The following is a 51,947-nucleotide window of genomic DNA, read 5'->3' on the forward strand; positions in this document are numbered from 1 at the left end:
CAACAGCGCTAACAAATTGCTCTACGGTTTGTCTCTTTAACCCTATTCCCTGCATCTGGAGCACATTTTTAACGGCCTTAATTACCTCTCTTTGTCCCTGTGCTTGTCCCATATGGCCCCATCTATTGCTTACTGAGGATTACAGGTAGTGGGTACTCACCTACTCCTCCACAGTATCGAGCGGCAGCTTCCTTCCTTTTTCAGGGTTCCTCATGCAGTTCTCTCCTATTCAGGTCCCTGTTCGGGCGCCACCTGTGTGGGCTAGCCGCACCAGTCAAACAGAACCTGAAGGAGGGAGTGGGAATGAAAAGAGGAACAAGGGCACAGAGAATGGAGCCAAGACAAAGAGCTGATCAAGGCTCATTTATTCCAGCGTCTCAGCGATATTTATATACAAAACAGGCGGCACATCAAGGAAGCACGAAAGGTCAGCAGGCATCAACACATGCAAGCGACTTCTCTGCTTCTCTGCAACACCAGCCAATTTCCACAGAATGCTTTTGACCACCATCCTCCTTGGCCTTGACTTGTCCAAAGGCTGCCTACATCTCTCATCGCCTAGTGGGATAGTAGCCTGATGTCAAGATTGCCAAGAGGGCTGGGATCAGCCACAGAAAGGGATACAGGAACTCCCAGGGCCGAAAGGGAGAAGAGGGTCTTCAGTACCCCTTGGGACACAGTGCACACTGCCTAAGCACCTCTGTTTTCCTGTGGTGAAACCTGTGGGAGACACACAGAGAATAATGTATTCAACAAAGTGTTTTAATTTTAAAAACCAAGAGACTGTCATTTCTGATTATTACAGGTTCAAATGCTTTCATACAACCCAGATATGCCAAAAGCTGGCTGGGTTTATTGTCAATAAATGAACTCATCTGAACTTTCAGGTTGCATCCTGCTGCTCCATGGGGTTGGGGAGGAGTAAGAGAAGAAGGGTAAACGATTCAGAGTCCCAGCAGGAAAACATGGCACATGCCTATGGGACAACGGAGAGGAGTTTAATAAGGGATTGGCTTCTGTTAAGGTGTGGAAAGTTTAGGGAAACCAAAGAGAAGCGGTGCAATGCCATGGGGTTAACAATAACTACAAGCCTTTGGGGGCCAGGATGGAGAACAATTTATGGGAAAGGAGAAAGGGAGCTAAATGAAGAAGGGCTGTACCAGGAGCTGGGGCTTTTCAGAGAAGTAGCCTCATGTTCTGGATGGCAGCCTGGCAGGAAGGCTCCCCAGAGAATCAATACCCTGACCTTTTAAACACTAACCCTTCAATCTCCTGCTAACTTCTCCTTTAGCCAGATGAAATCAAAAGCCAGAGAGAAATCATGCATGCCAGGCAATCCATCTATGTCAGCCTCTCTGGACACAAAGAAACATGAAAAAAGAGTAGGAAACCAGATGGCCAAATGGGCACAACTGGTTCTTTTTGTCCTCAACATCCACTCTTGTCTTTATCCTGGTGGTGATGGAAAAAAAAAAAAAAGGTATGTTTCCTACTCAAGAAACACATGGAATCTCATCAGCTACCAATATATCATAAGAAGGTATTGTCAGTGTGGTCACATTCCCACTAAAATATTAGACAACGCAAGTACTCTTCATATAAGCTGGAATAGAGGAGAAGAAAGATCAAGCAACTCCCTCAGAGAAAGCATATCAGCTCTGCATCTTCTTGCATTGCTGTCCACAGACCAAAATTTTTTTTAACTTTTATTTAATGAATATAAATTTCCAAAGTATGGCTGATGGATTACAATGGCTTCCCCCCCATAACGTCCCTCCCACCTGCAACCCTCCCCTTTCTCACTCCCTCTCCCCTTCCATTCACATCAAGATTCATTTTCGATTCTCTTTATATACAGAAGATCAGTTTAGCATACATTAAGTAAGGATTTCAACAGTTTGCTCCCACACAGAAACATAAAGTGAAAAATAATAGATGATTTTTTAAATGATGATGAAATCAGATCAGACCTATTGTCATGTTTAATCCCAGTGAGAGTCAAGTTGGGAATTGATAATTTTTTTAACAGAAGATCAGTTTAGCATACATTAAGTAAAGATTTCAACAGTTTGCACCCACATAGAAACACAAAGTGAAATATACTGTTTGAGTACTCGTTATAGCATTAAGTCTCAATGTACAGCACATTAAGGACAGAGATCCTACATGAGGAGTAAGTGCACAGTGACTCCTGTTGTTGACTTTACAAATTGACACTCCTGTTTATGGCATCAGTAATCTCCCTATGCTCCAGTCATGAGTTTCCAAGGCTATGGAAGCCCCTTGAGTTCTCCGACTCTTATCTTGTTTAGACAAGGTCATAGTCAAAGTGGAGGTTCTCTCCTCCCTTCAGAGAAAGGTACCTCCTTCTTTGAAGACCTGTTCTTTCTGCACAGACCAACATTTAATAACTTTGGACTTCACTCATTCCATTTCCCTTTACCCTCTGTCTGCATCTCAGTGGGATGAAGACCTTCATCTGATAAAGTGACTTAACCCTTCATTCCTGTAGAAGTGAATTAGAAGAACCTAATGATCCTGTCTCTTTGGGGTTGATGCAGTTTTCCCTTGGTGAGACTCTTGAGCGAGGGGATATTACAAGACATCCTAGTGACTCCCCATTGTCCAGTTACTGTCCACTTAGCCCTCGTAGTGTAGCAGCAATGCGATTTCCTCTTGGTGGTCAAGATCAGTCATCTCAGTCTTATCCACTTTTTTTTCCATCAGTGACCAGGACACTTGGGTTTGCTCTGGTCCCAGTGGGACTCACTTGGAAGAAGAGAGGAAAAAGCTCAAAACCTTATTTTCTCTATAAATAACTACAATTTCATCATCCCTGAGGTCTAATATTGATATTTCTCAGCATTTGGAGCTCAAACCTGAAAGTATAAACTCCTCGTGTGAGTGTGCAGTTTACATAAGTGCTCACCCCTCAACACCAGACGTGACCAAATCCTGCAGGAACTAGGCAGGCAACTGGTGGGTGACCTGTGGAATAAACCCAAGGAAACTCTTCAGGCTACTAACCCTTGACTTCTAACTCTTACTGACTCTACAAATGACCTGTAGAATCTCTAAAAGCCCTTCCCCCAAGAAATGGCTCCACACTGGCACCCTTTGTCTATCCTTCTGGGTAGGGCTAGTCCAACCTTTTTCTCTACCTCTGCTCTCTCTTCTCAGTACCACTGTACAAATGTTAAAGACACATGATTCACTCTCGCTTCCTCTCTCTTTCTCTCTCTCCCTCTCTGCTCATCTTCCACCTCCAGGACTTCTCTATCAGTGTGAAACTTCACTGGTAGTAGACACAGACAGCTTCCTTGTTATTGTATTGCCTTGTTTACAGGAAGACCAGAGAACATCCTCCCTAATAGCCTTGAAACAACTACAACAGGTCCTTTCCAACAAGACAGGATGCATGTATTTCTCCCCAGCAATCCCACTTCTTTCTCTTATCCACAAATTGCTAATAACACTGAGGGATTCCTTTTGATGCCCTATCTTTCCTTATGTGCAGAATCAACACAAATACAGGCAATACAACAGGAAGTCTTGAATCACATAGACGGAGCTCAATGAGCTCAGCTACTTGGAGTTATAATATATTCCTGCTTCCATTTTCTTTTATTTGTAAAATGGGGATAATACCAAGAGTTACCTTATTTTACTTAGAGTCAAGAATAAAATTATGAGAGTGATCACATGACGGTGATGATATTCAAGGAGAAAAACCACCAGATACAATACTTAGGATGTCCACGTGTTTATTAAGATCAAATAATAGCTTCATAATTATTGTCAAAATATTAATATTAGAATTTTAATCAAGTGGTAATATGAAACATCATTTCTATAAATAAACTCACATAAATAAAATGCATATGTATAATAATAAATACATTTATAAATATAAAGTATTGATTATAGACACATGAAGTTATTTGAGATTTTTTTCCTAAAGGAATGGGAAGTAATCTTTTTGGTGGAAATAGATAATTGCTTAAAAATAAGTTATTTTATGTGTATGAAACACTTGTTTCAAGAAAATGTCATTGATAAATCACTTTTTGCTTGGGAAAGCTACCTTCTGGTCTTATGGACAAAAGTGGCATCGATTTCCTTATGAAGTAAGGAGAGGTTTGTTTGGAATCTACCTACGAAGAGTTTCCAGTTTTCCTTTTAGTAAAAAAAAAAAATCTCTCCAGAAACCTTATTGAGATTCTTAACAGGCACGAAGGTGAGTTAACTCATTTTCCAGCTTTGCTCCGGTGAAACGCAGGCAGTTCTCAGGGCCATAAACAGCAGATCCAGTTCTCCAATTGCTTTGATCTCTCCACTCTCTCCAAGCTGGGAAAATAAGAATACAAAAGTATTTATATCAGATTTTCTAAAGAGAAACAAATTAGAGGCAAATGGTATGATTAGCTTGCTGGATATAGCAAACAAGTTTTAGTGTACTTCAAAGGAATAATAATAATAATAATACCCTTTTAGCAGGCGCCTAATATGATTTGGCAAAGACCTTAAATTGTGGCTATGTGAGCTGAGAGGGCACCAATAGGCATCCATCTCCATTGTACCTCACACTAATGAAGTTGTGGAAGGGTGTGTTAATTAGGTGGATGGACTCTTTCTGCAATGGATACGTATATTAAAATATCACATTGTATGCCCTAAACATACACAACTGTTCTTTGCCAACTAAAAATAAATGGAAACACTTAATGGGGGGAGGGGTATAGCAGAGGGTTGCCCACATCTTCCTAACCAGAATAAGCAGATGGAAGTTATGCTGAGATCAGTGGATCCTGAGTACCACCCACTATGGCTTGCCCTGCCACGTGGTCCACTACAGTCTATGACCAAGTATTGACAACAATTCAGTTCAAGCAGCCTTGAATCAAAAGTGCACATTTATCAATCCTTGGGCTTTTTGTGCTCCCACCTTCTTGACAAAGAAAAACAAATAGACTTTCACTTTTGTGTGGAAAACACCAAATATATCCATTCTGGTTGCTTTAATTAACAAAAGCCAGATGCAGGTTTTAATATTCCTTCTCTTCCCCTCCTTCCAAGCTGTGTGCAGATAAGGCTCTCAAACTCAGTGGGAAAAAAAAAATCAAGGTCAAAGCATTGTCTTCTGAAAGTCTCCTGGTCTGTTACACCTACTCTGGATTATTTCAGGAAAAATCCCATCTGGCATCTCATATCAGAACACCTATTCCAGTCCCAGCTGTTCTATTTTGCATCCAGCTCCTGGCTACTGTGCCTGGGAAAGCAGCAGAAGATAGCCCAAGAATGTGGGCCCCTGCCACACATGTAGGGGACCTGAATGGAGTTGCTGGCTCCTGACTTTGACCTGGACTGGCTCTGACTGTTGCAGCCATTTGAACCAGTGCATGGAATTATCCCCCCCACCCCACCCTGCTCTCCTTCTCTCTGTGTCATTCTGCTTTTCAGGTAAATAAAATAAATCTTATTTTTAAAAAAGAAGGAAACACCCCATCATCATTGTCCTCTATATTTTGTTTTCTTGATCTCCACCATCCCACCTTTCCATCCCTTTGATTTATGCCAAAAGATTTATATTTATATATAAAAGACTCCCAAGCCTATGAGGAATTGTCGAGCTCATTGGGCCTTATCATGTGTCCTGCATTCTACACTGCTACTACTACGCCAGCCCTCCGCTTTGATCTCCAGTGACTTTGATCATCCCAAGACTCCCCTCCCAATTCAGACAGCTCTGACCAGTTTTTCCACCCATTGAGTTCTCCCTTCATAGCCCCTCTCTCTCTTGCCTGTACTCCCTGAAGCTACAAAGCTACAATGAAGGCAACACACCAACATCCTTCCATATGGCAAACCACTACACTTGTAAAATTGGGTGCTCTCAAGATGCTCAAAACAGACTAAGGGCTTTAAAAAACATCTGTTTTCCCACACAGACCACCATGAGATTTGTGCCTCTCACACTTTACTTTTCTGAGGACAACTAAGTAAGCTGACCTCAGGGATTTTTTTTTTTTAAATGAGAAAAGCAAAGCCTGCCTTGGGCCTGCCAACATTCAATCCTTCATGTCTAGGGAACAGTTCTCTAGCGAGAGGCCTAAGCATCACCATGAAAAACCACAAAGCCTGCAATTATCAAAAGAAGAAACAGTCATAGCCATCAATATGTGCTCAAGAAGAAACACTTTTTCAAAAAACCAAGATAGAAAAAAAGGGCTTGAGATTAAGCTAGTGACTGAAAATTCCATCAACTCAGAGCCCTGCTGTTTCTGTGTATGTATTTGCACCTGCTTGTAAAAGCATCGCTTTGACTGCTGCAAATCATTCCTCTGGTCTGGGGTGAGTGACAGCTGCTAGAGTGAGCCTTCCACAAATGGGCGACCTAGTGGTACCATTCGCCATCAAAATGTACACCAGCTCATGGTTGAAAGGTGGTAGCCAGGGGTTTGATAAGAGGGAAGGAAGAAACCAGAAAGCAAGCAAAGGAAGAGTGGAAGAAAAGAATTTCAATTCAGACTTTCATTTCACTAGAATGAACCCATAACTAATATTTTCACTTTATTTGAAAAAATATAAAAGAAACCAGGGCCTCTCTAGTTTTGCTTTTAAATGAAAATCCATTGTGTTATTGGCTATTATGTCGTGATAATTCAGTGAAAATATCAATGATTCAGAAATTCGGCCTATATGCAAATTCAGTTCTCTTGTTACTGTCATTCTGGGTTTCAGTTCACCAAGTTTCAGAGCATCAAATTAATGGCCTTCTAAAACTGTTTCAAATGAGTTTGTCCTCAGATCCTTTTCTGCTTTTGAACAAGTGCTTCTTCAGATTACATGAGTCCACAGGAATATGAAATTTCCCTAATAATCACTTACTCTAAGTCTAATACTTAATATTCTCCCAGGCAAAATGCAGGACTGGAAGCCAGGACACCTGCATTCTAACCATGGCTCTACCACTGGCTTCCCCAAGAACATGGGGTGGTAAAAGTAGATGACCCAGCCTGCACCATGGCTCACTAGGCTAATCCTCCCCCTGCGGTGCCGGCACACCGGATTCTAGTCCCAGTTGGGGCGCCTGTTCTGTCCCGGTTGCTCCTCTTACAGTCCAGCTCTCTGCTGTGGCCCTGGAAGGCAGTGGAGGATGGCCCAAGTGCTTGGGCTCTGCATCCACATGGGAGACCAGGAGGAAGCACCTGGCTCCTGGCTTCAGATTGGCACAGCACGCTGGCTGTAGCGGCCACTTGAGGGGTGAACCAACGGAAGGAAGACTTTTCTGTCTGTCTGTCTCTCTCTCACTGTCTAACTCTGCCTGTCCAAAAAAAAAAAAAAAAAAAAAAAAGTAGATGACCCAACTTCCCAGGCATTTCTAGAATTCTATGACTTGTAAAATTTGGAAATATATGTATAGATAGATGATAGATTAGACAGTAGAAAGACGACAAAGACACACATCTAAATATACATGCATCTAAGCAATCCACTTGATGTTAAAAGACTCAAGTTTTAAAAAAATCACAAAGTGAGAGGAAAAAATAAGAAAAGATAGAAAAGCATTGTCTCTCCCACTGGCTGACTTAGCAGTAACAGATATCAACGTCACCTGCTTCACTGTGTCCTTCAGCTGCTGCACATTCCGCTGGATATGCTGGTCATCGCCTTCAATATGCTACGAATTGAAAACAAGAGTCACTGTGTCAACGTTGCTGAAATGCTGTGAACCTCAACACGCATCTGAGGTATGTGACAATGCACCTGGATTCAAAGCTCTTACTAATTTTGCCCACAATGACCTACATCTGCCAGTGACCTGGATTTTTCTTCACTTTTCAATGCCCTTGGACACTAAATCCTGTCACTTCTCTGACAGAGAGAGTATCTCTTCTCTTTAGGAAAACCTACTGTGCTTTAAGTTGGTGGAAAGGGTGTAACGGAGCATGCAAAATCTGTTAGGAATAAAACCCTAGCAGGACCTAATCAAAACTGTGTGCTCAGTACAAGAAACGTTGGTAAAAGCGCTATGCAAAAAAGGTGGTTCCCCCCTCAGTGAAGAGCAGGGCCGCTCACCCTGCCCACTCCGCTCCAACCTGTTGTCATAGTTTTCAATGTCCAAGGGCACCAAGTTGACCCTCCTCTGATTTTGTCACTTCACATGACTTTAAAAGGGGAGCAGTCTTCGCCCACCCACCACCACCGTTAAACTCTGCCACTTTCTCCTTCTTCTACTTTCTCCTGGCCATCCCTGCTCCAACAGCTTATACTCAATGGGGCCGTTTTCACATCTAGACCTTTTACAGCTCCCAACACCGTTCTCATCCTACAGAACCTCAGTTGCTTCCTGTCCAGGGACAAACAAATAAGCCTTCTCTACACTGGTCTCCCAGGCCCTCTCACCACCACAAAAGCCAAAATGTAAAGCAGATAAAACAAAAACAAAGCTTCCATGATTCCAACTGACTCTGAGAACAGGGAGACACTTCACTGCCAGCCTAGGGGTAGGGGAAAGGGTGAGGACTGTGGGAAAGGAGCTGGATATGAGGGAGGCGGAAGGAAGGTGGTCACAGGTAGGTGGACACAGGCTGAGAAAACTTACACATTGGCTGAGATTGTTGCTAAGCTTGGCCAGGAAGGACAGCACCTGCTGCATGTAGGGCTGGAATCTATCAGACTCGGGGAACAGCACTTCTTCAAGGGTAAAGTTGAGCACGTGCTTCAGCAGATAGCAGTGGTCTTTCTCCTGCAGGTAGAAGCAAACAGCAAGGGTCACGTCAGGGGACACCCAGAAGATACAAACCCTCCACCCTGCTGATCCAAGTACTGCTCATTACAACAACAGCTTACATTGACTCCATGGAACAGCTCATTCCCAATAAGACGAACATCTGTGTTGTTATCTGCCGAATTGGCCTGGAAGAGAAGAAAAGGCGAAATTGTCCAGACATTGAAGAGACAGAAGACAAGTCTGTAAGTGGAAATATGCTCCACACCCTTTCCCCTCCATAAAGACTAGACAGAATGCAGATGCCTACTTGAGTTTCCATGAATACACAGAGGAGTAAAGGACAGAATTGATTATCAGATGTTCTACTGAGTGACTCCTCTTTGGGTAAAACTCAAGGTATGTCTCCTTAAGGCCGAAATGAAAGGAAAGAGTCCTGGTAAAAAATCAAATCCCTGAAGTCTTTGAAGAGCCATAAAAAAGTATCTCCTTGGGGGGGGGGGGATAAATGATGGCTTCTTAAAGATCTTCAAAATGTTCTGAGGGACATCTCGAGAACTACGTGGGTTCCAAGAAGATACGGTGAGAAAGACAGACTGAGATGAGTACCTCCTTAGCCAGCATGAAGGTGAGGTTGGTGATATAGGAAGTGAAGTTGGACTCGTCCAGCCTGCAGTGGGAGCTGATGGGCAGCGCAGCTCCTCCGTGTGCCACCAGGGCCATGAGCAGGAGGCCGCTGGCTCCCAGAGTCCCCATCAGGAACGAGATCACAGACTTCTGCAGGGCAGCCATTGCAGACAACTCCAACTCGAACAATGGGCGAGCGGGCAAGGAGAACCTGGTACCCAGAGAACAAGAGGCAGAGACAGCGGGACGGAACGAACTTAGCAGAGAGATCCCACACCACAGAAAGCAGTTGCACCAAGTTTGCTCAGACACTCACCTGTCTGGGTGATTCTGCTTGTGATGGGCAAGGTAGAAGAGACTGCTTTTATAGCCCCCCAGGACACCAAATTTTTTTATTGTGAAAAATATGACATCAGCAATTATCTAATTTCCAGTACTGTTTTCTGAGAACTACATAACCACCCTCGGAGCCCACAAAACACCGCCTCCCAACCTTCCCAACGTGAGACGCATTTCCCTAAAACGTCACTAGTAAGGCCCAGAGGGTACTTTTACAGACAAATCCCAGAAATTTTCTCAACTCTATATATTTTTTCAAAGAAAAGAATTGCTTTGTCTTAGTAGATTCCAGATTTAGTATAACATTCTTTGATCTCCGGTAGTAACTGAGTAAGCATTTTGGTCATGGACTGATCTTCCTATCAGCTTTGTAGATTCTTATCTTGTTAGAGGTGACCAGAAAAAGAAATGACCCATATGTTGTATTCTTTGCTTTCAAATAAGCAGTTATGACAGATTGGAGATTATTTCATGTTTTAACATAGTTATGTCTTTTTTTTAACATGCTGAATCCTACACCAGACTAATGTTTTGTAAAAAATAATAGCTAATCTCATTACTGGTTTTTTCTACCTTAGGGCTCTTGGAAAATGATCACAACAATTTTAGTAGATGTAAAATATGATAAAAATCATATCACTGAATTATAATTGATATCAATTTACGTTTTGAAATACAAGTACTGAAGAATATGATCACCATTTTTTAACATACAGATGATCTTTTAATACAATACCATGAATACAGTAATTCACCTTGATATTCTTCTTTTACTAATTCTAAGCAATATGCAAGTCTCAAAGTAATATTTTCAAACAATCTTTTAACAATTTTAATTGTACGTATGCCTGTCTGAAGAAGAGATTCTGAGATGTCTTAGTGGTTCCTTGTTGACTTTCGATGGTTGAAATACATTGAGTCATAATATAAGATCAAAAACCCAGGCTGGAAACTCTCCCAGGGAGTGGGAGCAGGGAGCAGGCACAACTACTACCAAAATGCGAGTGTCTATTGCTAGGGGGAGGAACGTGAGTTAGTACAAATTAGTTTCAGCAGGTTTTTCTCCTCAAAACTAGTACTTATAAGAGTGTTTGTGATCATTTTTTGTTTTGAAACACCAACCCCCCCCCCCGGCCTCGCATCGCAGGTGCATCTAGAATTTCATAAAATGTTCAGGCAGGGCCGGGGCCAGAACGGTCTCGTCACTGAAGCCCAGCTCGCAGCGTCGTCTTGCGTTCGCGTGGTGAGATGCCTAAGAAGTCAAAACCTATGCAGATCCAAAACATGCGTACGCTTTTCCTACAATGTGGCTAAGGTATAGCATTTGTAATTAATGTTCGTTAATTTCTGTGCATTTTAATATTCTTTTATAATTATGAGCCTTTTAATAAATTTGTTTTTACAGACAAAAAAAGAGTGTTTGTGCTGGAAGAATGGATACAAATAATTGTAAAATCTTGACCGTTTTGTAAAATGGCATAGACCTAAGAGAGGGTCACAGAGAAGGATCAGAGCACTGTGTGGACACTAAGCATTTGGGAAGGTGGCCTTAGGGAACAGATGCAACAGGGAAGGTAGAGACAGTAAATAAAACCACATGGTCTTGTTTATATGTGGAATCTAAACACAATGAACTCACCAAGCAGAAGGTAAAAGGATGGTTGCCAGGGGCTGCAAGTAGGGTGGTGGCAAACTGCTGACCAAAGGATACAAGAGTTCATTTAGACAGGAAGTATAAGCTCAACTCATCTATCGTACCTCGTGGTGATCACAGGTAATAGCAATATATTGCCTACCTGAAAATCCCTAACAGCATACATTCCAAAACAAGTTTCTGAGGCCCTTCACATGTTAGTTAGCCCTGCTTACCCTCCACAATACACACATGGAGCCAAACAACATGCTGCATAACAAATAGATACCATTTTATTTGTCAATTAAAAAGTCAAATAAAATATTTTTTCTCTAAATTAAAAGGAAAAATCTAGACCTGTTAAAAGTGTTTGCCTGGTTTTGTTCATAAGAAAACATGAGGAAACTTTATCGGGTTTCCTATCATGTGAGACGCAGCCATTGTTGCCTGGAACACTATATAATTCTATCAGTACAAGATTTAAGCTATTCTGTGTGTAAAATAAGCTCTCATTGGCTTGCCTAGGAAACTGAAAATCATGTATTGTTTTGTTCCCAGGGAGAAGTAAGTTTTGGTATCATTGAATCACATACCTTTGGGGGAAGAATCCATCTCTTTGAACTTTGTAACTCCAACACTTAGAACAGTGAATGGGAAGGAATCAATAAGAGCATATTGAATGAGTGGACAAATAGATCTGTGAATTTAAATAATGCATTTGCTGTCTTTGGGAATTCACTTGGAGGTAGTTGGGGGACTTCTAAAATTGAGGTTTATCTAGTCCTCGTTACAAACTTCATTATCACGCCCAAATAAGGAATAAATGCTGTTAAATAAGAATAAAATGTCAGAAAATTACAAAGCAGTCTTTAGTAACAAAAACGTCTCTTATACATGTTGGGCTCCTGATGGAGCAATCTGTGGTTAGACAGGGTAAATGGAGCCAGGATCTAAGGTTTTAGTGAACTTAACCAAACTCCCTAAAGTGAAAATCTACTGTGGGGCTCTGTGTGGACTTCTGAGCAGTTATATCAGGAATCTCAAATGATACACCATGGCAAACAAGTACATATTTCCATGTGCTAAGTCCTTTCAAATCACAATGGGCCTTCTCTTCAGTTGTCTCCTCGTGAACTTGCAAGTCTCTCGAAGCCATTCCAGACGAAGGGCCACCGCCCCACCCACCACAACCCCAGGCCTCACCAGACTCTACCCATGCTCTTGGATGCGTGCCATGCTGGACCTGCCGGGAAGGGCTCACTGGAGCCCCCAGCCAGAGGTTGGCTTTTGCTGTCTCATTCACTGCACTAGCCCTAGTACCCAGGACAGTGCCTGTAATACAGCAGGTGATGAATACATACTCACTGACTGCACAAATCAAAGTACTTCCTAGGGAAGGTATTGTGCAGCAGGTTAAGCCACTACTTGGGATGCCCACATCTCATATCAGGCCAGTTCAAATCCTAACTCTGCTTCTGATCTGGCTTCCTCCCAGTGCATCTGGGAAGCATCAGATGATGGCCCAAACACTTGGGTTCCTGCCATCCATGTGGGAGACCTGGATGGGGCTCCAAGCTCCTGACTTCAGCCTGGCTCAGCCCCTGGCTGTTATGGGCATTTGGAGAGTGAACAAGTAGATGGAAGACCTTTCCCCACACCATTTTCAAATAGTTGAAAATAAATAAATAAGCATTTTTAAAGATACAACTTTATTTTTTATTTTTAATACTTTTTTTAATTTAATAAATGTGAATTTACAAAGTGCAACTTTTGCATTGTTGTGGCTTTCCCCTCCCTAACCTCCCTCCCTCCCGTAGCCTTCCCATCTCCCACTCCCTCTCCCATCCCACTCTTCATCAAGTTTCATTTTCAATTATCTTTATATACAGAAGATCAACTTAGTATATACTAAGCAAAGGTTTCAACAGACTGCGCCCACACAACCGCACAAGATATAGAGTGCTGTTCGACTAGTAGTGTTATCGTTAACTCTCATAGTAAAGCACATTAAGGACCGATATCTTACGTGGGGAGCAGGTGCACAGTGACTCCCATTGTTGATTTAACAATTGACACTCTTATTTATGTCATCAGTCATCACCTGAGGCTCCTGCCATGAGCTTTTGAGGCTGTGGAGGCCCCTTGAGTTCACCAACTCTGAACTTGTTTAGTCAAGGCCATATCACAGTGGAGGTTCCTTCCTCCCTTCAGAGAAAGGTGTCTCCTTCTTTGATAGCCCGTTTAAAGATACAACTTTAAAAAAAACTACTTTCCAACTTAAAAATCCACAACTAGAAATGCATTATTTGAAATACAATTCTAAAAAGAATATTTACAGGTAAAAATATTTGTAGTCAGCATACTCCTCAGTTCAATGTACATGGTCATTGCTTCATACAAATTTCTGTGTGTGTGTGTACGTGTGTGTGTGTTCCCACCCTCATCATTCTCCTCCCCCCCTCACTAACCCCTCACACATATCCCTACCCTTGCTATAGGCCATGGATCTAAAATGTTCAACATGTATTTCTGCATACTTGTGCATCCTTGTAATATATGAAGTGCTGTTGAGTATATACAGGTATTTTTATGGGAATGGTTCTCTTTCTTACTTTTTCACTCAGCATGATGGTCTTGATATCTCTCCATGTTACTGTGGGTGGCCACTGCTTCCAATATGGCATTCCAGAGTGGGTATCCCCACATTTTATTTAGTCATTCCCCTTGTAATGGGCACCTAAACTGTCTCTAATCATCTACCCCACAGACCTTGAGCACTAAGCAACCTCACCAAATCATTTTTTAATTTACTTACATGAGAAGCAGAGAATCGGATAGCAACAGAGAGAAAGAGCTTCCATCCACTGCTTCATTCTCCAAATGCCTGCAATGGCTGGAGCTGCGAGTCAGGACCTCAATCAGTGAGTAGCAAAGACTCAAGGACTCAAGTCATCATCCGCTGCCTCCCAGGGTCTGCATTATCAGGAAGCTGGAACTGAAAACAAAGCTGGGACTCAAATCCAAGTAGTTCAATATGCCATGCAGCTGTTAAGTTATTTTAATACCATTTTTGGATAATACTTTTGGAATAGTTATCCAAGAGTAGGTGCACCGAATCACAGGGATAAATTTATTGACTTTTACTAAATACTGCCTGATTGCTCTCCAGAAAGACAGTACTAATCTCCTGTCTCACATCAGTGAGCTACATTTCCATTTCCTTACATCCTCATACTCTCTTAGTTTTATCCAGCTTTACTTTTGCAAGCCTCTTGTGGTTCAAAATGGAACCCCACTACTGCTTTCATTTGCATTTTTCTGCGTACACTTAAAGCCACGTGAGTTTCCAACTTTGACAAGTTGGCTAGATTAGTTGCCCATTTCTCAAGGCAACTAATCAAGAAAGCTTTGGTGGTTTTCGTTGTTGTTGATTCGTAAGAGTTCTCTGTGTATTTGAGGTATCGCTCTGTATTTTGTTGTAGTTAAAACAAACAAAATGTTCTGCTTTTTAACTTGGTCCATTTGGCCTTTGTTGAGAAGGAAACTTAATTTCCAAGATATTATTATTCATGGTAAGATTTGCACTTTTCTAAGCTTTGTTTAAAAAGCCTCCCTTCATCTCTATTTCACCCTATGTTGTATTCTAATTATTCTATGGTTTTCCCTTTCATAATTGGATCTTCATTTTTGGAAAAGATTGAAGATAAAGCATCCAGTTTCATTCATTTCCATGTGGTGAGCCAGTTTTCCCAAAACAGTTCACTAAACAATTAATCCTCGATCATACATGAATTTTCCATATGTATAAGTAGTTACTTCTGATTTATTTACTTTATTCCATTCATTTATGTAGTTTTCCATTTGTGTTCTTGCAGCCAATTCCATATTATCAGTAAAAGTCATTGTACCTAGAAAGGAAAGCTACCCCTTTAGTTCTACTTTCTGAGACTCACTTAACTAATCACAGAATTTTCATACATATTTCAGACAAATTTTATAATCAACTTGGTAAGTTCCTGGAAACATGCAGCAGAAATTTTGGTTCTTTTTGCATTTAATTTGAAGACTAATGAGAGAATTAACATCTTTCTAAGGTGAACACATCTTTCTAATGTGAGCACTGGCCATCTTTGTATTAAAAATCTTCTTTTATACCCTTTGATAGTGTTTTAAAATGTCCACCCTTGAGTCTTGCATATGAGTTTTAATTACTAGCTACTTTATAGCAGCAGAACAACGTGAAGCTGTTGTTATTGACTGTCACCTTGGAGTGAATAAGTCCCAAGTTGTGTGGGGGAAGAGACTGTTGGGATACTCACCTCCTGAGAATGTGACGAGCAAGTGCTCCTTTATAGGAGTACTGGAGAGGAGAGAGCAGAAGCAGCAGCACAGAACAAAGGCCAGAGGCTGGGTTTCCACACACATACTTCATTTACTTCCTTGTTCTGCTCTAATCTGACCTGGTAGTGCCCAGAATAACTTCCTACCATGCCCACTTCACCCTGCCACAGTCTGTCACAAAGGCATCTGTCAAACATGCCCACACTACTCTTCTTCCTGAAGAATACATCTTAACCATCAGTAGCATATTTCTTCTTTATTTGAAAGGCAGGAAGCAAAGACAGAGAGAGACTTTCATCTGCTGGTTCACACCCAAAACGTCCACAACAGCTGAGACTGGGCCATGCAGGAGCCAGGAGCTGAGAACTCAGTGCAGATCTCCCAAATGGCTGGCAGGATCCAACTCTCTGAAAAATCGTCTGTTGCCTCCCAAGGTGCACATTAGCAGGAAACTGGAATCGGAAGCAGTGCTGGGACTGAGACCCAGACACTCTGATATAGGATACGGGTATCCTAAGTGATGACTTAGCCACTGGGCCGAACACCCACCCCATGCTTTATCTCTTCAGGAAGACTCTAGCTACCAGAAGATGTTATAATATAAATGGATATGTTTTCTCCTTAGTAATTTTAACTACTGAAATCAACTTGAAAGAAAGGAAGAAAGCAACATGTATGCAAATTCTCCCCTACCCTACTGCAGAGTTTGACATTGGCACCCTAACATTTGCCCTCTATTGTCAGAGATTTTTCTAAAGTCCATAGGTCCACCCTAGTCTCTTTCTCCATTTATTATTTTTTGAACATTTTTTTAGGGGTCGGCACTGTAGCAAAGTAAGCTAAGCTTCTGCCTGAGGCACTGGTTCGAGTCTCAGCTGCTCTTCTTCCCACCCAGTTCTCTGCTTATGGCCTGAGAAAGCAACAGAGGTTGGCCCAAGTACTCATGTGGGAGACCTGGAAGAAGCTCCAGGCTACTGGCTTCAGATCAATCCAGCTCTGGCCATTGCAGCCATTTAAGGAGCGAACCAACAGATGGAAGATCTCCCTCTCCCTTTCTCTTCCTCTCTCTCCCTCTCTTTGTAACTCTTTTAAAAATATTTTACTTACTTGAGAGACAGAGTTAGAGACAAAGGGAGAGACAGAGAGAGATTTTCTATCTGCTGCTTCACTCTTCAAGTGGCCACAACAGCCTGGTCTAGGCCAGACCCTAGCCAGGAACCTGAAACTCCTCCTGGGTCTCCTACACAGGTGGCAGGGGCCCATGCACATGGGCCATCCTCTGATGCTTTTCCAGGTGCATTAGCAAGGAGCTGGATCAGAAATGGAGCAGCTGAGACTTGAACAGGCACTCATGTGGAATACTGACATCACAGGCAGCAGCTTAACCAGCTGCACCACAACACCAGCCCCACATTTATTATTTTGACTGGTAGGGGCTGGCACCATGGCTCACTTGGTTAATCCTCCACCTGCGGCGCCAGCATCCCATATGGGCACCGGGTTCTAATCCAGGTTGCTCCTCTTCCAGTTCAGCTCTCTGCTGTGGCCCAGGAAGGCAGTGAAGGATGGCCCAAGTGCTTGGGCACCTGCACCTGTTTGGGAGACCAGGAGGGAGAGCTGGGAGACCTGGCTCCTGGTTTCGGATTGGGGTAGCTCCGGCCATGGTGGCCATTTGTGGGGTGAACCAATGGAAGGAAGACCTTTCTCTCTGTCTCTCTCTCTCACTGTCTAACTCTGTCAAATAAATAAATAAATAATAATAATAATATTTTGACTGGTAAATAGGTATAAGGAATCACAATTCACACTTGCTTATATTACCAGATATTTAAACATATTGTACTCCAATTTTCTAATCAGATTTATGATTATTAATATTTCTCACAAGAAGAAAAGGTTATATATTATTTGAAACATAACCTTTAAAAATTCATATTCACAACTCTATAGATGTTGGTATAGTTTTCTTAGCTTTTAATGGGAAAATTATGGGCTGGGGAAATTAATCATTTCCTACATTCTCACAACCCTGTTGAACTTTTGAAAATATGAATAATCAAATGTGGTTGCAATTCTGAGGTGATTTGGTTGCAAAACATCACAGACATCAATCCTGAGAAAATTCCCTTTTCTAATATCTTTGTCACTGTCCTCAATTCAAAGGCTGAGCGTGCAATCAATAGCAAGAAGCCTAACAAGTTTGGGTTAGCCAGACAAGATGTCACTGTAATCAACGGCAAGTCTACAATGCCGAATATTTTAGAGGATACAATTTTTTTAACTTCCAAATTCTTACCTTCAAACAAACTAATATTTCATTCTTTTTAACAGATGTCTATTTTGTTGCTGTTCAAATATTTTATCAAGTAGAGATTCATACACCCACATCTAATACTTAAAAGAAAAAGAAGTAGCTAGTATTAACTGTATTGTAGCAGCCCCAGGATTAATCTGAAGTAGATGTGATTGAGAGAAAATACTGAATTTGCCTACATACCAATTAGAGTCCTAGAATTTAAACTGTACTCTCATTAGTTGATTAACAAGGCTTTCGAGAAAGAAGTACTGAAATGACTTGGGAGTGATGAGGAATCTAATTTGAGACACAGATGGGAAGAGTGCTTGGAATACTCACACTTGAGCTGCTGGAAAAGGGAGGAGTTGCAATAAATAGGACAGCCATAGACAAGTGGGATCATCTGTTAGAACGTGCAGCTTGGGACTGCATGGATGTGAGACAAAATATCTGGGTGAGGTTTGCCTAGGAAATGGAAGAGACGAACAGTCATGCAAAGGATGCTGGATCAGAGAAAATGAGGTAATATGCTTCATCACTCATCATTCATTCATTCCCTCTAACACCAGCTCCATAAGAGTAGACTGTATTTTTGTGTGTGTGCTTGTTTTAATAGTTTAATGTATATTAGCAAACTTGCAGGAACAGCACAGAATCAGACAACATGAAAAACGTGTAGCACAAATCAGAAAAGTATAGTGAGTGGATGGCATCTATTATATGATAAAAATGCTACAAACACCATTTAGTTGCATCAATAAGAAGTTTACTTGTCACTGGCATTGTCCAGAAAAATGTAACAAGTTTATTTATGATTATTATAATGCTGAACTGCTGAAACTTGTTCACCAAAACATTTTGCCTCACATTAAGGCTTTGCGTCCCCACATTGATATTAAAAATCAACCTGCAAATGAAAAAACTGCCAATACCTGATTTCTGTCCCCTATCTTTCCTCTCACGATCATGTACTTAGGGACCTTTTGACCCCATGGAAAAAATAAATAACTTGCAGAATTACCATTAACAGGAAGAAGAGAAAAAAATTGAGAATGAAATGTTTCTCATCATAGTAGGTTCTTAAGCGCATTCTCCAGGCATGCAACATGCTAGCTGGAAGTCTTTTGGCGTAAATATTACATGTTTGGCATGGATAGCATAAAGGTTGCTGTCTTCAAAAAGGTCCACCAGATAGGCCACACCTGCCTCCTACAAAGCACCAATGAGCTGTCGTCTGGAAGCACAGATCTGTTTTCACGTCCTGAGCAATTTCTCGCACCAGATGCTGGGAGGGGAGTTTGCCGATCAGAAGTTCAGTGGACTTCTGATAACGTCTAATTTCACAGAAGTGCCGCAGTACATGGTGGGTAAAGATGAGGTTTCTTCACCCCTCCAGTAGAGGGTGCTCTTTTGTAGCCAGTTGCTTCTTGAGTGCTTTATCTCTGGTGGGTTTGCAGGCAGTCTGCACTGTGGAGCCATGGTATAGAGACCTCCTTGTGTATCCCTCTTCTCCTATGTCTAGCGATTGCATGCTGGGGTGGTTCTGGCATTAGAGAGTGAGGGAAATACCCGAGCTGCTATGAACGTAAGTGATAAGAGTATACTTTGTATACCTGGCACATCATAGACCCTCAGTAAGTTCTAGTTGGATGATCAAATGACTAAAAAGCACAGATGACTTACTGGTTGCTGAAATAAGTATCCTTTAACCATTCCACCTTCTAGGTTCTTAGCACAGTGCTTAACATCCATCAGGTATTTAATAATTGTTCTCTTAGTTGAGAAGCCAAATAAGTGCTTATTTTAAAATAACTCATCCATTTGATGTCTTCTCATTTTTGTAGTTACTCCTTAATGGATAAGAGGCAGGTTTTTTATCTCCTCTGTTTTTTTAAAAGATTTATTTATTTATTTATCTAAAAGGCAGCAATAGGCTGGCACCACAGCTCACTAGGCTAATCCTCCACCTGTGGCACCGGTACTCCAGGTTCTAGTCCCTGTTGGGGCGCTGGATTCTGTCCCGGTTGCTCCTCTTCCAGTCTAGCTCTCTGCTGTGGCCCCAGGAGTGCAGTGGAGGATAGCCCAAGTGTTTGGGCCCTGCACCTGCATGGGAGACCAGGAGGAAGCATCTGGCTCCTGGCTTCAGATCGGCGCAGTGCGCCGGCCATTGTGGCCATTTTGGGGGTAAACCAACGGAAGGAAGACCTTTCTCTCTGTCTCTCTCTCTTACTCACTAACTCTGCCTGTCAAAAAAAGAAAAAGGTAGTGATACAGAGAGAGTAGATAGAGATCTTACATCCACTGGTTCACTCCCTAAATGGCCACAATGGCTGTGGCTGGGCCAGGCCCAAGCCAGGAGCCAGGAGCTTCATTCAGGTCTGTCCCATGGGTGCAGAGACCCAAGCACTTGCGCTGTCCTCTGCTGCCTTCCCAGGTGCAGCAGCAGGGAGCTGGATTAGAAGTGGAGCAGCTGAGACTTGAACTGGCACCCATATGAGATGCCAGCACACCAGGTGGAGGCTTAATCTGCTATGCCACAGTGCTGGTCCCTATTTTATCTCCTCTTTATAATGAAATTTGTTTGCAACTTACCAAAAGCCAGACAGTCATAGACCGGATCTTTTAACTCAAAAACAACTGCTTTTACTTCCTGTCTATCTCTTTGCTTTTCAGTCCTCAGTTGGATTTCTTCTTCAAGTTCATTGCTAAAGAGCCATGCATCTGATGAGGCTGGAATGTATTTTGAATTAAAGAAGGAAGTTCTACGGTCAACATGAGGTTTGGTGAATGACCCATCAGGGAGGCAGTCATGCAGAACACAGATTTTCTAGTAGGTCCATGTAAATTTAAAACTGTCTCTGCTTCTTATTAGCTGGGTGGCCTTAGTTAAGTTCCCTAGATATTCTGAAAGAAGAGAATATTTATTGTTCCTACCTTATAGGGTTGTTGACAGTCCCTATGAAGTGCTTGGCATTTGGGCCTGGGACATGTAAATGTTCAAGAACCATAGCTGTTACCAACAAGCAGCTTTTCCATGGACAGAACATGGAACAACTGAGAGAAAAGTGTGGAAAGGGTGATGAGCTAACCAAGCGTCAGGACGCAGAGTCTGCAACTTGAGATACTCCGTACAGGTCTGATTTGTTGAATGAACTAATGAATCCTGTTCTTGACCTATCTTAGCATGAGTCTCCTTCTCCTTCATCCTCTGGCAAAACAGGCCTAAGTCCTTTCATTTCTTTTGAAACATCTCTTGATTTACAGCCTTTTCTTCTCTCAATCAATATCTACCAACACTTTCTACTTTTGAAACAACTACAAGTTGTTGTTTAAAAAACAGAAAAGGAATTCCCGAAAGATATTCGTAATGTGTCTGACAAAGTACTCAAATTCAGAACTTTGCATTCTTGAAAATCAGTAAGAAAAATTCTACACAGAAGAAAACATGTAGGCAAAATCTTGAATAAACACTTCTCAAAAGAGAATATCTGAGGGGTTTCACTTCTTTAGCATAGGGACGTACAAAATTAAAACCACACACCCACCAGAATGACTGAAATGAAAAAATAGACAGTACTAATTGTTGACAAGCATTTCCAGCAAATGGAGCTCTCATTAGCTGCTTAAAGGGGTATAAATTGGTACAACCACTTTAGAAGACTCTTTTGCAGTGTCTACTCAAGCTGAACAGATACATTATGATATAATGATTCTGTTTTAGCCACATGCCCAATAGAAATGAGTTTGTTTTCCAAGAAAAATGCACAAAATGTATATAGTTGCATTGTTCATGGTAGCACCACAGGGAAAAACATTAGGGTAGATATAGTTACACATTGGAATACTATACAATAATAAGATGCATAAATTCATACAGGCACACATATATGGTGTTTCTACACATCATTACAGGGATAAATCTCATGAACAAATGCTGAGCCAAAAACGCTCAACACAGGGAAGTATGAAGCACGTAATCCCCTTTATGTAAAGTTTGAAAACAGGCAACACTGGTCCAGTGTACTAGAAGTCAGAGAGCAGTTACTTTGGGGATTGATTAGGCTCTGGAACAGGGCTGAAAGGGGATGCCCGAAGGCTGGGAATGTTTTGTGTACCCAGCTGGTGGTATGGGTGTGTTTGGTCCATTTTATTGAGCTATGCCTTCGAGGTTCACTTTTCTACACGTATTTTATAGTTTATAAAAGGGCTTTTGGAGTCATTATTCCTTAGAATCCGTTCAACCTTCCCACGTGTCCCTTTGTTCCCATTTTCTTTCACCTGGGCTCTAACTTCCAGGATTTTGTTAGTCAGTCTGGAACTCCCAGGAAGTGGCCAGTGCTAGCCTTTATGACTTGTTCAGGATTCTCCTTTTAGGTCATGGACTAAACCACAGACACTTTTGCTTACTAGAACTGACTCCTCTCACCCTAAATGTAATCTCTGCTGTAATCATATCAAACATGTTAATTCCTACTTCTTTGAAATCTTTACTTAGTATATACTAAGTTGATCTTCTGTATATAAAGATAATTGGAAATGAATCTTGATGAAGAATGGAATGGGAGAGGGAGTGGGTGATGGGATGGTTGCGGGTGGGAGGGAGGTTATGGGGGGAAAAGCCGCTATAATCCAAAAGTTGTACTTTGGAAATTTATATGTATTAAATAAAAGTTGAAAAAAAATTCCTATTTCTTTATTTTCAGTACTCAATGAAGAGTTGAATGACTGTCATGAGCCTAGTACTACCTGAGGCTTTAAGGATATAAAATAACTAAAACATGGCCCTGTCCTCCAGGAGCTCAGTAATTCATTCTGTAACGTTTCAGTCCAATGGCTGTGTGCCGGGCACTGGGCTGGACATTAGGGACGTGACGAGGAATAAGGCAGATGTTTTCACTTTTGAAGCAGTCGAGAATCAAGGAAGTGGCAGTTATCCAATGAGAAAAATGCAATTTTGTAATAGTATTATCACACAAATCCAAACTAATTTTTTAAATTTACTTTATTTGAAATGCAGAGAGACAGAGAACTCCCATCTGCTGGTTCACTCCCAAAATGTCACCCATAGCTAGGGCTGGATCAGGCTGAAGCCAGGAGGCATGAACTCGATCCAGGTCTACTACGTGGATGGCAGGAACCCAATCACTTGAGTTACCACCTGCTGCCTCCCAGACCGTGCATTAGCAAGAAGCTGAATCAGCAGCAGAGTTCAAACTGAGGCACTCTGATTTCAGGATACAGGAGCCCCAAACAGTGTCTTAACCATTGTGCCAAATGTCTGTCCCAAAAATTAACCCTACGTGAGTAAAACATGCTACACTGGAGTTATGGTCGCTACAATACAGATGTCTAATGAGAAGCTAATATTGAAAAGGCATGAAGGATACTGAGTTTGACTAAAATGTTAAATGTTATTAATATTTGGAAGAAGAACCTCCAGAGAAGGAGAAAAGGCAGGAGAAGCTTTGACATGGCCTAGGAGAAGAAAGAGAAGCTACTGCTTGGGCCAGGAGGGAATCTATGTGTTGGTACCAGCCAGCCAAGAAGGGCAGGTGGGGTGGGTGAGTCTCCTGACATCTCTGAACATCAGCCAGAGTCTGCCTGTGGCATAATGGGTAACGGAGAGTCATCCTGGGCAGCTGAGCATGGGAGGTACCCATCCAGGACAATGACCTAGAAGGACAGTGTGAATATCTTCTGAACTGGAACTAGGAGAGGCAGAGGATGGCATCAGTGGGATCTGCGAGGCCCTATGACCCCAGCAGCAGGGGACATTAGTACTATTAGGAGGGAGTAACATCGGCAATCCAAAATGCTTGAGCCATCAGTGGATAAGACTTAGATTTAAGGGCCAGCATTGTAAGGCAGTGGTATGATCCACCACTTGCAATCCCTGCTCCACGTCTGATCCAGCTCCCTGCTAATGAGGCTGGGAAAGCAGCAGATGGCCCAAGTGCTTGGGCCCCTGCACCCATGTGGAGACCTGGATGAATCCCCTGGCTCCTGGCTTCAGGCTGGCCCAGCCCCAGCTGTTGCAGCCATTTGGGGAATGAATCTGCAGATAGAAGACTCACTCTCACTCTCTCTCTCCCTCTCTCTCTCTCCTCCCCCCTCCGTCTCTCTCTGTAACTCTGCCTTTCAAATAAATAAATCGTCAAAAAATAGAAATTTAACTTTAGTTTGAGACTGTGACACATTTTTTCAAAACTTTGAGGAAATTTGGTAGGGAAAAAAAATTGGGGGAATGACTATAAGATGTATTAGGAACTAGTGACTCTTGAGTAGTTTCATATAGTCCTGGTGGTCAGACAAAAAGACCTGGAAGATAACTGGCATCTCCCGAATGCAAAAATGGCAAATTAAATAAAAGTTGAAAAAAAAATTCCTTTTTTTTTTTTTTGACAGGCAGAGTGGACAGTGAGAGAGAGAGACAGAGAGAAAGGTCTTCCTTTGCCGTTGGTTCACCCCCCTGCAATGGCCACTGCAGCCAGTGCATTGCACTGGTGCACTGCACTGATCCGAAGGCAGGAGCCAGGTGCTTCTCCTGGTCTCCCATGGGGTGCAGGGCCCAAGCACTTGGGCCATCCTCCACTGCACTCCTGGGCCACAGCAGAGAGCTGGACTGGAAGAGGAGTGACCGGGACTAGAACCCAGTGTGCCGGCACCGCAGGCAGAGGATCAGCCTATTGAGCCACGGCGCCAGCTAAAAAAATTCCTACTTCTTTATTTTCAGTACTCAAGGAAGAGTTGAATGACTGCCATGTGCCTAGTACTCCTGAGGCTTTAAGGACATAAAATAATTAAATGTTGGCACATTTTTTAATAAATAACATTTTAAATAAAATGTTGCTACTTTTTAAAAAAATTCATACAAAAAACTACACACTTGTGGAGTGCTGTGTAATGTTTTGACACATATATACAATGTACAATGTTCAAATCAAGCTATACATATCCATCTTCTCAAACTTTTATCACTTATTTATGGTGTAAACATTCAAAATTCCTCACCAGTGTGGCTGGAACTGGGGGTCATCATGTTAAGTGAAATAAGCCAGGCACAGAAAGACAAACACCACACTAGCCCATTCATATGTGGAATCTGAAAAAGTTGGGCTCACAGAAGCTAAGAGTAGAATAGTGGTTATCAGAGGCTGGGAAGATTAGGGGCAGGGAAGGATGGGGGAATATTCAAAATTCAAAATTCAAAATTCCATGAGAAAGGCACTACTCCTAGAGAAAAAGACAAATGAAGTAGGATCTGATCACTCAAAGGGAAATTTGGGCCAAAAGACCTCGGGCAAAATCACCAAACTGCTACTGCCTCTGTTTGTACCCATAGTAACTCAAGTGCTCGTCACCCACTTTCTCCTCTTCATCATCCACGGACCCTAGAGGAATGAGGCAGCAGTCCCTTCCGGTCCTTCTCTCTTCCAGCTGAAGTGCTGGGTGGGGGGAACCATTCAGAGCAAAGGCCAAATTCTACTTCTCCTATGGAAAAGGGAGGCTGGGGAGGTCACGTGTTTAGGGAGAGGGGCAACTAGGAGTCAGTGGCTCGTGGATTTTACTTACTCCACTGAGATGGCCTAGCAGCTACGCCACAGAACTCTGGTGAAAACAAAATAATAGTTTGGCTGGCAGAGATTCTTTGCTTTCAGCTACTTGTTTTGACAACTTCTCTAGCCTGAGCAAAACCATGCACTGAGTAAAACCAAAACTTCTATTCCTCAACCGAGATTCAGACAGTAAGGAGGCAAGCGAGTTATGAAAACTGATTTTGGCTTCGATGCCCGCTCTGCCCCTCCCCGCTACCAGCTCCACATGCTGCCAACAAAGAGAAGCACAAAGGAAGTTGATTTATGCTCAAGATTTTATTTATTTGTTATTTGGAAGCCAAGCAGCTGGATTCCCACCACAGGGTCACCCCCCAGCAATGCCCACAACAGCTGGAGTTGAACCAGGTCAAAGTGCAGAGCTCAGAACTCAATCTGTGCCTCCTATGTGAACCCAGATGCTACAGCCATGACCACTGCCTCCCTGGGTATGTATTAGCAGGAGACTGGAATCAGGAGCGATGTTAGAACTTGAACCCAGGCTTCCCACACAGTATCTTAGCCACTAAGCCAAATGTCCACCTCAATTTATTTTTTTAACTTTTATTTAATGAATATAAATTTCCAAAGCACAGCTTATGGATTACAATGGCTTCCCCCCCCCCATAACTTCCCTCCCACCTGCAACCCTCCCAACTCCCACTCCCTCTCCCCTTCCATTCACATCAAGATTCATTTTCAATTCTCTTTATATATAGAAGATCAGTTTAGTATATATTAAGTAAAGGTTTCAACAGTTTGCACCCACATAGAAACGCAAAGTGAAAATACTGTTTGAGTACTAGTTATAGCATTAAATCACAATGTACAGCACATTAAGGACAGAGATCCTACATGAGGAGTAAGTGCACAGTGACTCCTGTTGTTGACTTAACGAATTGACACTCTTGTTTATGGCATCAGTAATCTCCCTATGCTCCAGTCATGAGTTTCCAAGGCTATGGAAGCCTTTAGAGTTCACCGACTCTTATCTTATTTAGACAAGGTCATAGTCAAAGTGGAAGTTTTCTCCTCCCTTCAGAAAAAGGTACCTCCTGCTTTGATGGCCTGTTCTTTCCACTGGGATCTCACTCATGGAGATCTTTCATTTACATTTAGTTTTTTTTTTTTTTTTTTTTTTTTTTTTTGTCAGAGTGTCTTGGCTTTCCATGCCTGAAATACTCTCATGGGCTTTTCAGCCGGATCCGAATGCCTTTAGGGCTGATTCTGAGGCCAGAGTGCTGTTTAGGATATCCGCCATTCTATGAGTCTGCTGTGTAACCCACTTCCCATGTTGGATCATTCTCTCCCTTTTTTGTTCTATCGGTTAGTATTTTCAGACACTAGTCTTGATTATGTGATCTCTTTGATTTTTAGTCCTATCATTATGATCAATTATGAACGGAAATTGATCACTTGGACTAGTGAGATGGCATTGGTACATGCCACCTTGATGGGATTGAATTGGAATCCCCTGGTGTGTTTCTAACTCTACCATTTGGGGAAAGTCAGCTTGAGCATGTCCCAAAATTGTACAACCCTTCCCTCTCTTATTCCCACTCTTACATTTAACAGGGATCACTTTTCAGTTAAGTTTCAACACTTAAGAATAACTGGTCCACCTCAATTTATGCAAAGCTCTGTCTCAGGGTAGAATTTTTATCTAAAAAACACACCAAGGAAGCATCCAGGATGCTCCTACTTGAGGAAGATCTTTGGTGTGGACTTTTCCTGGTTGTCATTGTTACTACATTTTATTCATACATAAAAACTACACACTTGTGGGGTGCTGTGTAATGTTTTGACACATATATACAATGTGCAATGTTCAAATTAAGCTACATATATCCATCTTCTCAAACTTTTATCACTTATTTATGGTGTAAACATTCAAAATTCTTTCTTCTACAAAAATAGTATACAGTACATTATTATTGTCTATAGTTCCGCTCCAGGCAACAGAACACCAGAACTTCTCTTTCCTGTCTATAACTTGGTAGCTATTAAGCCAACTCTCCCCCATCCCTCCCTGCCCCTAATCTTCCCAGCCTCTAATAACCACTATTCTACTCTTAGCTTCTGTGAGCCCAACTTTTTCAGATTCCACATATGAATGGGCTAGTGTGGTGTTTGTCTTTCTGTGCCTGGCTTATTTCACTTAACATGATGACCCCCAGTTCCAACCACACTGGTGAGGAATGAGCTTGTTACACACACACAGCCCAGCTGCAGCCCACCAGGACCAATTATCTACATTTCCAAATAACTATTATCTTCACACACACACACACATGCTCACACTCACACACTCACTCACAAGCGTACTCAATCATATCCACTCACACTCACAATCACACTCACTCACACTCATACACCCTCACTTACACACACTCAATCCCATTCACTCACACACACACTCACACTCAATCACACACACACTCACACATGCACACACTCACACACACTCACACACACACACACACTCACACAACCTCTCCATACCATCTTATAGTTTGCCTGAGGATGGACTGGAGTAAAATGAAAACAATAGGAAGTAAGAATACAACTATTCTACAAAACTTCCAGTAAACTACAGGGTTATCCACGCTGAACAATAGAGGTGATGGGGTTTAAGGAGATTTCTCCTTTACTTTAGGAGCAGAGATTGAGAGAACAATTGAGAGCATGACAAGAAGGAAGGAGAGTCCCATGTGGTACCAAGAGAAAAGGAGCAGCAAATTGTCCACTTCCTCCTTTCACAAAGGCCGAAGTCCATACCCAAATGACCCAGATGACCTCTCTCTGCCTTATCTTTTGGGTTGTAGCCAGGCTGTGGGGACCCATTCAAGAAAAGGTGGGTCTGGAGGGATGACAGTGCTTTGTCTCCAGAGAGTTTTCCAGTTCCTCCCACAAGCAGACCTGGACGCTCCCACAGTGACCTAGTGACAGCAATGCCTTAGGTCACCCTCATCTGCTCTCTCCTTGAGGGCACTCTAGGTGCAAACCACAAGGACAACCACACACTTCTTCCTTACTAGATCTCTCCTCCTTCTGTTTTCCACCAGCCCTGTCCTTATGTGCCTGGGCTGGTCAGAGTTTCCAATGCTTCCCTAGAGCAGACACAACCTCATTTGAAGCACTCCACACTCTGGACCAAACATCCCATTCTTAAGCTTACCAAATATTTACCTAGCCTATGTTGCTGTCGCCTAGGGTGACACCAGGTAACTGGGATTCTAATGGTCAACTAATCTATATCTAGCCATGAATAGCAAGGAAATCTACATGCAGATAGGCAATTTTGCAAGGTTCTTTAGCTTCTTAACACAAAGGAACAACTCATGGGAAATGATGAACAAATGATGAATGTATAGAATGAAACTTTTGGATACATGTTTCTTGGCTACTTCCCAAGCCTCTTTTTTAAATTAAGATATATAAATTTCATATATTTCACATACATAGATTTAGGAACATAGTGATACATCCCACCCTTCCCTCCCTCTCACCCATTCTCCCACCCTTCCTCCTCCTTCCTCTCTTATCTCCTCTCAATTTTTACCATGATATACCTTCAGTCTACTTCATACTCACAAGATTAAGCCTACACTGGGTAAAGAGTTCAACAAATACTAAGAAGAAAAACACTGTTCCCCAACAGTAAGCAGTCATCGAATCTTAAAATGTCAATTTCACTCCTATACATGACATTTTTGGTACTGTGTTAGTTACCACAGATCAGGGAAAACATATTGTATTTGTCTTTTGGGGGACTGGCTTACACATGTGTGTTAAACTAAGCACTACCACTGACCCTCTGGCTTTCTCATAATATTAAAATGTTTGTGACCTCTTTGGAAATATTTGTGGTTATTTGCTTCACTGCCTTGAGGAAGAGCAGAAAGTACTCTGACATTCTCTGCACAGAGTTCCAGAGGGCATGGTGGTGTTACTGTGCACCAGGCTGATTTCATGGACTTTGCTGCATACTTACTTCCAGGACGTCCAGGAAATCTCTTCCATAGAGCGCTCTGAGAACACATGCTAGTGGTAGAACACACGCTAGTGGCCTGCTCACCTATGGGATTCCCCTGTCTCGCCCTGGTGGTTTAGCATTCTCGACAATGACTTCGAAACTGAGGAGGACTGGGGGAAAGAACTGGAAACTAGCATTGCTTTACCTCAAGAGCCACAAAAGCTTCCTTCTTTCATTTCTTTGCACCCACAGACAGAAACAAAATTCTACCTTGATCTTTTGAGATAATCCAACTTCCTGGATGTCAACATTTCTTACCCTGTGTGGTAAGGTGGTTTGTTTCGTGAATAAGTGAAACTATACCCAAAGTGACAAGAGCTTCAATATTCATAATAAATTAAAAGTCCTGGTATTCTGAATGGAAGTCCTGCCGAGAAATCCTGATCTATCCGCAAGGATCGTCCCATAAATGAACCAAAAGCTACTTCCCTCCACAAGTCAGTCTCTCCAAAGAGCATTTATTTATTGAACAACTAATGTGTCCTAGGCCTGTGTTAGTCCTCTTTATGTAGGATGCAAGAAACAGAAGGAAAATTCTTCATTTTATAACTGAATGAGTAGAAACAAACACAGATAAGAAACAATTAGGGACCATTAAAATGATGGTGTTGGCATCAAGTAAGAGATTCAGATCAGAATGGGAAATGCATATGTGTTTAAATTTCACGTTAAAAATTCCTCTTTGTTTGGAATTCTTGCCCTCTTACTTTTCTATTTTTATTAGAGAAGAGAAAGAAATGTGTCCCTCAGGGCCCTAAGGGAAGCTAAGGAGTTATCACTGCCCATTCACAACTTCTGCTCTGAGAGATAGTAGCAAGAATCAAATTGAATGTAATACATTTAGTGAATGTTTGGCGAAGTTTTGGAAATAATGGTCTCCAGTGTTGCAGGACTCAGTGAACAATACAGGCAGCCCCAGGATGTCCAGACTTCAAACACTGAGAGAACAAGACCAAACTACTTGAAATTGGAGATTCCCATTTTAGCAGAGTAGAATGTATACCACTTTGAGTTGTCAACAAGAGAAAATTAACAGACGTTAAATCTCTCTGACTGGTAACAGTAACAAGATTGCGTGCATTTGTCAAAATTCATAGAACTACACGCATGATAGGGGAGAATTTTACTACGAATTTTACTACTAATTTTAATACCAATAATTTACATTAATTATACCCCAATCAACCCAACAAAGAAAGGTAGGATTTAAGTAGGAGAAGGATTTTTCTTTTGTGTCCTAAGATATCCATCAAATCATGAAAGAAAAAAATCAAAATAAGCCCTTTCTCAAAAAAAGTATTTACCCTCAACTTTGCCAAGTTTGAGACAAGAGTTTTCTTCTAACCAGAACTGCTCCACCATGGAGTAGAATGGACTGTCTTACAAGGGGACAAACTCCCCTCACTAGAATTTGGTCATTGCTTCCATGGCTCTTGCTCTGCAAGGTGATTTACTTAACCCATTGGTGATTCTTAGCATCTCCCTAGGTTAGAGGAGAGGAGATGATGGCTTGGATGGTTTCAGAAAGCCATTTGGTGGTAGGGTTTGCTCAAACAAAGGCAGATCATCTTCATGGACTTGGTAGATAGTCCCTGTTTCCACCAGATGTCAACTGCTCTGCTAGGTATAGGAATAACAACTATGACAGATATAGCCCTGTCTTCTCAGAGTACAATCCATGTGATGGACACCAAAAAGAGGCCACCATCATCCATTGTGTCCAATATTGTGACAGGGGTCATATAGAAGCATATAGAAGGTTCAATACTCATCTAGGCAGCTACAACTGGCTGTCTTAAAAAAAAAAGTGACATCCAAGCTAAGAGTTGATAGATGAGAAGTTCAATGAGGCTACCAGCATTGGGAGTGGGGTGAGGTGGCAGGGAGGTGTGGGAAGGGGTAATTTATAGATACCGAAAATGACCTGAGGGAAAGCCTGGAGTTGAGAATTAAAGTGGTGCGTTCCAACAAAAGAGGCAAGTTCCACATGACGACAAAGCAACAGGGAGAATAGTTGGAGATCTTCCCCAGATGTACCCATGCCTCACTCACTCACCAACTCTGGAGTGTGTTCCAAAGCTCCTTCTCCATGAGGCTTCCCCTAAGCATCCTAGTACCTGTGAATACCACCCAACCTGTACAAGGGCACTTCACAAAGTTTGTGGGAAAATGGAAACAAAAGATAAGTTTGTCTGATGCAAAATTTTTTTAAATCCATGCATCGTTTTTTCCTAATATGCATTTTTGGCAAACTTGCTGAAGACTCTTTATTGATCTCTTTCTTTTTGTATGAATTAGCAATTGCTGTGTAACAAATTGCCCCAAAACTTAGCAGCTTAAAAGAGCAAATATTCATCACCTCATATAATTTCTAAGGGTTCTGACTCAGGCTCACTCATGATGCTGTGACCAAGACGTTGGCTGTGAGGTTGTACGGGTCATCTGGCGGTTGTACAGGTACTGGAGATCTGCTTCCGAGTAGCTGCTGTTAGAGACCTCATTCCTAACTTCGCAGGATTCTCTAAAAGGCCTTCACGACATAACAGCAACATCCTCCAAAGTGTGTGATCTAAGAGAGAGAGGAGGAAGTCATAATGTCTTTCATGCCCTGGGCTCCAAAGCCACACACCATTACTGCTTTAAATCTGTTCTTTTGACCTGAGCCACACTTGAGCAAGTGGGAATTGGTTTAACTTCTTAAAGAGGACTATCAAAGAATCTGAGAACATATTTAAAATCACAGTCTCTTCTATATTGTCCTCCATGGCGTTCATTATTACCTGACACAACCTATTTTACTTAGCCATTTATTGCTTGGTTTTGACCTCTGGAATATAAACTCCAAGGAAATTATGTTTGTTATATTTATTGTTATGTTTCTTCAATTCTCAAAATAATGCCTTAAATGGAGTAAGCACTCAGGAAATATGAGTGGTCTTCAAAAAGTTGATGAAAAATGCATCTTATGAAAAGACTGTGAGTGCACTCAAAAACTTTTGACACCAAAATCAATTTAATTCCATTTTACACAAATTTTTTGAAGTGCCCTCCTATTTGATGCATGGGTTGATAAAAGAGTGAATGAATTGATGTGTAAATAAAAGAAAATTGGAGAGCTCAGCAAAGGCCAGACTTTGGAAGGATTACTGAGGCATTCAAGGAGTTTGGACTTTACCCTGTGAACATAGGAAGCTATAAAGGACTTTAGACAGGTGTCCAGCATTCATGAATGTTGCAGAGGGATTCTTGCATCACTTGAGATATTTGAGTTTCTTTCCTCTGAGGTCTTTTGTGACTCAGATTGTAGCCCAAATATAAATGGCAAAGGCCCACATCAGTTTCACCACTGAAGATGCCCCTCATTGACACCCCCAGAGTTTCAACTATTGTTTAAGTAGCCTCACAACTTGGAAATTACTTCTTATAAATAACTGACCAACTTTAGCTTGGGGGGAAAACCTTATTCACTGAATGATAAAGATCTAAGACTTCGACAATATAATCATATTATTAGATAATAGCATATCATCAAATTTTTTTTTAAAAAAAGATACAGGCTAGACTCAGCTACATGGTACACAGCACCTTTCTAAAAATTTGGTAATCTGGGTCAGCATCGTGGCACAGATTAAGCCACCATTTGCAATGCCGCATCCCAGAAGCTCATCTTCCAACTTAGCCCCCTGGCAATGTGCCTGGAAAAACATTGGAACATGGCCCAATTTGGGCTCCCACCATCCAAGGGGAGAGCCTGATGGAGTTCAAGGTTTCTGGCTTTGGTCTGGCCCAGCCCCAGCTGTGGCAGCCATTTAGGGAGTGAAGCAACAGATGAATCAACCTGTCTATCTCTCTCTCTTTCACCCCCCAACTCCTCCTCCTCCTTCCCTCTCTCTGCCTTTCAAATAAATCTTTAAAAACAAATAAATAATAAAATTAAAATTCAGTAACAGTTTGGCACAATGGTTGTCATTTGGGACACCTGCATCCCACATTGGAGCGCTTGGGTTCAGGTTCCTGTTCCACTTATGAATCAAGCTTCCTGATAATGCACATTCTAAGAGGCATCAAGTGATGGCCTATGTGTTTGGGTCCCTGCCACCCACTTGGGAGATGCAGATTGAGTTCTGGGCTCCTGTTTTCAGCTTGACCCAACCCTGACTATTGCAGACATTTGGGGAATGAACCAGCAGATGGAAGATTTCCGTGTGTGTGTGTGTGTGTGTAATAAAATGCAAATGGACTTTTAAAAAAGATAACGGTTTTCTCACTAGAGTAGGAAAACAATTTTAGTAAGATCAGAAGCAGACGGACACATCAATCAGCTGGTTCAACAATGGGAAGCTATTGATCTGAGCTTCTGACTAGGGGGGAGAGGATGAAAAATGGGATTGGCCTGGGATATACAGAATTCAAATAGAAGGGATACGAAGATGGAGAGCAGGGGGAGTAGACAACTCCAGTCTTTCTGGCTGGAACAGCTGACAGACAAGGTTTCATTCACTGGGTTTCTAGAGAAAGGGCAAATTAAAGAAAGAAAACGATGGATTTGGTTGGGGTTATTCTGAGACAGAGGTCCAGGAAGCTGTGAAGCTGTGGAGCTGAGCAGAGACAACGGAGCTGCAATATGGATTATGTACTAATCATCTTAGTGACAGTCACAGAGATCACAAGTGAGGATGACTCATTCAGAGAAAGGATGGCCAGGATGATCTCATGCAGAGAAAGAATGTTGCATGCAAAGAGAAGTTTACAAAAAGAAGCAAAGACATCTAAACAGTCAACATAGTAAAGTGGCGTTGTTAGGGCAGTTTCTACAGAGTATAGTGGAAACAGAAAAGAAGGTGTGGTCAGCTCTACTTGGAATGCTCTGGAAGTTTTATAAAAGAAACTGATGTTTAAATTGAGTGTTTTAAGCAGATTGGATTCTCATCATATAAGGAAGGATCATGGCAAACAGAAGGCATAACTGAAGAATGGCATGGAAATGTGGAGAAGCACAAAATGTTTGGGAAAGCACAAATAGTTTAGAATTGCAGGAAGGGCCAGCGCCGCGGCTCACTAGGCAATCCTCCGCCTGCGGTGCTGGCACCTCAGGTTCTAGTCCCGGTTGAGGTGCCCGATTCTGTCACGGTTGCTCCTCTTCCAGTCCAGCTCTCTGCTGTGGCCCTGGAAGGCAGTGGAGGATGGCCCAGTTTCTTGGGCCCTGTACCCACATGGGAGACCAGGAGGAAGCACCTGGTTCCTGGCTTCGGATGGGCACAGCGTGCCAGCCGTAGTGGCCATTTGGGGGGTGAACCAATGGAAAAAGGAAGACCTTTCTCTCTGTCTCTCTCTCTCTCTCTCTCTCTCTCTCTCTCACTGTCTAACTATGCCTGTCAAAAAAAAAAAAAAAAAGAATTGTAGAAAGATAGAATAGGCAAAAAGGTAAGAAAAAAATGTCAGGACATGAAGGTAACAGGATAGTCAGAAATTAAATCATTAAAGGTCTTGTGTTCTAGTGCTTAGGAGTTAAGAGTTCATCACTTCTCAACCTAAGTTTCATTTAATGGAAAATGGATATAACAATGCATACTCTGAGGATTACAGATAATATGTGTCAAATCTTTAGCAAAATACCTAGAAAGCAGATGTAAAATAAACATTAGTTATTACATTGCCAGAAATCTCACTGTGGCCTCAAGGTGGAAGACAGGTTGAAAGTGTAGAAATAGGGGTGCAATACAGACCACATGCAGAGGACCTGTGAAACCACTGGAACAGTTGAGGTGAGGCAATAAAGAGTAGGGCCAGATCTGAGGGGAAACAATGGAGCAGAGAGCAAGCGAGCAAGCTGAGACACATTGAGGAGGTAAAATCAACCACCAGGGAGCTGGAGGCAGGGAGAATTGGGAAACAGTGGTGTCAAGATGGAATCTCCAACATTTGGCCTACATGCTCGGGTGCCACCATCTGTTACATTGCGGGACACTCTTAGAATGTATTAGTGAGGTAGTGAGCGCAGGTTGAGATTTGGAATTGAGGAAGATTGTAGAATACAGTGAAATAGTTGGATATAAAGGGATGGAGCTCAGGAGAAAAACCTGGTCTCTTCTAGCAGAGGAGGGGTTGTCTTGGTGACTTCACAGAACAAGAAGAGTATTGGACCAGAACAGAGTTCAGAACTGTGAACACTCAAGGAGAGGTAGAGAAAGAAGACTGAGCTTAAAAATACAGTTGGTTCTCAGTATTCATGGCAGTTGTGTTCTCCAAGTTACCATGAGTGCTGAATTAGCAAACACTGAGCCATTTCTCTAAAGGACAAATAGAGTTATGTTCCCACAAGCCTTTTGTCCCAATATTTCCATCAACTTATCAATGAAAACCTTGTTTTATGGGTACTGATCTTCAGAGATAACTGATTAAATCTATACAGTGGATTTACGATCATTGGATTTGGAGCCAGCAGCACTATAACACATGCGCGAACAGAGCTTACTAACACACGTATGATCCCCAGAAGACACAGTAGGGCTTCTGGTGCTTAGGAACACTGGACAACACTTCATCACTATGCTTGGGGCCAAACAATAAAATCATCAGCAAGAAGCCCCCAAAATGTGAAAAACATGCACTAAACAGTCTGTGATAGGACCACTCATTTATAGTCTGGGAAGTGAAATAAGAAGGCAGGGTGGTCGCTGTGTTCAGCCTCTGCTGAGAACATGCAAGTAGAGCAACTGAAATTTTTTTTACCACCTGACCTATAACAAATGACCACCAGACTCTCTCTCTCTCACTGTCCACTCTGCCTGTCAAAAAAAAAAAAAAAAAAAAAAAAAAAAAAAAAACAAATGACCACCAGACCCCATGTGTGCTGATTTTGGAGTTACTTTAGCATGGGTGAATTCATAAATAAGAGAACCTGCAATAATGATTATTATTTTTTTGTGTGTGTGTATTATACATATTTAGAGGAAGGGATGGTCATTCTCAAGAGAAATCAAGACCAGGAGAAGACTATTAATGAAAGGAAAACACAGATAGTAGCATCCACTTCTCACAGAGCTCAAGTGGCATGAAGACTGCAGACTCCATTGGATGCTCTGAATTCATCAGAGCACTTTCTTTTTTTTTTTCTTTTTGTTTTTAACTTTTATGTAATGAATATAAATTTCCAAAGCACAGCTTATGGATTACAATGGCTTCCCCCCCATAACTTCCCTCCCACCCGCAACCCTCCCCTTTCCCTCTCCCTCCCCCCTTCCATTCACATCAAGATTCATTTTCGATTCTCTTTATATACAGAAGATCAGTTTAGCATATATTAAGTAAAGATTTCAACAGTTTGCACCCACATAGAAACATAAAGTGAAAAATAATGTTTGGGACATGCTCAAGCTGACTTGCCCCAAATGGTAGAGTTAGAAACATACCAGGGGATTCCAATTCAATCCCATCAAGGTGGCATGTACCAATGCCATCTCACTATTCCAAGTGATCAATTTCAGTTCACAATTGATCATAATGAAAGGACTAAGAGTCAAAGGGAGCACATAAACAAGTCTAGTACCTGCTAACACTAACCGATAGAATAAATAAAGGGGAGAGTGATCCAACATGGGAAGTGAGATACTCAGCAGACTCATAGAATGGCAGATGTCCTAAATAGCACTCTGGCCTCAGAATCAGCCCTAAAGGCATTCGGATCTGGCTGAAAAGCCCATGAGAGTATTTCAGGCATGGAAAGCCAAGACACTCTGGCAAAAGATCTCCGCAAGTGAGATCCCAGTGGAAAGAACAGGTCTTCAAAGAAGGAGGTACCTTTCTCTGAAGGGAGGAGAGAACCTCCACTTTGACTATGACCTTGTCTAAACAAGATAAGAATCGGAGAACTCAGAGGGCTTCCATAGCCTTGGAAACTCATGACTGGAGCATAGGGAGATTACTGATGCCATAGACAGGAGTGTCAATTGGTAAAGTCAACAACAGGAGTCACTGTGCACTTACTCCTCATGTAGGATCTCTGTCCTTAATGTGCTGTGCATTGAGATTTAATGCTATAATGAGTACTCAAACAATATATTTCACTTTGTGTTTCTATGGGGGTGCAAACTGTTGAAATCTTTACTTAATGCATACTAAACTGATCCTCTGTAAAAAAAAAAAAAAAAGAAGAAGAAATTATCAATTCCCAACTTGACTCTCACTGGGATTAAACATGACAATAGGTCTGATCTGATTTCATCATCATTTAAAAAAAATCATCTATTATTTTTCACTTTATGTTTCTGTGTGGGAGCAAACTGTTGAAATCCTTACTTAATGTATACTAAGCTGATCTTCTGTATATTAAGATAATCGAAAATGAATCTTGATGTAAATGGAAGGGGAGAGGGAGTGGGAAAGGGGAGGGTTGTGGGTGGGAGGGACGGTATGGGGGGGAAGCCATTGTAATCCATAAATCGTACTTTGGAAATTTATATTCATTAAATAAAAGTTAAAAAAAAAGAAAAATAATGTTTGAGTGCTAGTTATAGCATTAATTCACATTGAACAGCACATTAAGGACAGAGATCCTACATGAGGAGTACGTGCACAGTGACTCCTGTTGTTGACTTAACAAATTGACACTCCTGTTTATGGCATCAGTAATCTCCCTATGATCCAGTCATGAGTTTCCAAGGCTATGGAACCCTTTTGAGTTCTCCGACTCTTATCTTATTTAGACAAGGTCATAGTCAAAGTGGAAGTTCTCTCCTCCCTTCAGAGAAAGGTACCTCCTTCTTTGATGACCTGTTCTTTTCACTGGGATCTCACTCACGGAGATCTTTCATGTAGGTTTGGTTTGTTTTTTTTTTTTTTTTTTTTTTTTTTTTTTTTTTTTTTTTTTTTTTTTTTGCCAGAGTGTCTTGGCTTTCCATGCCTGTAACACTCTCATGGGCTTTTCAGCCAGATCCGCGTGCCTTTAGGGCTGATTCTGAGGCCAGAGTGCTGTTTAGGACATCTGCCATTCTATGGGTCTGCTGTGTATCTCATTTCCCATGTTGGATCATTCTCTCCCTTTTTTATTCTACCAGCTAGTATTTGCAGACACTAGTCTTGTTTATGTGCTCCCTTTGGCTCTTAGTCCTATCATTATGATCAATTGTGAACAGAAATTGATCACCGGGACTAGTGAGATGGCATTTGTACATGCCACCTTGATGGGATTGAATTGGAATCCCCTGGTATGTTTCTAACTCTACCGTTTGAGGTAAGTCAGCTTGAGCATGTCCCGAATTGCACATCTCTTCCCTCTCTTACTCCCACTCTTATATTTAACAGGGATCACTTTTCAGTTAAGTTTCAACACTTGAGAATAACTGTGTATTGATTACAGTATTCAACCAAAAGTATTAAGTAGAACAACTAAACAAAAAAAAAATACTAAGAGGGATAACATATTAAGTTGTTCATCTACAGTCAGGGCAAGGGCTGATCAAGTCACCGTTTCTCATAGTGTTCATTTCACTTTAACAGGTTTCCTTTTTGGTGCTCAGTTAGTTGTCACCGATCAGGGAGAACATATGGTATTTGTCCCTTTGGGACTGGCTTATTTCACTCAGCATCAGAGCACTTTCATGGGAGTGGCTGAAGCAGGCACTGGGTGCTGTGAATTGAGGGTCCATTGGCAGCTGAAGGAGTGGAGGGAGATGACACAGACTTGTTTAAGCAAGTTGGGTTGTGCTATCCCAAGAAGCATATATTCTCCATGGAAATGGAAGTTTTGTAGAGTGGGGATTTTCTTCTCTTATGTTTGTTGTGGCTTATCAGCACTTAGAATGGTACCTACAACATGTCTCAACCCAAACCTGCTCCCAGTGGGATTGGTGTGATAGAGCTTGGAGAGGCTTTACAGAGAAAACAGAAGCCAGCCAGGTGGTGTACAGCCATGCCGAGCCAGCTAGTGGAAGAATTATGCTGGAAACCCAAGACTCTGCTCTTACTTCAGAATTTCTTTTTCCATAGAGTGGGACTTAAGATAGGAGACAAATGGAAATGAATGGGAGTAAAACTCTTTTTGCATTACAATGAAAATAAGGATTTCAGCACATGGAGAGACTGGGTAGGCTTCTGAAGTGAAGAAATAAAAATGCAAAACAGTGCTCAGAGAAGGGCCCCCTTGTATAAAATAAGGATAATCTGGCTAACCCACCTATGGAAAGAACCTGGTGAGCCCGGTCAGGAGGTCTTTTCTGCAGGGTAGCATTACAATGGAACGCCTCTTTTAACGTATTTCCACGTGTACAGATTTCTGCAGCGCTTGCATTTTATTTACTATATATGGCTTTTGTTAAGAGGAAGATCAATAAAAGAAACATTTTGGGAGTAAGCATTTGGTACAGCAGTTAGCATACTGTTTGGGATGTCCACATCCCCTATGAGAGTGCCTGGATTCGAACCCTAGCTCCATTTCCAACTCCAACCTCTTGCTAATGTGCACCCTAGGAGGCAGCAGCTGATGGCTCAGGTATTTGAGTTCCTGCTACCCTCCTGAGGGACCTGGACTGAGTTCTGGGTTTCTGGCTCTATCCTGGCCCAGCCCCAACTATCGCAGGCATTTGTGGGAATGACCCAGCAGATAGAAGATTCCCTCTCTCTCAAATAAATAATATTTTTTTTGACAGGCAGAGTTAGACAGTGAGAGAGAGAGACAGAGAGAAAGGTCTTCCTTCCAAAGGTTCACCCCCCAAAATGGCCGCTACGGCTGACACACTGCGCTGATCCGAAGCCACGAGCCAGGTGCTTCCTCCTGGTCTCCCATGCAGGCACAGGGCCCAAGGACCTGGGCCATCCTCCACTGCCTTCCTGGGCCACAGCAGAGAGCTAGACTGGAAGAGGAGCAACCGGGACAGAATCCGGCGCCCCAACCGGGACTAGAACCCGAGGTGCCGGCACCGCAGGCGGAGGATTGGCCTAGTGAGCCTCAGCTCCAGCCAATAAATTTTTAAAATAAGCATTTTTTATGCTAATGATGAAAAGTCCATCACTGTCAGAATTGTAAATTGCAGTATCCACAAAGTAGAAGATCAGTGGATCTTTGGCCAACACGTGGAATGAGTGCAGTGAGAACACCTGCCACACTCTGGCAAAGCCACTGAAGCTTTCTTCAAACCCCAGAGGAACCCAGAAGGAGAATGGAAGGAGACGGTGTTACTACAGCAAAGTGAAAAAAGAGAAGGTGGTAGGAAAAAACAGAAGGCATTCCCACTGTGGAAGGCCAAGGTTTGCGAAAAACAAACCACAGATAATCCAGGATTTATAATACAGGCACCTACTGAGAAAGAAAATGACTCAGAGGTTTATAGTACCAAGAATAGAGGGTTTCCTGCCCACTCCTCCTCCCACTGCCTTGCCCAAGTCCTCACACAAGCATGCATAAGCTGCTCTGCCACACTCCTGTCACAGGCACAGGTTGCAAATTACTGTCCCCCTTGGAGCTGATCTCACCAAGGGCTGCCTGAGGAGCCAATGAGTGAGGAAGGCAAAGAAGCCGCGCACAGCAGCACACTCACAGAAGTGAGTGTTATGCACGCGATGAAAAAGCAACCTCAGACTTCATGCAAGGCACCTCAGGGAAACCCAAAGATGTAGTTCATGCTACATGTAGCTCTTCTCTTAATTAAGCATCGTTCAGTGGCCTGGTGTGAGAATGGGAATCGTGTGACCACGTGTGCACATGTGTCCTACCTGAGGGATCTACTGCACAGCAGTGCTAATTTTTGAGAATAAGCTGGGCAAGAGATGGTTTAGGGGGCTCAGAGAGTCCCTCCTTTTTTTTTTCCAGGCAATAAATTAATAGGATCATCAGTGAGCAAAAAGTTTAGCACGGGCACACAGTATATGGTTTTCAATTCAGATGCCATTTGATAATAATCAGATATTCCTGGTATTGCTTTCTCAGAGATCGGGCAACAAAATTCCTTTACTGGGATTGTTTCAAATGCCCGAATAAGGGACAGGCACTGTAGTGGGGCTGGTGTTATGCTACAGCATCCCACATAGGAGTGCCTGGGATGCTCCACTTCCCATCCAGTTTCCTGCTAATGTGCACCCAGAGGTGGAAGGTAGGCAGCAGGTGACGGCTCAAGTACTTGGGCCCCTGCCACCCATGTGTAAGACCTGGATGGAATTCCAGCTCTTGGCTTTGACCTGGCCCAGTCCTGGCTGTTGCAGGCATTTGAGGAATCCAAGATAAAATTTTTAAAATATCCAAGTAAAACAGGAAACCACCTTCCCTCTCACAGCCCATCCCATGGCCTCTAAATGACGGTGAGCAGATTATAGAAGGTGAAAAAGAACACATCCCTCACCCAGCGGCAGGCTCCTGGGTGCCCCCGTTCTTTCCCTTGCAAGGTGACTCGTGACACGGTCACACTGGTACCAAGCAAAAAAGGTGAGACTTTTGTGCCCAAGATAACAGGCAGGAGCAACTTGGAAGCCCTATGTGAGGGGCCGGCATCGGTCATAGCTGGTAAAGCTGCTGTCGGTGACGCTGTCATCCTGTATCAGCGTCGGTTCAGGTCCTGGCCGCTCCACGTCTGATCCAGCTCCCTGCTGTCGGCCTAGGGAAGCAGTGGAAGATGACCGAAGTGTTTGGGCCCCTGCCCCTGTGTGGGAGGCCCAGAAGAAGCTTCTGGCTCCTGACTTCAGATGGGCCCACCTCCAGCTGTTGCAGCCATTTAGGGAGTGAACTAGTGTATGAAGGACTTTTCTGTGTCTCTCTCTGTCTGTAATTCTACCTCTCAAATAAATAAATAAAACTTTAGCCAGTGCTGTGGCTCATTTGGCTAATCCTCTGCCTACGGCGCCGGCACCCCAGGTTCTAGTCCCAGTTGCTCCTCTTCCAGTCCAGCTCTCTGCTGTGGCCCAGGAAGGCAGTAGAGGATGACCCAGGTCCTTGGGTCCCTGCACCCACATGGGAGACTGGGAGGAAGCACCCGGCTCCTGGCTTTGGATGGGTGTGGCACTGGCCGTGGCGGCCATTTGGGGGGTGAACCAACGGAAGGAAGACCTTTCTCTCTGTCTCTCACTCACTAACTCTGCCCGTCAAAAAATAAAATAAACCTTTAAAAAAATAAATAAAAGATGACGTTTTTAATAGAACAGTGCTGGGACAACTAGGTAGTCAGTTGCAAAAAGGCAACATGGGATCTATAACTAACATAGCCTTCATCAGAATGAATCCAAATAAATCAGACAGAAACATGGGAGGGGTGTAAAAATATGATAAATCACAGGTAAACCTTTCATAACGTCAGAGTAAGGAGTCTTTCTTTTTTTTAAAAAAAGATTTTATTCATTAATTTGAAAGGCAGAGTTAGAGGGAAAGACAGATAGAGAGAGAAAGATCTTCCATACTCTTGCTCACTCCCCAAACGGTTGCAACAGCAGGGGCTGGGCCAGGCCTAAGCCAGAAGCCAGGAATGTCATCCAGGTCTCCTACATGGGTGACAAAGACCCAAGCACTTGGGCCATCCTCCACTGCTTTCCCAGGTGCATTAGCAGGGAGCTGGATCAGAAGTGGAACAACCAGGACTCAAGGTCAGAGGTCATACAGAATGCCAGAGTCACAGGTGGTGGCTTAACCTGCACCATGACGCAGGCTCCAGGAGTCTTTCTAACTAAGGCTCTAAACCCAGGGTCATTAGAGAATAACGCTGCATTCAACTACAGCAACAAAAAGCCTTCTGGGCAGCAAAACAATAGTAACCATAACAATAATACACAACGAGTGGAGTTCAAAGACAAGTGCCAAGCTGGCAGAAGTATCTGAACGCATGCCTCAGTGTCATCTCCCCCGTGCATATGTTTCACAGAAAAAGAATACGAGGCCGGCGCCGCGGCTCACTAGGCTAATCCTCCGCCTGCGGCGCTGGCACACCGGGTTCTAGTCCCGGTCAGGGCACCGGATTCTGTCCTAGTTGCCCCTCTTCCAGGCCAGCTCTCTGCTGTGGCCCAGGAGTGCAGTGGAGGATGGTCCAAGTGCTTGGGCCCTGCACCCCATGGGAGACCAGGATAAGTACCTGGCTCCTGCCATCGGATCAGCGTGGTGCGCCGGCGGCAGCGCGCCGGCCATGGTGGCCATTGGAGGGTGAACCAACGGCAAAGGAAGACCTTTTGCTCTCTCTCACTGTCCACTCTGCCTGTCAAAAAAATTTAAAAAAAAAAATACGAATGCTCTTAAACGTCTGTCAAGTCTCTTGACCTGTCATAAAAAACACCTGGAAAGCAGTGTGTCCTGGGAAACCATTTCTCACCTACTAGGCTGGCAAAATCTAAGAATGTGACAATTCTCCCTGGGAGGGACATGGGGAGAGAGGCTCTCTTATCTCAGTAACTATCAAAAGGGTATTTATCTTTTGGCCTCGCAATCCCACTCTGGCAGTTTACCCTACAGATACAGCTGCATAAGGAAAAAATGCCACTCATGGAATTATAAGATCGCAAGCAACCTACATGTCTGTCTACTAATGGAGACCAGTTAGATAAACTGTGATAGCATCACACAATGGAATACTACGCAGTTCTAAAAAGAGGAAAAAGTGGATGCTTTCTATGTACTGATATGGAAGGGTCGCTGAGATATAAGAGGGGGCAGGGCAGCATAGTTTTTGTGGAAGAAAGGAAGAGAATACAAATATGTTGTATTTGCCTATGTTTGCATTATATTTACTTATTTATTTAAGAGACAAAGAGATAGGAGAGAGTGAGCTCCTATTCACTGGCTCATTCCCCAAATACCTGCAGTGTTGAAAATTGGGCCAGGCCAAAGCCAGGAGCCAGGCACCCAATCTAGGAATCCCACATGAGTAGCAGGAGTCCAACTACTTGAGCCATCAGTATTGCTTTCCAGGGTCCTCATTAGCAGGAAGCTAGCCAGAAGTCAAAGCCAGGTATCAAACCCAGGCACTGTGATATGGGACTTGGGAATCTTAACTACTGGACAAACTCTCAATCCACATATTTGCTTTTTAAAAGCATGAAATGAAGGAACCAGCATTGCCACTAGCGGGTGGGGCAGCCACCTGCAATGCCGACATCTCATATGGGCACTGGTTCTTGTCCTGGCTGCTCCACTTCTGACCCAGCTCCCTGCTGGTGGCCTGGAAAAAACAGCGGAAGATGGCCCAGGTGCTTGGGCCCCGTACCCATGGGAGACCTGAAGGAAGCTCCTGGCTCTTGGCTTCAATGTGGCCATCTAGGGAGTGAACCAGCAGATGGAAGATTTCTTTCTCCATAACTCTTTCAAATAAATAAGTAAATCTTAAAAAAAAGGCATGAGATGAATATACATAAAATTAATAACAGTAGTTATAACTTTATGGGGAGAATCAGAGTGGATAGGAACAAGGATGGAAATAAAATATATGTGTATAAATGTATGAATATACACATGTACACATGTATAAAACCACTTCATATTAATTTTATTTTGAACCAAATATCATTTATTCAAAAAATAAGTGAAAAGCTTAAAGAAATAGGTTACTTAAAAAAGTTTATGGAAATGGAATTAAGACATTTATCTGGTACAAAATTATTTTGAAATCCCAGGCATACATAATATACATGTCCTGTGATTTTTTTGCAGATTCTTTATATACTGAGATTTCAAATAATTTCTGCAGCAAAATAAACATCTTTTAATTTCATTTTCTGTTAAATTTTTGAAATACCCTTATATTGCATTTGGCACAGAATATATATAAACTGAAAAACAGAGACGCTTCTATCTTCACGAAACCACATCCTCAACTGCAGACCTGTCCAAGTCTTGTAGAACTATGCTTCCCTAGGGACGGGCTAGTGAAGCCCTCTTTCCCCTGTAGGAAGGGTTCTCATATGAGAGATGGACAAGAATCTTCTCCCTGAAAAACGGGTCCATTCGAGGAGCCTCAGGCACAGAAATGGAGCCAAGACAGACCTTTGTTAGAAGGGAGCCAGGTCATGAGTGTGTTGGGTATGAGGTAGGGGATAAGCAATCATTGTGATCCACCCCCTGAGAGAGGGAATCGGGGCTTTCCCATGCAGGAGAGCTGAACACAGGGGTCTAGAGTCGGACTGCAGCTTGTGAATTCAGTCTGGCTGCCTCCTGGGTTCGTTTTCTAGAGTCAATCTATGTACCACAGTACTGAAGCCTGAAGCTCCGAAGTCAGTTAGCCATGGCTTCTAGGCCCAAGTGTACCATTCGGATGAGATACAAACTTGGCTTTCTCAGTTTCTGCGACTGTTTCCTCATCTGTAACATACAGGTCGTGAGAGGGAAGATTCCATGAGATTATCCCCGGGTAGGCACTCAGCACAACGCCTGCCTCATGGAAGTCCTCGGTAAATAGGAGTACAGGCCTGAATACGTGGCCTGTACCAAAGGGGGCTCAGTTCTTGTGTGTCTCACCAGGCAGAAACACCATGCACAGGCATTGCAGTTTTGAAGGAAAGATACCAAATCTCTTCACTATCTTCCTCTTATTTTATGTTTCAACTCCTATTTTAAATTTAAAAAGTAAACAGCTTATTTGCACAGCTCCTACAGGAGCCTTATATGAGAAAGTGTGGGTGTGGGTGTGGGTGTGGGTGTGGGTGTGGGTGTGGCAAGTTTTCCAAATGCGCAGATCTGGGGAGCTGCCCCTCATGGAAGGAAACAGGCCACTTAGAACAATGTAACCAGGCCGGCACTGTGGCTCACTTGGCAAATCCTCTGCCTGCGGTGCCGGAATCCCATATGGGTGCCAGGTTCAAGTCCCGGTTGCTCCTATTCCAGTCCAGCTCTCTGCTGTAGCACCCGTGTGGGAGACCAGGAGACCAGGAGGAAGCACCTGGCTCCTGGCTTCGGATGGGCGCAGCGCCAGCCATAGCGGCCATTTGGGGGGTGAATCAACAGAAGGAAGATCTTTCTCTCTGTCTCTCTCTTACTAACTCTGCCTGTCAAATAAGTAAAAAAAAAAAAAAAAATTGAAAGAAAAGAACAATGTAACCATGCAGAAGAGAAAATCTGAATGAAAATGAGTGTCTTCGATTCAACTCAGCCAATCTTTGCAAACAAATTAAATCGTCTGGCTTCAGAATATCTTTTCAATACAGATTTTCAAATTGCCAAATAGCCAATTTGCCTTTAGTTGTTTTATAACAACCTTGATTTTTTTCAGTTTTCTCTTCCTATTGTTCATGATAACATAGTAATCGTGAACAACATACTAATATCTGTACCGTGCGAAGGACTCAGTCAATACTGTACTTGGTGACTCAGACTTGATCACTATCCAAAGAAATCATTTCACTGCCACATTAGCGCACGGGTAGTTATCTGTTATCTGTTATCTATCTCCTGAGGCCCTCAGAGGCTCCAGCGGGCTGGCGCTTACCAGGAATATAGAGCACACTTAAGCCTAGTATATTTCGAAGGCCATTTCACAAATTTACAAGGGGGACCCAAATTTAATAAAACCTTTATTGGAAAGAATGCACTAACCTGGCCTTCATTTCACAAGCACTGGGGCAGTGCTGCGTTATCAAAAGTCAGCAGCATTTGCAAGAAGGTACGTGCAGATGCCTAAGAGCACTGGGTAAGTCATCAGGGAAGGTGAGCAGAAGGCAAGATGCAAACAGGCAGGGGAGTGACAGGGAGAGGCTGCGTAGTGACCCTCTGAGGCCCAGAACCACACCACACTCATTTCCAATTCCTTCTCTGCGCCTCACCAGTTGAATGAACCTCAGAGAATTTCTGAACCTCTCTGACTTCAGGGTCTTCCTCTGAAGAGTGAGGAAAACAGCAGCATTCATCTCCATGGCAATGAGATCATTTGCATAGAGCAGTTAGTACTATGCTCAACAAACAGCAAGCACTTAAAGGCACAGATATTTTTATTATTTAATAAAGCTGTCATAGATAAAGAAATCTGTCAAATAATAGTAGTTCTTACTTCTTTTGGATATTGTTTGCACTGAGTTAGACCAGACTGGACCTGAAGCTAGATCTGGGAGCATAGTTAGAGAAGTAGAGAACCATGGCCACAGACATACAGGACCGGGTGCCAGGTAAAGCCATTCAACTATTTCAGTGTAAGAATAGTATTTTTTTTTTTTCTTGACAGGCAGAGTTAGACAGTGAGAGAGAGAGAGACAGAGAGAAAGGTCTTCCTTTTTCCATTGGTTCACCCTCCAAATGGCCACTACGGCCAGTGCGCTGCGCCAATCCAAAGCCAGGAGCCAGGTACTTCCTCCTGGTCTCCTATGTAGGTGCAGGGCCCAAGCACTTGGGCCATCCTCCACTGCCTTCCTGGGCCACGGCAGAGAGCTGGACTGGAAGAGGAGCAACCGGGACAGAATCTGGCACCCCAACCGGGACTAGAACCCAGGGTGCCGGCGCCACAGGCAGAGGATTAGCCTAGTGAGCTGCAGCGCTGGCCAAGAATAGTGTTCTAATGGACCTATGTGTTTATTTTTCTTTCAAGTAAAGGCTGACATTTAGCCTAGTAGTTAAAATGCCTGCGTTCCGTATTGGCATACCTGGGTTCTAGCTCCTGACTCCAGCTTCTTCTAATGCAGGCCCTGGGAGGCAGCAGTGATAGTTCAAGTAATTGGGTCCTTGCACCCATATGGGCAACCTGGATCAAGTTCCTTGCTCCCAGTCTTGGCTTCAGCCCAGGCCATGCTGGCTGCTGTGGGTATTTGGGGAGTGGACCAGTGAATGGGAATGCTTTCTCTCTCTCTTAAGCAAATTTTAAAATTTTTAAATGAAATTTTAAAAATTGATGTTTCATTAAATCACATACCACTGTGTTTTTATTAAACAATGAATTGGTAAAAAAATTAATAATAATACTAAGGGTGGGCATCTGGCACAGCAGTTCAGGGATACTTGGGATATCTGCATCCCATATCAGAGTACTTGGGTTTGACTTCCCACTCCACTTCCAATCCAGCTTCCTGGCTAATTAGCACATTGGGAGGTCGCAGGTAATGGCCCAAGTACTTGAGTCCCTGCCACCTGTGTGGGAGACCAGGGTGGACTCTGGGCTCTTGGTGTCCACCTGGCCCAGCCCTGGCTGCTATAAGCATTTGGGAAGTGAATCAGCATGAATATTGATCTCCCTACCTACCTACCTATCATTGATCTATCATCTCTCTATGTATCATCTATCTGTCTCTATCTCTACCTCTCCTTTTGTTGCCCTGCTTTTCAGATAATAAAAATTTTCAATTTCAATTTCAAAATGACACTAGCTATTGGATGAAGTTGCATAAGGAAAGCCTTGCTGATTGTGGCCTGGAACCTGAGGCCGAGGCTCTACTATTCACCTGGCGGCAGCTAAATAACATCAACAGCGGTGACCTAGCCAAGAAATGAAAACAACCTGGCCGTCCAACAGTAGATGAATGGACAGTGAAAATGCTGTCTGCACACACAGATGACTACAGCCATGAAAGGGTGAAATACTGTCATTTGTGACAACCTGGATGGACTGGAGGTCATCCTATTACCTGAAATAAGGCAGTCACAAAAGACAAGTACCACATGGTCTCACTTGTAGCCTATAAAAGCTGGTCTCACACAGAGTACAATGGTGGTTATAAGAGGCTGCAGAGAATAAAGAGGGGAAAGATTGGTCAAGAGGTAATAAGTTATAGATACACAGGAGGAATAAGTTCTGCCTGTAGGTAACAATATGACTGTATATTTCAGAAACACTGAGAAGAATTTTGAATATTTTCCCCAAAAGAAATGATAAATGCAGAAATAGATATCCTCACCCAAATTTGAAATTATAAAAGATAAACATATATCAAAATATCACATAGTGCTCTAAAAACATGAAGGTACTTCAAAACTTTCATGGAAAACTTATCTTTTAATTCTATTTTCAAACTTAGCTTTGGGTTTCTAACTGAGAGAAGGGAGACAGTATTTATAAGATCATTTCAAAACCTGAACTTAAAATGTAAGAAGGGGCCAATGTTCGGCACCATGGTTAAGACTCTGATTGGCAGGCCTGCTACCTGTATCAGAGGGCCTGGGTTCAATTCCCCATTCGGCTTTTCTAGCTTTCTGCTAATGTTTGTCCCAGGAGGCAGCAGGAAATGGTTCAAGTATTTGGGTCCCTGCCACCCACACAGGAAACCTGGAGTTCCAGGATCCTGGTTTCAGCCTGGCCCAGTTCAAGTTGCTGTGGGCATTAGGGAAAGAACCAGTGAATGGAAGACTCACTGTACATCTGTTTCTCTCTCTCTCTTTCTCTCTCTCTCTCTCTCTCTCTCTCCCACCCATTCAAATAAATAATAAATGAAAAATTTAAAACTGAAAACAAATAAAATATAGGCAACAGGCAAGACACCCAGTACATATTGATTACTGTGACCTTGCTTCCAGTGATAGCCAACATCTACTGAGTTACTGAGTTACTGAGTGTTTGCAGCGGACAGACTGTGGGGAGCAATTCGGACTATACTGTTACTGGAATTAAGATTTATTCTATGCATCTGCTCTCCCACAATATGGCGCTGGGAGAGAAGTAAACAGCTTCTACCCAGCTGCCTCTCACCAACTTGACAAGCTGCAGGAGCTGCTCCTGATTGGAGGAGAGCGGCGTGCTCGGCGTGTGGGCAGCCGAGTTGGGATTGGTGGAGAGTACTATATAGGAGGAGAGAGACGGCATGGTGGTGTGGGTTGGTTGGAGAGTGCGTTGGAGAGTTCGCGGGGAAGTTCGTTACTTCGTTCTTTCTCATTTCTCTCTACTCATTCTTGCTTTGGGAGTTTGCTGTTTACTTATTCTTACTTTACTATAGAAAGGACTTGTAAAAAAAAGGGAACAACAAGCGCCCGGTCCGGTGCGGCTCCTCCGCGTGCGGAGGAGCAGCAAGTGGTGCCGTGACTCGGATAGGAAACCTAGGAGGGAAAGACCGGGAAGAAGTGGGAAATTACTGGAGAGAGAGACTAGCAAAGAGCCTAGGGGAAGGCCGGACGGAAAGAGTGCCGGTGAAAAGCTAGTCAGAACCTAGGAAAAAAGCCGCGGGGGAAGAAAATTAGAAGCTAGGAAGGAGGTATTAACTGGGAACGTCTGGGAGACTCAGTCTTCCATTACGCTCACTGCTCCAACATGTCACAGACGGTACAGACAATGGAGTTCTTTGGCTACTCTTTGCCCACTGGCTACCTCTTCCTCCTCCTGGGCACCATCCTCTGTTTCTCCCTAAAGATCATCTATGGGCTAAATATGGTTTCTCTCTCTCTCTCTTCCTACTCCCCACCTCGTCGCAGCTTTTCCTCTAAGCAAGGGAAACGAGGGGGGAGGAAAATTCATGCATTTGTAAGAGCAATCGTAGAGACGTCCCCCTGGTTTCCACAGCAGTGGAGGCAGGTGGGACGGAAAATGCGCGAGGCTGGGGAACCGATAGAAGTGCTGAAGCTGTGGCAACTCGTTGATCAGGTGCTTCAGAACCCCACGGAAGGGATCGAGTTGTTGCTTAATGAGGGGAGTGAAATGCAGGAAGAATTATGGCAGGGCAGCCAGGCGAGCAACTATTGTAACGAACAAGTGAGAAGAAAATCAAAGAAGGATTTAGAGAGCCAGGAAGCTTATGGGGGGGAGAAGGAAGCTGAGGAGGGAACCTCGCCCCCGAGAGAGATGCCTGGCCATACAAGGCTGGCAAATTCAACCATAAAGGATGAATCACCACCCCGGTATCGCCCATTGGTACTACCAAAGTTTCCTCCTGTAAAGAAAAGCCCCTTTTTTCCCCATGAGATTGAAGAAGAGTGGGAGGAAGAAGGAGTGATGGAGGGAGTAGGTATGCAGGAGGAGCTAGAAAGGCCAAGAACCGAAAACAAGCAAAGGGGAGCTGTTTATAGAAAACCTGCTTGGGAGCAGTACCAGGAACCAGGCCAGGTGTTTCCTGTAATTCAGGATCCACAGGGAAACAGGGGATGGACGCCTCTTGACCATAAATTACTTAAAGAGTTGCAGCAATCAGTACAATTGTATGGGCCCCATGCAAGTTACACTCAGGCAATCCTTGATAACATCGGGCAGCAAGGCCTAATACCTGAGGATTGGAGAAACTTAGTAAAGGCGGTATTAGGCGGGGGTGACTTCCTCTTGTGGCTAGCTGCCTATAAAGAATTTGCGCGAGAATATTCAAAGCAGAACTATCAAACAGGGAATCAAGCATGGGATGAGGAAATGTTAAATGGAGAAGGGCGATTTGCCTGTCCCGATGAGCAGGCCCGATTACCAACAGCTGTCCTCTTACAGGTGAGAGAGATAGCAAGAAGAGCCTGGAAGGTGATACCCAGAAAAGGAGAAGTAAGACACAGCCTAACTAAGATAGTACAG

At 43.0% G+C, this 51,947-nt stretch overlaps 1 protein-coding gene across 1 annotated transcript; it reads right to left on the reverse strand.

Annotated features, from left to right (window-relative positions):
* Positions 1-2,240: 2,240 nt before the first annotated feature.
* IL22 (interleukin 22) lies at positions 2,241-13,041 on the reverse strand. The gene is made up of 5 exons (XM_002711248.5): positions 9,341-13,041; positions 8,854-8,919; positions 8,606-8,749; positions 7,616-7,681; positions 2,241-4,347 (listed from the first exon to the last, which is right to left on the reverse strand). The coding sequence occupies exons 1-5, from the start codon at positions 9,521-9,523 to the stop codon at positions 4,243-4,245; spliced, it is 564 nt and encodes a 187-aa protein (XP_002711294.2). The 5' UTR covers positions 9,524-13,041; the 3' UTR covers positions 2,241-4,242.
* Between the last annotated feature and the right edge of the window lie 38,906 nt (positions 13,042-51,947).

Source organism: Oryctolagus cuniculus, chromosome 11 (genome assembly GCF_964237555.1).
Source record: "Oryctolagus cuniculus chromosome 11, mOryCun1.1, whole genome shotgun sequence".
In the NCBI taxonomy this organism is placed as follows: Eukaryota; Metazoa; Chordata; class Mammalia; order Lagomorpha; family Leporidae; genus Oryctolagus; species Oryctolagus cuniculus.

Excerpts from the sequence above, each read along its gene's own strand:
- IL22 (XM_002711248.5), bottom strand. The coding sequence starts at position 9,523 with ATGGCTGCCCTGCAGAAGTCTGTGATCTCGTTCCTGATGGGGACTCTG. Across the intron at positions 8,750-8,853 it reads AGCTGTTCCATGGAGTCAAT|GAGAAAGACCACTGCTATCT; the intron begins GTAAGCTGTTGT and ends TTCTACCTGCAG. Across the intron at positions 7,682-8,605 it reads GCAACAATCTCAGCCAATGT|CATATTGAAGGCGATGACCA; the intron begins GTAAGTTTTCTC and ends TTCAATTCGTAG.